Source organism: Mustela erminea, chromosome 3 (genome assembly GCF_009829155.1).
Source record: "Mustela erminea isolate mMusErm1 chromosome 3, mMusErm1.Pri, whole genome shotgun sequence".
NCBI classification, from domain to species: Eukaryota; Metazoa; Chordata; class Mammalia; order Carnivora; family Mustelidae; genus Mustela; species Mustela erminea.
In genome coordinates, this window is record NC_045616.1 from 101,141,263 (window position 1) to 101,213,351 (window position 72,089).

The window sequence follows — 72,089 nt, forward strand, 5'->3', positions numbered from 1 at the left end:
GGTGTTTGCTGTTCCTAGCACCAGGAATGTTGTTTCTTCTACTTTTCTGCTTGGCAAATCCATCTTTCCAGTTCCCGCTCAGATATCATCTACACTGTGAGGTCCTCCATCTCCCTAAGTCCTCCCCTCGACTTGTGGGATTTGTCTGCCAGTCTTTCCTCCTTCTTTACAGCTCTTCATATTTTAAGATTTCGAGATTATTGCTGGATATGGTAGCTGAGCCTGAGCCTCGTGTGGATTACATTTGGCCTGCACACTGATTTTTTTTAAAAAGTGGAATTATTTGGCAAGATGTCTGGATTAGGAAATTTCATACACAAAATTACATTGGGGTTGCTCTTTAGAAATCAGAAGATCCGGCATCGTGGGCTGCTTTGCTGTTTGGCAATAGGTATAAACAAGTTCCTTTTCTCCTCTCAGATGGGGAGCATGCATTCTGATTCACTGGTCATCCCAGTTTCATCCAGGCTCACTAACCTGTGCAGTTCCTCTGGGAGCTAGGTTAGCCACTCCCAAAACCTAATGACCTGTTCATGTGCTGTCTTCTCTTCCACCTGGTTGTTAACCCCTGCATGGTGGAGTTGTGTTTTATTCATGCCTGAACCCTTTTCGGTCTATTACAGTAAATTGCATTTAGTAGGTGTGCATGCATGTGCGTGTGGGCAGACACACACACACACACACACACACACACATCACAGACAAGGGTAATCACTGTCTTCCTAGAGTACATTCTCCAAAAGTGGGTCCTCCCCAGTCATTTTGATACGTCGATATAAATGTTAAATCTATGATGAGAGCCTATTACAGGGCCAGCAAAGTAAAAACCAAACCAGGAAATTTTGAGAGAGGACCCTCCAAGAGTGTTGCCATTTTGTGTGTTATTTATCTGGCAGCCAATGTTATAGACAGTGATACAGGTTCTGAGGTTCATCCTAATGTCATAATATGCCTCCATCTCTCTGTGTGTCTGTCTGTCTTTCTGTTTACCTCTCCTCCGCACATGGCTCCCTACCTACCTGTGCGCCTCCACGTGCGTACATACCCGACCCTCTTTCATCTCCCCAAATCAGCTTCTGCCTGACTTTGCGTGTTGTCTAAGGCTATTCGCACAGTGGAGAAGGAAGGTGAAAGACAGTCGACGAGCCAAGCCAGTTTTTAATCTTTCTGGCACAAAAAAAAAAAAAAAGAAAAAAAAAAAAGAAAGAAAGAAGAGAGAAGGAACTAAAAACAACCTTCACACACCTAAACACAGAGTCTAGACTATGTGAGGAAGTCATTTGGGATATTAGGCACTTGGGTGACAGAATCCAACACGTCAACTTGTGTGCCATGCTATTAATGTTGGTCCTTCTTGGTTGTTATTCAAGTTCACTTTAAATAACACCAGACTTTTTTTTTTTTTTTTAATTACTCACTTTGGCCCGTCTGGATTTGAAGCCACGGAGAAAACTGAGACAGCAGGAGTTGGTTATTTCTTTCTTTCTTTTTTTTTTTTTTTTAAACATCTCAGAATGTATTTTTATCTTTCTCCTGGAGCCATTTCCTCTCGGGTGTTGTGTGAAGTGTTACATAATGAAACAATCATTCCATGGCATTTTTCCCTCCTCAGGCTTCAGGCTATACAAGTCTTTGCGAACAAGACAGATTCGATGTAACCTTTATTTGCCAAAATGGTCGGCGAAATCAACTAAGGCTCTCAAAAGAGAACAGATAGTAAAGGCTTGCAGATTTCAAGCATCTTACCACAATTTTTATTATTGTGGTAAGATACACATGACATAAAGTTTACCATCTTAGCCATTTTCAGGTGTCCAGTTCGTGGGTATAAATTCTATTCACGTTGTTGTGCAACCGTCCCTGCCATTTGTCTCCAGAACTCTCTATCTTCCCAGAGGGAAACTCTGTTCCCAGTTAGACCATCCCCCGCCACCGCCCAGTCCCTGATAACTTCCTTTCTCCTTTCTGTCCCTGTGTTTCTGACTGCTCAAGGAACCTCCAAGAAGTGGAATTAGACGGCATTGGTCTTTTTGTAACCGGCTTATTTCGCTGAGCATCCTGTCCTCCAGGTTTATCCATGTTGTAGCAGGGATCAGAATGCCCTTCCTTTTTAAGGCTGAACAACATTCATAGATATTCAGTACGTATGTGCCATATTTTGCTTATCAGTTCATACGTCCGTAGACGCTTGGGTTACTTCCATTTTTTAGCTATTGCGAACAATGCTGTCGACTATAGATGTGCGGCTCTCTCTTGACTGCCTGCGTACAATTCTTTTGAGTACACCCCCAGAAGTGGACTTGCTGGATCACGTAATAATTCTATTTTCACTTCTTCGTGCAACTGCAATAAAGTTCGACAGCAGCTGCACCAGTTTACTTACCCACCAGCCATGGACAGGGTTCCAGTTGTTCCACATCTTCGCCAACATGCATTATTTTCTGTTTTTTCCTATTTGATAATAGTCCCCGGATTGTGAGTGAGGTGGTATCTCCTTGATTTGCATTTCCTTAATGATTAGCGATTAGTGATATTGAACACCTTTTCTTGTGCTTATTGGCCCTTTGTATATCCTCTTTGGAGATGGTCTATTCAAGTCTTTGGTCCAAGGCTCCTTTTGTGATGTTGTCCCTACTCTGGGGTAGGAGGGTCACAGGAGAAGGGCACTCAGGTGCATTGGGCACTCATCATGGCCCAGGTCCTGCGCCAGGCTTCAGAGTTCCATGATAAGCTCATCAGCAGTGAGAGAGTCAGGGGGACTCGAGAAAGGGAGCATCATCAAGGGTGGTGGCAGAGAACACTTCAGAGGGGATCATAGTGACAGACACATGAGAATCTCTGAGGGCAGGGTGCCTGGCAAAACAAAGCGAGGTGGGCTGGAGGTCTGGAGTTCAGGGGAGAGGTAAACCCCTTGTGCGGTGAAGTTCAGGAAGTAATTCCTGCAGTGGGTAAGGGCAAAGACTTTCAAGCCCTGTGCTGGAGCCTGCAGCACAGCTTACTAGCTCCGTGACCTTGAGCAACCCACGTCACCTTTGGAAGCCTCCCTAGTTGTCTGTAGAATAGCAATAATAATGCCCACCGCACAGAGAACTAAATGAGAGCATGTCAATAATCAACTTTGCAAATGTCAAGCTAATAGCTGATGCCCAGGGAAAGGTAGTTTTCTTAGTGTTATTTCCAGAACTCTGAGCTTCTAAAAACTGCAGGTTCAGGTTGGTGAGACTCCATATTCTTTGTTACGTCCACCATACCCTGCCAAAATCTGTACTACCCGTGGAAGGCAGTGCATGCAGCTCTTTAGAACAAGTTCAAGGTTTCTCACGTCAGTACAGCCGCCCTACATTTTGCTGTTATCCCAGTGCAGCCTGAAGAATTCCGAACCGAGGTGTATTGGCCACAAGGACAACATTGGGATCAATGGTTTCAATGAAAACTGAGGCAAGGGAGAAACATAACTTTTCTGGAGTGGCTGCTATGTCCCAGGCACTGTACCAGGGCCCTGTGCACGTGATCGCATCATGACTCCCAACCTATGATAAGGTAAAGCTTTCTACTTCCATTTTACACGTAAGAAAACTGAGACTCAGAGAGGGAGCCCTTGTAAAAGGTCAATGGAATGGAGATAGAGATGACAGGATTTGACCTTGGGTCTGCCTTGATTCTAGAACCACTGACCGGGCTGCCTGGGTGACTCAGTCCGTTAAGCATCTCTTGATTTCAGCTCAGGTCATGATCTCGGAGTCATAAGATACACGGAGTCGGCTTGAGATTCTTTCTCCCTCTCCCTCTGCCCCTCCTCACTCTCTCTCTCTAAAATAAATAAATAAATCTCTAAAAACATAAAACCACTATTCTTCCCACTAGTCTATTTTATATAGTAGATAAATCGTGTTTTAGGTTTTATATTAGACATGTTTACAGATACTGGTCTGTTTTGATGTCATGATTACACTCTAGAGCTAAGCCACATTCATTTTTTTTCTTCTACTTTCCTCTTACCTTTCTCTCTTTTTTTCCCCAAAGATTTTATTTATTTATTTGACAGACAGAGAGAGGTCACAAGTAGACAGAGAGGCAGGCAGAGAGAGAGGGGGAAGCAGGCTCCCCACTGAGCAGAGAGCCTGATGTGGGGCTCAATCCCAGGACCCTGAGATCATGACCTGAGCAGAAAGCAGAGGCTTAACCCACTGAGCCACCCAGGCACCACTTACCTTTCTCTTTTAATATCCCTTTCTAATTTAAGATGCTTCCTCTCTTATGAGTCTATTTTCCCAGGATCTCCCCCTTCAGCTGGAGGGAGCAGCCCAGAGGGATTTGCCATTTTACATTTGCATACATGGTCCCTGAGGGTAGCTCACTCCTCTGCGGGTGAGCCTGCTACTTACACTGGGTAGGAGATGACTTTTCCTGTTCCGAGGGTCAGGAGCAGCCTGAAGCAGCCCCAGGAGAGAAATGGCTGGGGGCGTTCCGATTCTTGTGGGAGCTGCTGAGGACACAAGGGGTGAGAAGAGTGGAAAGGGGGCATGTGAGGGGAGCGCATGGCAAGAACATAGGGACATGGCATCCCTCAGCCATGCCCTAGTCTCTGATTGGGCTCCCTTTTCCTAGAGCTGCCAAACATCTACCATGCTTGTTAACCACCATGGATCACAAACTCAGTTGTCTACAGTCTAGGCAAGTCCCCCAAATGAGTGGTGGGGATCAAATGTATCAATTTATTTTCACGGCATTATTGCATCTTTCACTTCCTCCAAAGCAAATCTGGCAGCTGTTTTACTCCCTTTTCAGTTCATTAAACTTTTTATCACGCATCTTTTCTGTGTACTAGATAGAGTAATTTAATTTTTAATTAATTTAAAATTAATTAAATCAATTTAAAATTAATTAATTAATTAAAAATTGATTTTAATTTAATTTTTTTGGTGGTATCTTCAGTTGTATTCTTTCCATAGAGGCTCACTTTATTTGCATATGAAACTCATAAGAATATTTTTAACTTCCACCAAAAAATATTCTCCAGTTTTTCTCGAAACACATGTCTCTTTTTTTTTCCCCTCTCAACGGTTTGTCTCTTCTGGTAGAGGTGTGGGAACAGAATAGTCCTCTTCCAAAGGCAGAGCATCAGTGCAAATGATAAATTGTGGCTGTGACATCAGCTCTGGGTCTGGGAGACAGTAAGGAGTGGCAGGGTCTGTGGACATAGGCCCTTGCCTGAGGGGGCATCTGCTACCAGCTCCAACTAAAGCCTGGCAGCAGCATGGCCAGATCTTTGGATTTTTCAAGAGAAACCAGGAATTACAGAGTTTTAGGCAAAAATCTCATTAGTAAATACTGGCTACTTAGCAAAAACAAACAAACAAACAAACAAAAAACACAGCACTAGGTGGGTCCAACCAAACACTTCTGCGGGTCCCATCCACCTTCCCAGATGGTTGTTTGCTGGCTTGTGTAGTCTTCACCCCAAGATCACCTCTACCCTTACTACGATGCAGCAATTTCTCCCACAGATCCAGGAACGTTTCGTGGCATTTCACACTATTTACTGTTCTTTCCTTCTAGAAAGTCTCTTGTCCTTCTTTCTGCTCCATTGCCTCCAAGTTGACAAGAGATCATTCAGACTTGCCACAGACCAGTGCTTCCAAGCTTGGTCCTTTAAAACCTGTGATTTTTCTTTCATGTGTATGCTGTTTACTTAGCATCATTCTCTAAATATACTCATTTCCTTATTTAAATAAACTTATATTTAAGGAAACCCAGGCCCTTATGGAAACTGGAAAGCCAGTGTTACTTGTCCTGTTTTTCTGCATCTCACCCTGATACTAGCTGTGGGGACAGACAATCCCCAGACCTCAGGGGCTATGCACAAAAGAAGTTTATTTGTACTTAATGTTTAAAAACACTTGTTCATGTGAAGTCCAAAGCAGATGTTTCTGATTAGGCATTTCCCCACCTTCTGTGAAACCACCTTCTCAACCTCTTGGAATCCAGCACCACCATGGAAGGGAAGGAGAGTTCATGGTGAAAGCAGAGTAGCCATGGGGCCACCTTGACCACAACGTGACATACTTCACTTCTGCATATATTTCACTCTGGTCAGAACATTGCATGGTCCTTCCCAGATCTGAGGCGACCGGAACTGTAGGCACTGCGTGGACAGCCACTTTCCAGCAACAACTCTGTACCATCGGGGAGAGGCACAAATCTAAGCCATTTCTGCCTCACCGGCTATCCAAGGCAACTGGAAAAGAAAATGCAATGAAGAATCTTGGCTCCAGATTCCCTATCCCCATCTTTGACATCTGTCTTCATACTGTTGAATCAGAGAGATGTTAAAAAAAGCCTTCCCTTTGTCTCTGCTTCCCTTTCCCTAAGTCTTCGAGGTTTCTACCCTGGGTGGAGGTAGAGACTGCATCTGAAATGAGACTTGGGGTCATGATGTAAACCTAGTCGGGCTGCATGGACCGCCCCCGCTCCCAGCCCTCTGGAATCAGCTCACCACCACCAGGGGAAACATTCCCAGAAGCTGAGGAACCTCAACATTTGGTCATCAGCTAAACTCCCTGGGAAACATTCCCAGAAGCTGAGGAACCTCAAGATTTGGTCATCAGCTCAACTCAGTCAGTGATGCCGTGATGTCCCCCTTCCACCCTATACCAATTCTCTTCCCCCAAAGAGACCCAAGGTGGGCGGGGGGGCATTGTACCCCATGAGCCCCCTCTCCTAGAAGTTCTTGTTCCTCTTGAATTCCTTGACATTCACTCTTCTGGTTTTCCTTTTCTTTTCTTCTTCTTCTTCTTCTTTTTTTTTTTTAAGATTTTATTTATCTGTTTGACAGACAGAGATCACAAGTAAGCAGAGAGGTAGCAGAGAGAGAGGAGGAAGCAGGTTGCCCGCCGAGCAGAGAGGCCGACATGGAGCTCGATCCCAGGACCCTGGGATCATGACCTGAGCCTAAGGCAGAGGCTTTAACCCACTGAGCCACCCAGGCGCCCCTGGTTTTCCTTTTCTATCAGTGACCACATTCTCTTTTTCTTACAAAAGGGGTGTGTACTAAAAAGTTGGAAGTCAAAGATCTCATGCACTTCCTTCTGTAAGCGAAGAAACTGAGGACACTGAGAAGAATAGGGGTGTGGTCTCCTTACCTGTTAAGGACTGAACTGGGTCCCCACCTTCCCCAAATGTATATGTTGAAGCCGTAATGCCCCAAATGACTGTATTTGGAGATGGGACCTTTAAAGAGATTGTTAAAGTCTAATGAAATCATAAGGGTAGGGCCCTAATCCCACATGACTGGTATCCTTCTAGACAGAGGAAGAGACACTGGGAACAGGCACACATGGAGGAAAGACTATGCCAGGATACAGGGACAAGGCAGCACCTGTAAACCAAGGAGAAAGGCCTGAGAACTAAGCAACCCTAGTGATACCTTCTAGAAACATCCTGTTATGTATGGAAGATCTGGACTCCCTGCCCCAGTGTGGTCCCATCTAGGCCTCAGAACAGCCTGCCACTCATTGGTCCTTTTGCCTGGAATATTCTTCTGAAGCACTCTGTTCACAGCAGGCAACTTTCACCTTCCTAGGGCTTTAACTTAAATGTTACCTGCAGGCCCTGGCCTGGACCCCATCCCAGGTAGCCAGCCTGCCCATGCCCTGTGAGGGACGTGTGCTCTCTATCAAAGTTTTCTGACTTCTTAAAATTCATAATGTTTACCAGAATCTGAGATCACTGTGTCTGTAGTTATTTTTGTTTATTTTCGTCTCCCTATTTCGAATCAGCACACCAGATTCTCCTGCCTCTAGAACAGTGCCTATAACAGAGAAGGTGCTAGGAGAATGATCCCTGAGCAGGTGCGGGAGTGAATGAGTGCACAGGTGAATGAGGAGCTCCCGTCTGAGGATCCCTCGAGGGCAGCATTCGCAGGAGTCAGGAGAGGTGATGGGGACGCTGTGAGATGAAATGCTTTTCTCATCTCCTTTAGCTAAAGGGTCAGGCGCTGGCTTCCTTCATCCCTAGTAGACTCCTAGCAAGTGCAGATATGTTATCAATGACATGAAAAGAGCACAAAATGGAAATTTAGAAGCAGCTTTTCATCAGATTTCAAGGAAATAAGGATTTTATTCAGGGATGAGTGAAATAACGAAGGTAGATTGGAAAAAAGACAAACAAACCAAAAGAAAAGTAAACTAGATAGATAGATAGATGATAGATTGATAAATAGATAATAGATAGATGGATATAAAGGGAGTGGACCAGGTAGCGAAGTCCTGTGATATGCATATCTAGGTTGTCCTTTTCTGAGAAGTCTACCAGGTATCTAGTCCCAGAGGTCCTATCCAAGATCACTGTGGTAGACTGGCCTTGATTCCTCACACTCTCTGTGCCCACGCCCTCTGCCATGGGACTGTCAAGTCTCCCACACAAGGGAAAGGTCCTTCTTTACCCCTGTGACATTGGGCTTGGCCATGTCATACTTACTCTGATCTTGGTTGGTTGGTTAGTAGAAGTGACACAATTGGTTGGTAAGTAGAAGTGACACAATTGGGATTTTGAAGTATATTTGGATCTTGGGATATGTTCTCATACCTCTGCTGCTGCCCTGAGAAGAACGGGTCTGTTGGTCCCCAGAAGATGAAAGTCAGTTGGAGCAGAGTCACCACAGCCAAGCCTAGCCTAAATAAGCTGATCTCCAGCTCACCCACAGGCACGGGTAACAAAATAAGTCTTCACTGTAAGCCACTGAGTTTGGGAATGGGCTTTTCACACAGTAGTAGTTGGTTGATATAGCTGTTTGGTCAAGATGCCCCTGGAAGATAGGCCTCTGGTGCCCACAACCTATGGCATCCATTTTGAATTTCTGACCTAGTCCAGTTCACTCTGTGCTTTATGATGTCTGCTCAACCTTCCTGACTCTGACCTGGTGGTGGCTGCCCACTGGTGGTGATCTCCCTGCTTGTATCTTTTGCTTGTTTCCACACCCCTGGGTCCACCCTCCTGAACCACAATGCTGGTTTCTCCTTGGCTCTCTGTATTTGCTTACTGTGGGGAAACACCCTCCCAGTCCAGCCAGGGCCCTGGTTTGGAGCTCTGTGGCGGCAGAACTGCCAGCCCTTCCTCACCAATGCAAGACACAAACAGAAGTCAGCCATAGAACCTACCATGCATCTGGGCTCTCCCATGGGGGTCTGACTCCTGACATGGCACTAACGTAGCCAGTCCAGTAATAGTGCCCACTAAAACCTCTTTCTGGGACTGGATCAACCTAACACAGATAAGAACCTCAATTTTCATAGGAAAATTCATGAAGGGGACTGGACCCAAAGACCAGAATTTTATTTTTTCCTTACCTCAGAGGACTTTAGCACATACAATAAAAATTCTTGTTAGAAATTTAATTTCTATGTGTTTATCTTACTTCTCTTCCCTTCTTGCGGCTTCAGAGGATTTCAGGCTCCCTCTTTGAAGTTCTCCATCAAAGCTGCATGCGGGAATAGAAATTGCATTGTTCGAGATAAGAGCATCAGCAGCCTGCACCACGCCCAGCTTGGCATTCACTTAAATCTTTGCTAAATGGCTCTGGCCCTCACTTTCAGTCCTGACAAGGTGTTTTCAACCCTGATCCCCACCTACTGTTGATTCCCAGGCCCTTCTTCCTTGCTTTGAATCCAAATACTCCAGCCAATCTGCTGATGAGACAGTTAGCTGCTCTTTTATTTAAGGTTCCACACACACTATTTGTCCAGGTCTGTTCTTCTTAGAAAGCTTCCTGGTCTTTCCATTGCCATCAGACTGAAGTGCAAAGTCGTAGCAAGACATCCAAGGTCCTCATGACCCGCCATCTTTGATCTCCGCCTCTGAGGCACGCAACATTCTCTTTTTCCCAACTCCACAGTGTTTCTTGGCTTCTGGACCACACCATGACAGTGTCTGGGGAGCTTGTTTGATGCATTTGCATGTATCCTAGTGCATCCAGCCCAGGTCACTATCTGAAGAAAAGCAACTTCACAGACTGACCAAGATCACAGTCTTTGCAGACCCAGATTCAAAGCCAGCCTGTGCTTCCCTCTGCATGTATGGTTTTGGACAATGATTGAGAGTCTCTTCATGTGCAAGGTCACTTCCCAGGATTAAAAGAGACAATGACTGACACAGAGTAAATGTGGAATAATGCTAATAAAATTAACATTGTCAAAGGGCTCATTCTATGTCAGGCATTATGCTAAATAATTTAAACTTGTTAACTCTTTTAGTCTTCCTGATGACCTCATAAAGCAGGTGCTACTGTCATCCCCATTTGACAGATGAGGAAACAGAGGCCCTGAATGTTTAAGTAGTGTGCCCGAAGTCACAACCAAACTTTGAAACCAAATAATGTGACCCTGGGGGTCCACAGTGGTACTCTGCCTCTTAATGTTTGCTGCCGGTGTGGCTAATGACATTGTCCCCATGCCTTGAGAAGAGGTCTTTCTTTGCAGTTGCCCATAATCCTTAGCATAGGGCCTTGCATATAGTGAAAGAATGGAAGAAGTCCCATATTTTGAGCTCTTACTATGTGTCAGGCACCTTTCAGGTATTATCAAATCCAGCTAGGCTGGAGTTATCTTCATTTTTGGATAAAGAAAATGAGGCTTAGAGAGGGGAAGTGACTGATTCAAGGTCACAGAGCTTATAATTTTCAGAGCCAGGCTTTGATTCAAAACCACCCCTATATGACTCCAAAGACCAAGCTGTTGGCAGCACTCTCAATAGGAAAATAAATGTGGATTGGCTGTTTTGGCATACCAGGGTGAGAATGGATCATTTACTTCTACTCTGAGGAGATTCCCAGTGGGCTTAGAATAAAGGGAAGTGGGTTAGAAATATTGGGATCTTGATTCTATTCCTGCTCTCTATGGGTAATAGTTGTGTGGCCTTACTCAAGTCTCTTCCCCTCTCTGAGCCTTTCATCCTCGTCTATAAGGTGAGAGGATTATAATTTATTCCTGAGAGAGTTTGTTTAAACTTCCTCTTGCCTTTTCCAGGTGCTTCTAAAGAACAAGTGTGTTTCAGCATCATGAAGTCAGAGTTGCCCTTTCTCAAGAAAGAGGCTCAGAACTGCATACTCACTGGAGAAGTATGCTTTTCTCATGTGAAAGTAGACTGTGTTTTGTCCTGAAGACAGCTGTCAGGTGTATTCCCCTTGGGACATTCAGGGACAACCCAATAGTAGTCATGGAAGATATAGAAACTGGACTGTAGTGGTCTCTCTATTCTCACACTCAAAGCCTGGATGGGACAAGCCCTCCACTAACACCCAGATGAAGCCAGGCATAGCAAATGGGCTTGAGTCTGGAAGACAATGAGGGTCTGGATTCTCCCATTATACGGAGTTTCCCTAGGAAAAAGGGTGGAAATGTTGGACAAGAGGCAGTGTATTTGTGAGGATCAGTTATGTTATGATGCAGTAACAAATCAAATGCAAAATCTCAAGAGTTTGATATAAAATAAAAATAAAAAATATCTATCTATCTATATACTAATAAAAATATATATTAAGAAAAATTCAAGGTAAGCCATTCTCTTCCAGGTTGGGACATAGTCTATGCCCATCTTGTGTCTCTGCCATCCTGTGGCCCCAAGGCTTCCCCAACATTATCCAGCCAGCAGATGGGGTTAGGAAGATAGAGTTTAAGGAAGAAGAAGGCATATGTGAGAGGCACCTACATACAGCTGGCCTGCACCTACTTTGGGTGTAACAAGAGGACAGGTCAGTTGCAGTCCTCTTTCCATGCACAGGGATTGGAGCTGATGTAAACTTGCCATAGAAGAATTTATTAAAACCTCAAAAAATCATTTAACTCACTTTAAAGTCATATTTTACAAAGCTTCCTTTCCCTTAGTCTCGGATGAGTCTGCCACTTTGCCATATCTTGCTGTGTGCCTCAGAGTAGGTCCCTCACCTGTCTCAACCTCTGTTTCCCTATGTGTAATATGACCACCACAGTCTCAATTCCAAGCTGGATTTTTGAGAGGCTGATAGAAAATAATGAATGTGGAAATGTTCAGGAAGTTGCCAAGCAGGCTGAGTACCTGAAGCGCTATTAACACACCTAGAACACATTCTCCTGGTTCAGCATTGGCTCCCATTCCATTATCTCAGCAGCAAGCCTTTGTCAGATTAAAAACCCTATGTGACTTCCCTTTGCTCATTCCAACACATTTTCTTTAAAATCTTTTTTCCTTTTCAGGAGATAGAGGCAGGTGGCACGCTGTGTAAACCGTGAAAAAAAATGTTGAAAATATCTGCAAGTCTTGTGCAGTCTCCAAATATTTCAACATAAATATTTGCTGGAGGTTGGTCCAACTTCCCAGTCCAAGAGGAGGACAGAAGGTGAGTTTTGAGCTATGTGGGAGCAAATCTCCTGGAAGTCTGTTTCTTGGTGGGAGACTCAGTAAATGTTGGACAACCTGAAAGGTCACAATTTAAAGCCTGATCCTCCCTCTGTGCAGAAAAGTTTGCCATGACTGAATGAGGTGTCTTTTCCCAGCTAGTCATTATATGTCGTGCCATGTCTCCACACTTGCATACACTCTAGTTCCTGCTAGGATGGCCCTTTCCCACCCTGTGCACTTGGATCCCTTATTCATCCTCTGAGAAAGATGAGACTAAAAGGATTTTTTCGGAATGCTTTCTTAACTGCCCTATCCCCAGAATTTCTACTGATCCCCCTCTATTCTCATCATCACCACCACCATCATCATTACACTGTCATCTTCACCACCACCACCACTACATCACCATCATCACCACCACTATCACTGTCATCACCATCATCACCACAACCACCACCATCATCACTAACACCATTATCACCGTCACCACCACCATCACTATCACCATCACCACCATCATCACCATCACCACCATCATCACCACCACCACCATCACCACCCATCAACAGCATAACCACCACCATCATTGCCATCACCAACATTATTAAAAACTTAATATTGCTCAGACATTGCTTAAAGACCTACCTTCAGTGCTCACAACAATCCCATGAGGAAACCATGTGATGAGGTGATAGCCCAGAGCACATGGGTATGTGTAGAGAGGTGGCCAAGCAAGTACAGGACCACATCTCTGAGGAGTATGCTCTTGGCCATCACCCAATAGCTCCCTTCTTATCCTCAGCTGCTCCCCAAGAGCTGGGGTGGTACCTCATTCACGTCCAGCCTCTACCATAGACCTACCACAAAGTAGACATGTAGTGAGTTTATCTGAACGAACAAGTGAATGAATAAATGAATGAATGTGAGTCCCCCTAATGCATCTCTGAATAAAAGGCTCAGCGTATAGAAATGGTTCCCTGAGTATTAAAAGAATAAGTAACAATATAAATTAACTAGGATCCCTAAATATGGGTTCCTAGTGCTTATTCCCCACTGCACATGCGGTCCCCTACTGCAGGCCCACACCTATGTCAGCATCTTTCCAGGCCATCCCACCCCAACACTATCTGCCAGACTCCAGAGAAGGGACCAGTCCGGGGATCAGATGAACCTCTTGGGCATCCAAGTTGTCTCCTTCCCTCCTGGCTAAGGTGTTACTGAAGAGTCTGGGACCTAGTGCATTGGAAGTGATGCCAGGAAACTTCCATCCCTCCCACGGACTTGGCTCCGGTTACCACCACCAGCTCCTCCTGAGTGTCAGTCTACCGCCTGATATATGTCACTGCTAATGACTGACAGCCATCTAAGTGTCATACTATGTGCACTTTCCATGCTTTCTATGTATTGTCTCTGGTCATTCTTACACCCTCTGCAGCCAGGATGCTTCTCCCCATTTTAGTGTTGGGAAAAACAAGGCTCAGAGAAACACTATGACTCGCCTAACCTCACACATTTGGTAAGATGAAGAATCAGGCCTCCGATATCGGCCTTTCCCAAACTCAAGATTTTTCTGATATCTTGGAGTCCCTCCTTCCTCACCCCAGGCTCTTGTCTGAGGTTTTGGTAACCAGCTAGCTCTGGCCCGTCTCCTGGGGTTACCCATACCCCAGGACGACTAGCCCCTGGCCAGACTCCCATTATGTGTAGACACATCTCCAGGTAGTGCCCCTCTCATCTGGTCAACCCCAAAGACGGCTCATAGTCAATGCTGACTGGGTCATTACTACTACATAGTAAGATGAATGGGCACTGGGTCCTGCCTTTCAGCTCCTGTGTGCTGTGCTCTGGATCCTAGGCTCTCCCCCACCCATGCCTGCTGTCTCCAGAACTAGACCCAGCAGCTGCCCCAGATCCTATCTTATGCCATGCCAGGCCAGCCCAAACAGTGCCAAACTGTGCAGTAAAGGTAAGGCCCTTTGGGTCTTGCCCTCTGACTCTCACAGCGGCAGCCAGAGGAATTCCTGGCCAGGAACATGTCTCTCCCAGCAATTTGCAAGAAGGTCTTTTGCAATTTATATCTCCAGTTCTGCTGAAGAAAATGGGAATGGATGGGCTCACTGAGCAGAAAATGCCAGAAGGCATTCCAGAGCCCAGAATCCCAAACGCAGGCCTTCTGCGAAGGGACTGAACAGACAGGCAATGCTGGGAGGAAATTCTGGCCCCATGTCAAGCTACACAGGCTTCAAGGGTTGTTTATAAATGCTAGAGTATGTATTTTCAAGGCAGCTATTGAGTGGGAATCAGAATAGAGCCATGGGAGAAGTCATGCAGACATCCTAACCATCTTAATCCCAGCATGGACACCTTCTGGCTCTGTGACCTTCGCTCAGCATGCAGCAACTGTTTTTCTGCACCTACTGTGTGCTGGGCACAATGTGAGGCACCTGGGGTACAATGGGGAATGACACTGAAAGAGAAGTCCTCTATCGTGGTAGGGGAAGTGGATATGAACTAAGTGGATATGAACACGCAAACGCACAATTACAGGTTGTAATGATGCAAGAGGCCAGCCCAGAAAAAAGTGAGGGTCTGAGATAAACCAATAGGAGAAGGCCCATCCTTGGGGAGGGTGGTCAGGAAATGCTTCCCTGAAGAAGCTGGAAGGAAGGCCTGAAGGGCAGGGAGGCAGCCGGGAGGAGCAGGGAGGAGCCTCCCACGCAGAGGGCACAGCACAGACAAATTCCTGGAGGTAGGAGAGAGCTCAGCATGACCCAGAAGTGAAAGGTGGTGGTTGAAGCAGCTGTTAGGGATGGGGCGAAGGTGGGGGTGGGTGGAGAAGGCATCTGGTAGGAGATGAAGGTGGTAACACAGGCAGAATCAGGACACGAGGGCCAGCCAGGCCATGAAAGACTCTAGGTTTTTGTCTTAAGAACAAATTCAGGAGTCTTTAGGCAATGGAATGACATGCTGCATTTTCTATGTTTTTTAAGAGATCACAGTGGCTGCTGGTACACTGGAGGAAGAGGAGAGTGAAAGCTGGCGGGCCACTTGGTAAGTGGAGTAGTAGAGGTGACTGTGGTCACCTGGGGAAGAAGGTATGGCAACTGGGACATGTGAGGTGGCAGGAAAGTTGGAGAGATGTGAGTAGATTCAGGAGAAATTTAGATTCAGGAAAAAAAAAACTGGTCATAGTGATGAATGAGTTCTCAGAAGATTCTAAAATGATGAACAGCTGAGTGAATTTGATGCTATTTTCCAAGAGTGATAAGATCCAAGGAAAAAGCAATTGGAGAGAAAGGTGTTGGTGGGGAGGGGCTCTGGGGTTGGGTTTTGGACATAGTGATTGGGGGAGACATCCTGCTAGAGATGGTGGGTGAACAGTAGGCAAGATGAGTCTATACTCAGGGGAGAGGTTGGGATTGAAGGTGTAACTGGGAGTTGTCATCGCAACATGTTATTTCAATCCTTAGAACTAGTGAGAAAAGAACTTAGGGCCAATTTCCAAGGAGGCCCACCATTTAGAGATGAGGTCTTTTGCTTCTCTTCTCTGAACCTCATAGTTCCCATCTGTAAAATGGGATGATAATCATGTCTACTTTACACAAGGATTGCAGGAATGCTGGTTCCTTTTTCCTTCCCTGAGTCGTGGGGGTTAAGACCTTGAGTTTGAAGATTTGGCCCCACCTGTCACTCTCGTGTGATGTGAGGCTATGATATTTGTGGGTTCCTTTTCCATATTGCATGGTCCACATTGCCAGATCTGTTTTCTCTTCTCATCTTCTGAACACTCCCCAAGCACACATTTCATGAATACCTTACTCTCCTGCTGTCCACCTCCCTCCCTGGCTGTTCCTTACATGTCCCTTGGCTGGCTCATCCTCTCCTTTCCAGGCCTCCCAAGTTTATTTGGAATGCCACAGAGCTCTGTTCTGGACCCAGTGGCTGGCACTGGGTATACGTTTTGTCTAGATCACCTCACCCATCTCTCTACTTCTGGTCCGTCGGCATAATTTTCCCAAACTGTTATCTATGACAGGGTCACAGATTTTCTCTCTATAGGGCAGAGGGTGCATGTTTTCAGCTCTGTGGGCCATATGGTCTCTGTTGGGGTTACTCGACTTTCCTATTGTATGATAAATACAGCCACAGAACACACACAAATGATTCTGGCTGTGTACTAATAAAACTTTATTTACAAAAATAGGTAGCAGTCTGGATTTGGCTTTTGGTTTTGGGTTGGATTGGCTGACCCCTGGTCTATGATAGAAATGAAACCCCAGTCATTGAGCTTTTAGGCTTTGAAAGCTTTAAAGATAAGTTCTTGTAACTCAAAAAAAAAAAAAAAAAAATCAAATGCGTGCCTTTTTGTTCTCCTGTGCTAAGCTGTAATGGTGCTTTCTTTTAGCAGGGAGCACAAAAACCCCAGTGCAGAAGGGCTGCTGCTCTAGGAGGCATTTGGACACACAGGGAGAGAGAACTTTAGAGGTCATTACAACAAACGGGGGGAAGGACATTGTTAGCTTTTAGCGACCAGAAGCCAAGGGAACTGAATGTCTTGCAATGTGTAAGACGGTCCGGTCCCTCGCAACAAAAACTTGTTCCTCTCCAAATGTCAGTGGGGCCCCAGTGAGAAACACATCCTAGCTGCTGTCTGCATGGCAGAAAGGTTAGAGATAGAAGGAAGCACTCTGGTCACACAGCCAAGTGCAAGTCAGCAGCAGAAGAAACAGTGGGCGGCTGATCTGTGCCCTCCCCCAGCGAGGTCCTGGGGCGGGTCTGCAGTGACCTGCTGATCTGTCTCCTCTTGTCTCCAGCAGCTGCCTGGCCCTGGGTCACCCAGGAGTGCTCAGAGTCCCCAGGGCTTCCAAAGCATTTTCTCAGGATGGCGGAGATTGCCCCCGTGACCTTCCCCCCCACTCTGCCGAGCTCAGTCTGCCTGTCCTTTGCTCTGTGCCGCCTCTTTCACCCCTCTCAGCTGGTGGCACTTTTCCCCATGATGTGCAGGAAGTGTATGTCAAAGTCCATTAGCTGTGAAAGCCGCAGTCAGAAAACTAATCTCCTCTTAATGTTTGCTGGGGATTCACTCTGACCGTAACATGGTTTCTTAATAAAATTTTGTTTTGCCTCCGTCCAAGTAATGTTATCTGATGTCTCTTGCAAGCAAGAGGCAGAACGAAACCCAGAGAGCTCACCAGACCCACACCCCTACATTTGGGGGCAGGGTCATGTGCTAAGACAGAGCTCATGCACTCACCTTTGTCACACACAGGTGTCTACGTGGCCTGAGACTTTCTTGTGTTTGACCATACTGCAGGTAAGGACTTCCCCAAGATTCTCTCTGGTTCAAGGTCTGTGCCAGGCCCCAGGGCCTCATGGGCCATCGTGGTCAGCGCCCTTGTCCTGAATTGCTCCTTGGTTGATGCGGGAGGCCGACAGATAAACAGGCACTTCCAGAGTGACAAATGGAGACAAAATATTCTGCGAAGGGCCAGAAGCAAGAGAATTTGCCCAGCTGGAGGAGAGCCTACAAACCTTATTAAAGAACAATTTTTTGTTGCTTTTGTTCTAATCAGACAAGTATTTGCTCAGGGTTAGAAAATCAAGCAGTGCAAAAGGATTTATAATAAAAAGCAGCCACCAAAAGGAAGTCATTCTTGAGATGAATTTTGAACATTAAGGAAAAGTTAGCTGGGAGAATGTAGTGGAGCAAGGACAGGGTATTTCAAGAAGAGAGAACAGTGTGGACAAAGGCATGGAGGCAAGAACGTTTAGAGAATGAGGTTTGTGGGTTGTTGCTGGGCTGCGCGATGTGAAGACGGGAGTGAAAGCCAGTGAGGCTGTAGGGGCAAGAGGCTGATCTTCTAAGCCATGTTAGGGTGGTGACAATGTCCTGAGGACAATGGGGGCCCATGGAAGGTTTTAGGGCAGTGGTTCTCAACTAGGGATGATTTTCCGTTGGGGAGCATTGTACAATGTCTGGAGACATTTTTGGCTGTCACACAGAGAGGGGGATGGGGGGCAGAGGAGGAGAAGGAGGGGGGACAGGGAGAAAGGGCTCGGTGTTGCAAACATCTAATGGGTAGACGTCAGGAATGCAAAACTTCCTACAACGTCAAGGACAGCTCCCCCAATAGTGAAGAAATTTCCTTTCCAAAATGTCAATAGTGGCAAGGTTGAGAAACCGGATTCGGGCCGTGAGTCACCCAGTCAGATCTCTTGTCCACAGAGATCCCTCCATATCCCACCAGAAGCATGTCAGCTCACATGGAGAGCTGTCTTACTGACCTGCTTGTTAGAAGGGGAATTTGTCTCCATCTCTCATTGCCTAGCCTGCAGAACAGTGCGAAGAGCGGGACGTCTCATAGACCTGGGTTTAATGCTTACCTTTGTTTGGCCACCACGGTCACCTAGCACAGGATACTTGCCACCTCCCAGGGGGACAGAACCTGATGTTGAGGTGGGGACAGGAAACTCCATCCCACAGAGAGCTCTTGGACAGCATTGCTCCAAAGACAGGAACACGTGGTCTCTTCATTTCCCTTCTTGCTTTAAAAACCGAGAACCTCAATATCCAGTTGAGAATTTAGTAACTGAAAGAGCCCGTGACTTGAACATCTGTGTAGTCCTTTTTCTCCTTACCCTTGAACTCTTGGTCGGGCTCAGAATGTGGTCTGCATAACTTCGATCTTCCCTGTAGATGATTTTTAAGAAACTTAACTTTCCTAAGATAGGGTTTACAAAAAATAAAATGCACCCCATTTTAAGGGTATGACTGTTGACAAGTTTATATACTGCGTCTTCATCACCATCATCAAGATCTGGAGCATTTCCATCTCCCTGGAAAGTTCCTTTGTGCCCTTTGTGGTCAGTCTTCTCCCCTCTCAGCTCCAGGCAGCCCTGATCTGTTCTGTGTCACTAGAGATGGTTTTGCTATATTCAGTCGGCCAGGCTCTGCCCTTTTTGTCCGGCTTCTTTCAACAAACCTTCCTGAGACCCATCCATGTGGTTGTATGTATCAACACTTCATTCATTTTTCTTACTGGGTGGTATTTCTCTGCCCAGATGCACCACAGTCCATTTATCCAATCACCTGTTGATGGATGTTTGGCTTGTTCGCATCTTTTCTGTTGTACCTCAAGATGCTATGCACAGCATATATTGTTTAAATTTTTGAATAGTATTCTATTTCACTTAGAATCAAATTTCAGTTTTCTTCTATGTCTTCCAGAGTCCCCTCTGTGATCTGGATTCTGCCTACCTGTCTGACCTCATTGACCCTGCCCTTCCTCCTCACTGGCTCCTTTCAGTTCCTCAAAGAAGTCAGAATTGCCAAAGAGACAGCCTTGTCCTCACCATAATCCTGCTGGCTCCAGCTGAGCACAACTGGCTGCCTGCCTGGGATGTGCATTAACCTTCTGGAATCATTAAATCAAACTGATACTTGAATCCTAATCTCTAGTGAAGCATTTTATTTATTTTAATCCCCTAAGCACTTCAGCTCGACTCTCCTCTGGGCCTGCCATTCTGGGCGAGCTCAGAGAGCCCACCTGATCCTTTCTGATTGAAATCCCCCACAGGCCAAGGGCTGGGGATGTTTCTAATGATTTGCTTAACCATGTGACAAGTCAATTTTTTAACCCCATAGTGATTGCTTCTAGTATTAACAGTGGGCAGGGATTAAATTCTCAGGCTCTCCTTAGGTTACAGATTTCATAAATTTTTACTGAGTAGCTATGGTACCTCAGTTAGCAATTTCACATGCTCTGTCATCAAATCTCATCCTCAAAAGAACCCCGTGAAATATGGATGTCTTCTTTTCCAGAAGGGAGATGGAATGTCTGCAAGATGTGCTTATCCTGGCCCAGAAATTTCTATATGACAGTCTGCTTTTATTTTTCATTTTGAAATGTTTATCTTAGTAAATCTGGGATGTGCAGATTTCTGGTTTCCAATAGTGGCAAATGGATCAATCCTCTGATTGAAAAACAATTTAGAAAATACTGCGTGATGTCTGAAGTACACATCACTTTTGAAACATCAGGGTTGGGTGGGCACTTAAGAGGCAACAAGGTGGTCTTCCTTGTAGGCTAACTACAGTGAAAGAAGTAGGAGGATTTAAAAGCACCAGTCAATTATCCCTGAGAACATTCATCATTCCCCTAGACTTGGAATCCCATAAAGCAGCTGGGAAGGGCAAGGGGTTTAGACCCATGGACCGAAGTGTGAATAGAGAGGACATCTTCCCCACATTGAAATAAGTCCCCCAAACATTCTACTGTCAGATAAGGGAAGCCAGATCTAAACTCACACTGCCCCACCAAGGTAAAATTCAGAGACTTTCCTCCACTGAACAAAGCAGGAGGAAAGGGAATGAAAAGGGGGAAGTATTCCAGAAATCGTGTTTGAAGACCACTCTATTATGGGTTTGCATCCTTCCCTGGGTGGGCCTGGTAACTTTAATTTGCGAACTTGGCATGAGTTGGTTCCAACTAATAGTGTCCCTGGCACCTGGAATAAGCAAGGCAAGTCTCCTAGATCACTGGGAACACCCCACAAATAACTGTTCATGGACAATGAGCAAATAGCAATAGGAGATAACAAGGCATACAAGAAAACACGATTTATGAATGAGAACCAAGAGACAGTAAAAAGACCCGCACAGATTTGAGATTTTAAAACATTTGATACATTTACCAAATTTCAAGAAACCAATAATAAACTTAAAAATAAGTTCAGGGGCCAGAACACAATAAGAAATGATGCAGCAAATATGAAAATAAAAACATATACAACTTCTACAAGTTGAAAAAATATAGTAACTAGAAACAAATACGGAGCACAATGTCAACAGATTGGGCACAGCAGAAGAGAGGATTAGAGAATCAGTTACCTGGAATATAGCATGGAAATGGGGGGAAAAAAAAGGAAAAGGAAAATAAAGAAGAGAGGGTAATAAATAAAGGGGGTGCATTGAGAGATTCATGTGTTTGTTCAGAGGTTCAGAAGAGGTGAGAGACAGACAGAAGGGCAGTGAGAACACATGAAAAGATAGTGGGTAAGAATTTTCCAGAACTGATAAAAAATCACCTATGCACAGATTTAAGATGTCTAGAAAATCCCAAGTGAACTATATTAAAAGAAATCTGCATCGGACATTGTAGTGAACCTTCTCAAGCAGAGTCAAAGGGAAAAGTCTGGAAGACAGACAGACAAAAAGACAAATGATTTTTAAGGAATAATGGATGCCTCTAATAGCATCCCAATGCCTCTCAATAGCAAATGTTCATCTCCAAACCCGTATTTTCTTCGTAAAAAAAAAATTGCCTGTCTAGAATTCTAAGCTTAGCAAAAATAAAAAGATTTTTAAAAAATGAAAAAGAAAAAGGAAGAGAAAATTGGTCATGAGCAGAACCTCATTGAAGGAAATACTAAAGAATGCATTGCTTCAGGCCCATAGTCACCCTTGATGGAAGGTCTGGGATATAAGAAGGAACTAATGAACAAGGAGAATGTTCTATGTACTGGCAAAAGGAAATTAACAAGTTATATGAAATAATTGTAATAATGTCTAGAGGTGTTAACATTGAAAATTTCAAATTAAAAACATCAAATTACAATAACATTTAGATGGATAAATGCAGTTAACAATAAGGTTTTCATATTTTCTGGGAGAAAAGTAGTGGTTTGGTCTACTTTGATGAGTTAATTATAGATGACATAATTTTTCAGGTAAACACTAAAGATTAAAAGCAGAGTGTATTCATATGTGGAATTTAGAAAACAAATGAAGAAACAAACAAACAAAAAACAGAATCAGACCTATAAATACAGAGAGCAAACTGGTGATGGCCAGGGGGAGGGGGCTGGGAGACTGGGCAAAATGGATGAAGGGAAGGGAGAGATACAGGCTTCTAGTTACTGAAAGAAGTCACAGGGATGAGAGGCACAGTATAGGGAACAGAGTCAACGGTATTGTAATAGCGCTGTGTGGTGGCAGGGGGCAGCTCCACTGTGGTGAGCACACTGTAGTTCTCAGAAATGCTGAATCACTGAAAGGAATGTAACACTGTGGGTCAACTGGGGCCGGGGGTGGGGGGGAAGCCCAGCATGTTACTCCCAGACTTGTAGAGTAATCCAAACATAAAGGCAAAAAGGAAGATTAAAAAAGAAGAGGAGAAAAGTACAAATTCTAATGTAAGATGGTGTAAGATATCCAAGGAGCTGTATTTTATAGACTCTAAGAGGCATTAATTGTAAGAAGCGTCATTATTTTACGTACCTTTAATAAAGAAAAAGTATTGACCATTAGAACCGTTACAATGTTTCTTAACATTTAAGAATTTTTATTTTTTACTATTGAAAGCTTTTGCAGATTTGTTTTTCTCATTATCACTTGCATATATAGGAGAAGGGCATTGTGATTTTACTCCAACTTGTAGATGTCTGTATATTCCCACACATCCAGCTCTGTGCTGTTGAGTGCTGGGGTGATATAGCATTTCATAAATGAGGACTCCACTGTTGCCACAGAGATTTCTGTAGTGCTGCAGTCACTCTAAGAGATGTGAGTGTGAGGGGTGCCTGGGTGGTTCAGTGGGTTAAAGCCTCTGCCTTCAGCTTGGGTCATGATCCCAGGGTCCTGGGATCCAGCCCCGCATCGGGCTCTCTGCTCAGTGGGAGCCTACTTTCCCCCCGACCCCTGCCTGCCTTTCTGCCTACTTGTGATCTCTCTCTCTCTTTGTCAAATAAATAAATAAAATCTTAAAAAAAAAGATTTTATTTATTTATTTGACAGACAGAGATCACAAGTAGGCAGAGAGGCAGGCAGAGAGAGAGAGAGAGAGGGAAGCAGGCTCTCTACTGAGCAGAGAGCCCGATGCAGGACTCGATCCCAGGACCCTGAGATCATGACCTGAGCTGAAGGCAGCGACTTAACCCACTGAGCCACCCAGGCGCCCCAAATAAAATCTTTAAAAAAAAAAAAAAAGATGTGAGTGTATATGCGGAGGACAATGACATCACAGCTGCTACCTGGCCCACAGTGAGTGCAGAGCAAGTTCAGAGAAGCCAAGGTGTGGATACACATTCATTTAAACCAATGAAATACATATCATGAATTATATTAAATATAAATGAACTACATATTTCAGTCAAAAAACAAAGGTTTAAAAGCCCACGAAATCTATCTCTATACTATTTTACTACTTATAAGAGATGCATAGAGTCCATCCTCCTGATTCACGGGAGTTATGTTCTATGATGTCACTGTAAACAATTAGCGAATGCTGAACTGTCGCTCCTATGGGAAACACAGTCTCACATAGGTTATAGTCTGAAATTCTAAAAACTCATCCTGGTCTCTCTCTCTCAATCTATTTTTTTTTTTTTTTTTTTTTTTTTTTACAAAACAGAAAATGAGGTTTGAAAGTATAAAATGACTTGCTTGTAGTGCTCCTCCCCGCAACTAACAGATGTCAGAGTTGAGATACAAACCCAGTCCAAAGGACCCCAAAGCCAGAGCTTCTTGAACTCCACTGCCCAGTCCTCTACCAGCTCCATCCTCGGCTCATCTCCATGTGAAGCTGAGTCAAGGAGGCAGAGAGCATTGCCTTGTTCAACCTCCTTTGGAAACGTGCACATCAAGGGATTAAAAATGTTAGCTGGACTGTACTCGTCTATAAAGGACCATGAAAGCACCATGAATAGTGTTAACTGTCAGAACTGTATTCCCCAGAGCTGTTTCTGCAAGTGCTGCAGTGTGACAGTTAGTAAAAAAATAAATTAAAAAAATAATAATAATAAAAAGAAGAAGAAAGGAAGGAAGGGAGGGAGGATGGGAGAAAAAAGGGAAAAGCCTTTTATAGACCATCCATCCATCCACCCATCCATCCACCCATCCAAAAATGTTCACTGAGGACCTACTATCTCCTGGGAACTCTACCAGACTCAAGTAGTACAGGGATTAGCACTATGAACACATGCCCTGCCCTTTGGTACAGTCGACACAAAAAAGAAGGGAGTGCAGTCTCCCCGGAGATGTCCGGCGGGGGGGGCATTTTAGAACTTCTATTGGTAATTCATTTCTATTGCATACTTTTTCATTTGTGTTTGTGTTTTAAAATAAAAAATGTGTTAGTACAATGATGTAAGAATACAGTGTGTGGTATAGTAAGCATACAATAAAGGAAGTCCTCATTTTTTGTTTTTGTTTTTGCTTTTTGACCAGTTGTGCTGCATGATCAAAAGTCTTCAGACAGTGAAGGGAGAATTACAGGCTACCTTTCCCAGAGGCTCACAGGCCTGTGTACATTTCTCTATCAAAACATGTATCATGGGGCACCTGGGTGGCTCAGTGGGTTAGGCCTCTGCCTTGGGCTCAGGTCATGATCTCAGGGTCTTGGGATCAAGCCCCGCATTGGGCTCTCTGCTCCACAGGAAGCCTGCTCCCTCCTCTTTCTCTCTCTCCCTGACTCTCTGACTACTTGTGATCTCTGTCAAATAAATGAATAAAAAATCTTAAAAATAACAACAACAACAATAACAAACCATCTATCATGTCTTATGATGACCTGTACGTTATCATAATGAAGAAACCAGGCTTTGGAGCCAGACAAATTGGGCTTGTACTCCAGCTTTGCTACTTACTCGGGTGTGACCAAGTTGTCTCTCCTCTTGGGGTCTAGATGTGGAAATTCCTTGAAGAGTGTATGTAGGATTCCATACCACACATTGTCCCCATCAGCCCTACTGGAAGGAGACAGTTGTCTCCCAGCTCTGTACCTCATAGATATGCACAGAAAAGGGTGCTGATGAAATCTCCTAGCTGGAGGTAGATTAAGAGATCTTCCATCCTGCCCCCCCCCCAAAATACCAAAAGCCTCATCAGCAAATGGGAGCAAGCCACATTCAGGAGCATTCCCCCCATGGAAGCCCAGAGACACATATGAGGCAGGAAAGCCATTTCATCCCCGGTGTTAATTTCAAACTTCTAGCAGCCAAAAGCTCTGAAAAAACACAGAGGAAAAGAACTTACACTATTTTTAGCAATATTTTGACAGCTGTATTAATAGACAACAATTGTCTAACCAAGCACCAGCTGATCTCCATGGGCCACCAAACAGATTGGCCTTCTGTTCCGCAAGGATAGGAGAGCAGAGATGGGAAATTGTCCCTTTTTTGTGAGAATCTCTAAGAACAGATTTGCTGACATTGTGATGGTCTCAGCCATGCCTTTTGGTTATTGCTCTATGGAAGCTGGACCCCCTTTTCCATTTAACCTGCAAAATCAGTTGAGGGGCACAAAAATGGCAAGATAGCCTAAGACCCAGCTAGACCCCCACGGACCTTTCGGCTCTCACCATCAAGCAAAATAACTGGACTGGAGACACAACCCTTGGAGACATGAGGACCAGGTGGAACACGAGTAACTTGGCCAGTTGTTCTCTCTTTAATTATTAAGTGGGGGGCCTGTGCTGTATAATGTGGTGCTGCTAATCACAGCCTTCCAGATGAACACAAGGGGCCTTAGCACATGAAGACACTCACAATTTAATCACCAGTGCCTAGTTTCAGGAAGCCTAACCTGCCAGTGCTCATTGGACATGGTAAACATGGCACCTTGACCTTGGGGCATTGGTGGGGAACAAACCAGGCCTGGACCTGCCATCCTTCCTGAGCGATATCCACCAGTCTCCGCTCAATGGAACCAACAGTGACTCTCCAATGTTTCAATACTGTCCTTTCATTGTTGAGAATGGGAAGGGGAGCAGAGGGCAGAAAGAAAAGGAGAAAGGGAGGGAGAGGGAGGGAGGCAAGGTAGAAATAGTTTATCAAGATAAAAATTCCAAATAACAGCAGTGCCCATGATCATTTTAGAACCAATAATAAATTTTAATATTTGTCAGTGGCACTCCAGCAGCAAGTTCATTTTTCTGACCTCTACAAATAAAATATATTTTCAGAGGAGCACAGGATGGCAGTCCAGAGTTCTGGAGAGGCAACTGGCGTTGGAATCTTGTCCTCATGACCGAAAGAAGTAAAGTCACTTCTCTGTCCCCTGAGACTATAGTTCATTCAAGGTATTGGAGGAGTAAATAACATCAGTGTCCTTCCTGGATTGGTGCATCCATACCTTGTGCCGTGCTTCATAAACACATGAAAAACAGTTGCTTTGAACAAAGAGTATCCTTCAAGGACACCCATTACCAACGAACTAGGTCTTTGTGGATTGCAGAACTCTGTAGGTTTTCAAGGGCAGGAGACCTTGGGGGGGGGTGGTGTCCCTGGATGTTGGAGCCTCCTGAAAGTGCACAGCTGGCAGGGGGGGCTTCAGGGGACAGGGCTCATTCTCAGAGGCTCCAGGTGATAAAAACACCCAGCAGATTGCCACATCGGCTCTTGGGGTGTGTGTGAATGAAAGCTCCAGAGAAAAGAACCGCTTGGAGTCTTGAGAATGGCTAACAACTTCATTTTATGCTCCTGTCTCTGCGGCAGAATTCACCTGGCAAGTGACTGTTGTGGCTGGAAGAAATCCATTTGCCCGAAAGTCAAGGTCAGCAGAAAGCCTTTTCCCGAGGAGACTGAAACTGAAGCCCTCTGCCACAAGTCCTCCCTCCTTGACGGGCTTCAACGCTGACTCCTTGCGTCCATGGGAGAGATGATTAGCGGTGCTCTGATGTTCTAAAGAATTTGAATTGAGACCTAAAGGTCTCAATTCAGACAGCCCAGAGCATCTCCTTTCCCCATCAGGCCTATTACACAAACTGTAGATTTGGAGCTGCTACCGTGATCTCCTTCGAAGGTTTTCTCCTAGGGGTAGGAAAGTCTTGAAATGCTTTTGGTTTTAACCTTGATGCAATCCACAGTGTTGTCCTATGAATGGAGGATCCCCATGTCCCCCTGCTCTGGCTGTCCTGGCTGCCAGCGGACTGGATGTATGGCTCCAGCCCAGGCTCTGGCCAAATGAGCGGGGACGGTGGGCATAGGAGAGAGAAACTGGGCAACTTTTTTCCTGGGCTTTCCAGGATACCATGAATCTTGCTTCCCTCTGGTCTATAGGCCAGATGTGCTCCCTGAACTCTAAGCAGCTTGCTCAGTGCGAGAACCAACTATGAGTGAGTTCAATTTTTTTGCTCTCTTTCTCTCTCCCTGAAAACACACACAGACACAAAGATATAGATACACACACACACACACACACACACAGAGTACCTGCAAAAGCCCCTCTTTCCCTTGGATCAAAGTACAGCTGCTTTGAATCCCAGCCTGATCCCCATTCGACACTCGGGGAAGCCCAGGGTCTCTGGAATTTCTGGGTCTTCTGTTCTGGCTGCCTCCCCTCCACGTGGGCTTCCACACCTTCCCATGTAGAGGCTGTACCCAGACTGTACACCCCAGACACAAAACTCATTGCCTTCCTTGAAATATCCCCCAAAAGCTGTCCTGGCATTCTGCAGCACTGTTAACTTCAAATCCCGGGAGGGAGAGAGAGTCTAAGACACCTGCTCAAACAGAGTCCCAGCATCACTCTTCCCAAAAATGCCCTCCAGCGACCCCTGCCCTCTCCCCTTTTGCTGTTTCCTCCTCTCTCCAGTTACATTTTTCCCATACAAGCTCTTTCTCTGCAAAACATAAGCAAAATCACCTCTTCTCCTCAACTCCCAGTAGCAGCTGCCCCCCGGGACCTCCTGTCCGAGCCTTGGCATTTTCCTAACGGCCAACCTTTCCCTAACAAGATCACTGGTGCCAGCCGATGAGATTTTACACAGGTGTCTTGGCTTTCCCTCATCGTTATTTTGTTACATCCTCACCACCACCGCAGTGGTGACCATCGTGTGACACCTGATGCGGAAAGCAACATTCCACGACGGATGGCACGTGGGCCGGGAACCCCACAGGAGGGCACTGGGATCCCATCTCCATCCCGGACCAGCCGTGTAACCTGGGTCAAGACTCTTAATCCCTCCAAGCGTCAGAGCCATCAAATGGTGGCAAGGACAGTTGCCATCACATAGAATTGATGTCAAAATTAAACCACACCTGTGAGCCCTCAGCACCGCTCCTGGTAGAGCCCAGCGGCGGATAAACAGAACGGTGGCTGGCATTACTGTACCCTGTCCAGCTGTACGCCCTGGCCTGAGCCCCGTGAGTCACACCCGTGTGTGTGCACACGCAACCACTTACACCAGGCAGCACCTGCCTTGCGTTTCCACTGCACTTTTTAGCATAAGCTTCCTCAACAGTGAAATTAGGCCTTTGTTTCTCTTGTTCTGTCCAGGATTTTCAAACCTCTCTAAGGGCTGGGGCTCATCTTAGCCGTCTCAGCTTAGGCCCCGACATCCTGAAGACTCTCAGCAGATACTGAACAAATGAAATTGCTTGTGCTGAAAGCGGGGTACTGTGACCCCATCAGATCTCCGGGGAGCTAGTTCTCTCTGCAGCGCAGGGAGGGTGGGGGTGGAGAAGGAGGATGGGGTGCTCTGATGTGGTGGCCATCACCCCGAGGTATAGCTTCTATGGAAAAGTGGTAAACAGCAATTATCTGAAGACCTCACCAAACTTTTCTGGAAAAACTGTCATGGCTAGACAGAACTCTGTAGAAAGTTGCATAATAAATAGTATTTGAGTGAATGAATGAACGGATTATCCATTTTGTCACTTGGTAGTTCTTATATAAAGGCTCTTCTGAAAAATTCTTCCTGGAGTTCAGGACCAGAAAAAGCTTATTTCTCTACTGTACTAGAAGTCTCCTTTTTATTGACATCCTGCCTCTTTAAGAACTAACCTATCACCACCAGCAGGGCCCTAGAGGACAACCATGCAGGAAAGGGCATTCACTAGACCAGCCCCTCACGCTTACCCTCACTCCCCTCCTGATGGTGTATGGACCACATAGCTGTGCATTAACCAGGGGTCTGGTGGGGTCTGGTCCCACAGTGGAGCAGCCCACATGGCCTTTCAGCTCTCTACCCTTTGCTTGGTTTGCTGGCTGGTTTACCATTCACTTTGCCTCCCTGGAGCATAGGTCCTTAGCCTGACCTCTCTCTTTTTATGACCTTACACATTTCTTAGTTCATAATGCCCAAGATCTTCTCCCATATAAACCCCATAAACTTATAGGCCAGTGTCTTGTTCTCTGTCTCATCCTCCTCCTCATTACCTCCAAGTGTGCAGCTAGCCCCTTCCTGCTGCTAGATAACAAGAACTTTGTAACCCACTGGATTTCCCTCTTCTCCTTGGCTGCCAGGGAACTCAGAGCTCTGCTTTATCCTCGATATAAAAGTTGGGTTTTTAGATGCAATCCTTTTATTCTCCTTGTTTCCTTGGCTCCTTTAGTTTTTAACTTAGAACTTTTGTTTTTGTATATCTGCTTCATTTGTTTTAAGATGGCAGATTAAAAAAAAAAAGGTAAAAAAAAAAATCCAGTTTCACTGAACTGCTTGAAATTCTACTCTTAACCTATATAGCTTCTCCAGGAAAAAGGGAAAAGGAAATCCCAGTCCAGGTGTACTATCTACAGATGCTGTCCCCAAACTGCCTCACTGTTCCTGTCCCACTGGAAGAATCATTTACCAACCCCTTTGTAGCCTGGTGGGCCATTTCCAGCCCTTTCAGCCTCTCCAAAATCCAAGCACGCCGTGACCATCAGACCTGGCTCCTAGACCTTGGTCATCAATCTCTTGCCCCTCAGCTCACTGCTTCCTGCTGACCTCCTGCCTCGGAGACTCCCACCTGAACATTACCCTTGAGAGCAGCCCCCGTCTGGGTATGATGTGATCTCATGCATGAGGCCTTCACAGATAGAAGGACAGGAGCCCTCGTCCTCTGTGGCTGGGTGGCAATACCTATGGTTCCCAATTTGGGTTAGCTATATTTTCAGCTGAGTAATGATAAGGAGCACTAATATTTGTTGTACCCCTTGTATTTGTTATGTCATTATGCCTCGTACTTCATATGCATTCTCTCTTTTAATTCCTCAGTGAGGGAAAAGACATCTTATCCTCCACTTTAAAGATGACAGAACTAAGGTGCATGTATTTTTTTTTATTTGCATCAAGGACATAAGCTCCAAGGAAGGAGAACACTGGCTGTCTGGTGTGCCCTTCTTAGCATCTCTCACGTCCTGGCCCAGAAGTTCAATGTGTAATTTCTGATTTATCAATTTATTGATCAACAGAGTGAAGCACACATTCCTCAAAGCAATCATAATGCCTCCCCAGAGAACTGAAGTAGGTCATGGAGCTCTGAAACGCAGCTGAATTGGATTCTGCCTAGGGCTACTCCAGCTGGCAGGATTGAAGCTCTTATGCGAGCCATCAGAGGAGAGGTCAGCTGGGGTTCAGCCCTGTCCCTGAGCCGGGCTGCACAGCACTGTGGGTTCTGGGGGCAGAGTCTTCCTGGGGCCTAGCCTCCCTCTAGCTTTCGTCTCAGCCCATTCTGCTGTAGCTTTTTCTCTCTCCCCATGAGTGTCTTAGTGGACTGGCATAGAGTCGATGTCAGTGAAAAGGCGGAGGGAGGGAGGGAAGGAGAGAAGGAAAGAAAGGGAAGGTAGGTAGTCTCATGAGTTACGAGGTAGCTCCAACACTTTGATTTTAAAGAACACAATCAGGGGCACCTGGGTGGCTCAGTGGGTTAAGCCTCTGCCTTCGGCTCGAGTCAGGGTCCTGAGGTCCTGGGATCGAGCCCCGTATCGGCTCTCTGCTCAGCAGGGAGCCTGCTTTCCCCCTCTCTTTGCCTGCCTCTCTGTCTACTTGTGATCTCTCTCTCTCTCTGTCAAATAAAAAAATAAAATATAAAGAACACAATGATCTCTGGGTGGGAACGAGGACTCTTGTTCATCCTGGGGTAGATGAGCATAAGGAACCTGTCAGGAAAGGAGACTTTAGAGAGCTAATGACAAGGTGGGCGAAGGCAAGCCTGCAAAGACCAGCCCTTTGGGGGGATCCTACCATTTCTCCAAGGGGCTCTAACTCTCAAAGCCACAAACAGTCCTCAGCTCTGGAATCCACTCTTTGCTGGGAGAGATGCTCGTTTCTCATACAACTGCTCCACACTCTCCCTACACTGGAGGCCGATTAGCTGTAGAAGAAAGCAGTGCCAACAGCTGAAAACTTAAAACAAAGGGTCTGTACAAAAGAATCTTGTTCCTCCTCCTTTTCATTTATTTAAAACAATTTTACCCTCCGTAGTCCCGTATGGCTCCTGCATAAATTACTCTGCAAGACTGGCCTGCCGTTAGCACGCTTGCCTCACTGCCTCTGCTCCCACTTCAGATCTGCCAGTTAAGCTCTAAGCATCTTGAAAACGTATTGTCTGGAACGAAACAACCAATTATGCTTTCAGGTTTTGTGGCATAATATCGCCGAAACCAGCAATTACAGAATCAGAATGGCATCAGATGGGGGTAGAAGGGAGTTAGCACGGATTATTCTTTAAATAGCAGTTACATGAACTCATAATAAATAGGTATTAAGCGTTAAATGTATGATAAGTAATTCTTGACAATGCAATTATCCAAACAGAAGAGGGAAAAGTGGCAATATGGCATTGTCAAACGCTTTTGTGCCTAGCGCGCTCAGTTAGACTGAGAGGTGGAGGGAATTTGTCTTTGTTCCCGCCAGTAGTGGAGACAAGAGTACAGATGTGGGTACTGAAGGGAATTTGGTGGGTTCCTGAGGGATGGCGAGGTTTCAAGAAAGCAAAGTCTTTTCCACTGGGGCAGAATGTGGCTGACCAGGAAACTCCATGACAGGAAGCTCAGTGTAATGCATAGTCAGTTAATAAAACACATATTGAGGAGGTCCCTACAAGCGAACACCTTGCATATTCGTGGAGAGCCTGGTGCTGAGCAAAAAGCAGACATCCAGGAAGTGTTTGTTGAGCTTATTGGGCACTTAGAGGCAGGGCTGCTGTGGAAGGCCAACTGGGTTGTGCACTGCACAATTTGAGATGCAAATAGCTTTTCTGGATACTGGGAGATGTTGTGGTCTTGCTTAGAAAGTGCCGCGGAATTTGAATCTGTGAGTTTGGCACTGAAGCCTGATTCTCAAAGAAAGGAAAATCACATTTCAAGTTAGTCAGCGTTTTTCAACAATGTAATTTAACGACTGAAATGAAGTACCCTATGGCCAGACTACTTGAAATCAAATCCAAGCTTCCTTTTCAAGCTGTGTGTCTTTGGGAAAATTACTTAAACTCTCCGATCCTATTTTCCTAGTTAAAAAATTTGGATAAATAATAGTACTTACCTCCTGGGGTAGTTATTTAAGATTAAATGATGTAAAGGATTAATGAGCTTGTGAATAACTGTTCATAAAACTTCTTCCCTTTTCCTCATAGGCACTCACTAGACTACACTTCTTAGCCCCCTGGCAGTTAGGGGAGACCACGTAACTGAGTTTGGGCTAATACAGTGTGAGTTAAGGTGAAGCATGTTACTTTCAAGCCTGGCCCAGAAAAGTTAGTTGAGAATTCCAAAATCCTGGGACATGGCCAAGCCATAGGATGGAAGAAGCCTGGATCCCTAAAACATCATGTGGTGGAGAAGTCCCTGCCAATCTGGTACACTGGGCAAGAAATAAACTACTCTTGTATCAAGACAAAGAGATTAGGTGTTCATGGGTAATAACAGCCACCATTACTGTAACTAACACATCATTTAGAGGACAGCGTGTGTGTTATAACCATATTACCTTGAGTGAGATATAGTAAGGCCAGACGCAAATGGAGACAGAGAAACTGGGCTTTCATACACAGCTCTGTGAAGAAAACACAGTGCCACTCCAAAACCAGTTCAGACCGGTGAATGGTGCCTGGAGCTACCTAGAGGCAAGCTCTGCAGAGGAAATTTGCTAGAAATTTCTGGGCGATCTGTAGCCCTGTGGTACCATGAAGCTATGCTGCAGGAGACAGGCCCAGCTAAGCCCAGACTTTTAGTCATTCCTGTCTAGGTGCCCTGGGAAAGCACTTCAGTCGCCCTGGGAAAGCAAGTCACCATGTTGGGGGTGGCCCACGTGGTGAGGAAGTGAATCCTCCAGCCACCTGCCTTGTGACGGGGAAATCCTCTGGTCCCAGTCAAGTCTTTGGAAGACTACAGCTCCCACCAGCAGCTTCACTGCAATCTCCTGCACCAGAGCCACCCAGCTAAGCTACTCAGATTCTCAACCATCAAGGTCTGTTGTTTAAAAAATAGCATTGCCCTGCCTTTGGGCCCTGGGTCTCACATAATCACAAAACTATAAAGCTCATCTAGGTCAACTCTTTCCTGTTTCCCCATTATACAGATAGGAAAACTGAGGCTCAAAGAAGGGAAGTGATTTGTCCAAGGTTTTGTTTCATGATGCTCACATCCCCAGAAATAATCCTTACTCCACAAAACCCTCAGCCTCTTCCATGAATTTCTGGTTCTTCTTCTCTGGGGGAGTCTAGGCTCTCTCCTAAAGCCATTGCTTTCCCAGGGCTGAGCATTTCCTCCCCTCACCCCACTTCTAGATTACCACTCTTCACCCACATGAAGCTCTTGTTCCTCTGACCTCACACAGCTGTGCTTTGTGCTCCTTTACCCTTCCGCACTGCCGGTCCTCTATCTACTAGACATCATTTTCATCCCTCGCTAAAGACTCAGGCTCCTGGTTCCATTCTTCCTCTCCCCTGATCCCCAAGACCTGCTGGTATCAATGTGATTCCAGCATCCTCATGGGCACAATCAATCCAACACCCTAGTTTTCCCTTCGACATCCCTTTTGGTCATAATGTTTGCCTTTTCTCCCCTCCAACTACCCACTCCCATGGACAAGATGCTTACCCTTGTACCCTTATTCCCTTGCCTTTCTCTCCTTCTTGAGTCTACAGCAGCCCTGCCTCTGTACCCACCACCCTGCACAGGATGGCTTCATCACGGGATCAATAATTTCCTTTGTAACAGTTAAAGCCCATGGGTGTTCCTCTGCTCTCCTGTACTTGACTTTTCGCCATTGGCAGTAATGACTTTGGGTTCTCCCACTGACCAGCACCCGTGGCAGTACACACTCCAAGTACCCTTCCAATGTCTCTGGCCACTCCATCCCATTCTTCTTCATGAGGGCTCATTCCATCGCTCCCTTGAGGTCCCCAGGATCATTCTAGTTACTCTTCAGTGTGGACTCAGTGTTTCTTTCTGCTTCGTGTTGTGCATTCCTCCAGCTTCAATAATCCTCAATGCCAATGCTTCCACGGGTGACATCACCAGGCTAGCTCTCTTCTGAGTCTCTGACAACCTATCTGGATGTCAACAGGTGCATCAACTTACCCTAAACCTGCCATTCTCCAAGTATTCCTATGTCACCTGCCACTAGGTGCTCAAACAGCTCCCCCCATATTTCCCTGAGTTAGCCCTTCTCCTTCTCCCTTTCATCCTCCTCTCTTCCATCTTCTCTTAGTCTAGTCTATCCACTACATATTTTGTAAATTCATCTATTTCTCTCCAACCTCACTGCTCTGTTTCATTAACATCCCTCTCAGATTCCTGCTCCCACTCCAACACTTGCTATGGCCTGAGGGATTTTCTAAAGTATAAATCTGGCCGTATTCATCCTTAATTTAGTTCGTCCCTTCCATGGTTCCTTGTTGTTCTTAGAAGAAAGCCCAAATCCTGTGATGGCTCCTGATGCCTGCATTGTCTGGTCCCAGGATACTTGCTCTAGCCTGGCTCATGTCACACAAGTTCAAGTTCTAAGTTCTGACCATACAGCACTACTTTTAGACCTTGAACAAGGCTAGATTATCTTGCCTCTGGGGATGTCCCCTATGTTTTTCTTCTACTTAGACACTTCTTCAGTATCATCTATCTCCACTCATTCCTATTTGTCTTTCTGACCCTAGACCATAGGCCCTCTTCTCCAGGAAACCCTCCCTCTTCTCCCAGACTAAATTAAGGCCCCTTTTCTGTGTCCTCACAGCTGTCTCTACTCACCCTACCCTGGCAATTGGCACAGGGCATCGTAACAGACTCTTTATGGGTCGGAATCTTGCAAAGGCCATCAGCTTCAGGAGGTGTGCACTCTGACTTTCCACTCCAGCATCACTGGTACCCAACAAAGACCCTGGAACAGATGGGACCGGGAAAGCATTTAGCATATACATTAAGTTGTAAGGGATCCATGGTGATGGAGAGATTGGACATCATCAGTTTTCTGCCAGCTCTGCTCACCGTCATCAAGAGGGGCTGTAAACGAATTCCCCAAACAATCTTCTGGTTTTCACATCACCAAAAGTCTAGGGCAGTTTGACTAACTGTTTCACCAAGTGAACGGAACCTTGGAGTCATTTTAGATACTCCAAATATTTTGTAACATTTAGTGTCATTTTTTTTCTTAATTTCGAATACACACATAAAGTAAAAATTTGCCAAATGCAGGGAAATAATAGCAGAAGGAAATCAGACATAGGCCACCACAAATGGAGCATGTTGTTAAATTTTTAACGTATATTCTTCCAGCACGTTTTCTATTCAAGTCTATTAACCTTTTTGCTTTTCCAAGAAGTTAGTATCTATGGTTCATGCTCTAGCTTGCTTTTTAAAAATTAGCACAGTTAAAATGAACATTTTCAATGTTAGTACATATACTTCTCTTGCTCTATGGCCTTAGTGAGTGTTCTCCATTTTATTACAGAGATGTACCACTGTTCACATCACTAAACCCTGAACTGAGGAAGGCTGGACCTTTGGGCTATTTCCATTTTCTGCTGGAGAAATCTGATAACTTTATCTTTATACACATTCATTTTGACTTCCTGAGTGTAAAGGGTGGACATCATTAAGACTTCCACCACCAAAACACATAATCAGAAATTCTAAATCAATTCACTCTCACTAGAAGGTAGGAGGGTTTTGTATCATTAAAAATATGTACATATATAATTGTATATATAATATGTACATATGTAATTTATTAAAAAACTAGAAGGGCTTTGTATCATTAAAAATATGTACATATATAATTGCCTACCTAACAGGCCCCCTATTATCATGAAAATTTGTGTCTGTTGTTACTAGAGATTGAACTTAATATATTAATACATTTGGGGAGCACACAATCATTCTGTACTTTTGACTGTTACCATCATTTCAGCTTGGTTTGCACACTTAGAGAAAGCTCAGTCACCACCACCCGACCTAACCTCCATGCAAGTCTGACTGAGCTGTGCGGATTTTATATGCATCTCTTCATACACTATGGAAGTATTGATACGCTGGCCCATTGCCTCTTGGGGAAAAGATCCATTCAGCACACATTCGTTGAGATCTACCATGTTCCAGGCCCCACTTGAGGCACCAGGAACCCAGCAGTGAATAAACAACCAAGACCTTTTTTTACTGGATACTTACACTCCATCGGGGCAGGCAGACAATAAAAAGTCAGCCAATGAACAATGTACGATGATTCCAGCAGTGATAAATGGAGTGAAGAAAAAAGGGTTGTAACTGAAGAGAGAGATAAGAGAGTCTTAATAGAGAACAGCTGCAGGTGGATGTTGGGACACTTCTGTGGACACTGGAGCTTCAGCGAGGTGTCCGATAGGGGTGGCAGTATCTGATGTGTCTGATAGGGATGTGGGTCCCAGACAGACAAAACGGAAATTGCAAGAAGTTGGCATATTTGAGCATCAGAAAGGAGGTCAGGGTGTCTTTAGAAAGTGTAGAGGGGAGAAAATGCTAGAAAATACATCTGAGAGGTAACAAGGGGCTGGAAAATGTAGGCTTTGGGGCCACATAAAGGAATTTTGAATACCTAATAAATAATCAGGAACTTTCAAGTTTCTAATGTCATGTTTTTATCGCAAAATCCTGATTATTTAGTATGGATAGTCTCACTTTATGCAGTTTCTGGCTCAGATGAGGCACGTGGCCTTATTTGTTAGAAAAGAATGAAGGAAGAAATGGATGGAAGAGGGAAGATAGTGAAGCACAAGCACAGAGTGCCCCCTCTGAGACCCCACTCTTGGCACCAAGGAAGCTGATAGACATAATCACCCAACTACTGGAGCCTTCTTCAGGTTCACTGAAATCACAAAAGTTTCTCAACTCAAAATGATACCCTGACAGCAATAATTCTGAGAGAAAGAGAAGTCATCGGAAAACATGGGATTTGAAAGACTTTGAGTTAAATACAGCACGGTACGCAGAGCACTCATTTGGTTAATTGTGGGTGGAATTATTTGAGCAAAACATTTTGTGCCTATGAGCAACCACAGGTGCAGGCAGAGAGGCTTGTGAGAATCTTTAGCCAAGTTCACTCCTTAAAGTTCCCCCAGAAGTTGGCACCGGTTCCCTTTTCTCGTGGTTCCTTCGGTCCCTGCTTTGATGGCAGAAACATGTGACAGCTGTGAAGTTTTTTTGGCAAGTGTATCCACTCAGGCGGATTTCCTGTCTCCTTTCCTCCTCAGCAGATGCCAGAAAACAACTGAATGTGTTTCTGAGTTTATTATTTTAGGGACTTCACAGATAGACTCTCTAGTTCATAGACAGAGCCCAGAACTTTATCCACTATACCATTTATTCATTCATTCATACCCTTCTCCTTCTTTTATTAAGCTCCCAGCACTTGTTAGACAGCAAACGTGAGCATAACTCTCACCCTCCCAGAGTTCTCCATGGGTTACACAGGTAATCATTAAGTTATGATTGGGATAAAGGTGTGAATAGAAAGTCCTGAGTGCTGAGAATGGGAAAAGCTAACTTCTGCATGAGGATCAGGGATGTCTTTCCCCGGGAAAAAAATTTTGAACTGAATTTAGAACAATGAAAAGAAATTAACTGTATGTACCAGCTTAGGAGGGCAGGGGATAGAGAGCATTTCAAACAAAGGGACACACAAAATCCTGGAGCGTAGAGAGGGTGGCATGTTAGAGAATTGCAAGAGCAGTGTGGCTGGAGTTTAGGAAACTAAGGAGAAGAGGTAAGAGGTAAGGGTCAAGAGGAGGCATCCATTGGAGTATTGTAGGTCATGTTGAGCAGTTAGAAGTTTATCTGAGGAGCAATGGAGTATGCGTTAGCCATGGCTGCCGAACAAATTGCCCCATATCTCAGTGGCTTAAAACAATTATTAGTCACATGATGATGAGACAGCTGGGAGTGACTGATCTAAGTTGCATTCAGGTGTTCATGGTTGTGCTCATTAATTTTACCTGTGTTTGGTTGATCTTGGCTGTGCTTGGTTAATCTTGGTTGTGCTTGGTTGATCTTGGTTGTGCTTGGTTGATCTTGGCTGTGCCCTCTCAGGTACCCACAGGTGAGTGGTGTGGGGGGTATGGAGGGGTGCTCTGCTCTAGGACGAACTTGGCTGGAGCATCTTGATGGGGGAAGCTCTGATCTACAAGTCTCATCACCCTAGGACCAGTACGCTAGTCCAGGCAGGTCTACTTGAGGAGGAAGGCACAGCATGAGGAGGCAGACAATGTTTCCCAGGCTGAACTGTCAATTCCATCTTACTTCATTGACCAAGTCATGTGGTCAAACTCAGGTCAAGGGTAAGAAAACAGCCTGCCTCCTTACTAGGAAGAACTGAGCAGTCACTGGTTAAAGGGTGCGAATAGAGACAGAGATGAAGAATTGGAATCATCAGTGTAATGTGCTATCAGTGGGAAGCTAATGACAACTTTAAAGCAGGTGGTTAACAATGCTATCTGAAAGAGTTCTCCACAGCACCCAAACCTACTCCTAAGAGGGCCTGAAAATGACTGTAAGATATCCAGATACTTAATCTATTGTCTTAAGCTCCCTCTATACCCCAAACTCATAGAATCTTAACTATTCCATTTCAAGCTTTCAAAACCAGTCCTTCTCCTTCGTCACCACTACCACTCTCCTGAGTTTCTGTGCCTATTATCTCCTCCTGAACCATCATAAGTGTCCTTCCCACCTTCCACATTGTCTTCAGAGAAGCCTTTAATCTTCTCTTTTCCACAATATAAGGTTTTCCTTCCTTGGCTTGGCATTCAAGCTCATTCTTAAGATGGTGCCATATTTCTTTTCCAGGCCCCTGTTCCATGCTTTTTGCCCCAGAAGCACTGTGATCCAAATATAACTGACCTACTATCTTCTTCTCCTAGCTGCCTTTACTCTGGCGTACTTCTGAGACCCTGCACACTTTTATTTGCTCTGCTTTTCTGCCTGAATTTCCCTTCCCCTTATTATTCATCTGAAAACCTGTTCATCTTTCAAGTTCCAACTCAGTGGTCGCCACCTGTCTGTTATTTCCGCCTGTCTTCCTGGGAAGAGCTGTTGGACTCTCTTCTCTGCTTCTCTATATCGTACCTATCCTAGTGTATGCTGTTATTTGCTTCCAGTCCTTTCTCCTTTTACAGCATTGGGGGTACATATCTCTCTTGGCCATGTGTGAAATGAATTGATTATAAGAAAACAATATTAAAATTTTGCTTCTACTTATTTTGACTAGTAAGCTTTAAAATTTTATATTTCTTATATACATTTTATAATATGTTAGTATAGAAGTACAGGAATATCATTTATAAATAATTATTAGAAATAATTGTTAAAGATTTGTGCTTAAAATGTTTTTATAGATTGGTATGCTCAGGGGAAAACAAACAAACAAACAAACTGGAGACCATTCTTCTAGACATTACAATCTCTAATAGATGAGACCACGATATCAAAACCAGACTTGAACTTACTTAGTTTTAAGTGACAGTCCAAAGTACTAACTCACCCAGAATATTTTCATTGCAATGTTGAGCAAAGCTGTCAGGTAAAAAGTAGAAGGCTTTCTACCTCCCCTCACCCCTGCAACCCACACACAAATAGCTATTGAGAAAGATTTTATAGACTATGTTTTAAATTTAATTTTGTTAGCATACAGGGAAATGTTGCTTTCAGGCACAGAATTCAGTGATTTCTCACTTACATACAACACCCAGGGCTCCTCACAATTGGCCTCTTTAATATCCATCACCCATCTAGCCCGTCCCCCACCCACCTTCCTCCATCAACCTTCCGATTGTTCTCAGTTGTTAAGAGTCACTTAGATGGAATATTGTAGTTTTCCTGGACTCCTAGAAATAAATCAAAAATTGGTTCTGGGTACTTAGGAAACATATCTCTGCTCACTGTTGTGGATGGATCAAAAGTGTGTATTGCTTAGAATCAATCCTAGGGAAAGACTGAAGCAGATTTTCCTTAGGATTTATTCTGGAACGTTTGTTTATATAGAGAACACGCTTGGTCTCTATCTTTTTTTTTTTTTTTTTTTGAAGACTTCTGTAAGGACCTATTTTATATTTTTATATTTTAGCCAGAGGCTTCCATTGAGGTTAAACAATAACCTTGTTGTTTAACCCCCTTTAACTGTCCCTGCTCCCCTTCCCCCAGGGGACTTACTTAAAAACAACTCCCGGAAACCAGTCTCAGGTAACAAAGCACAGATACAAAGATGGATCAGGCCAGGTGGAGACATCCGATCAGTGAGGGGTTGCATACTGTCTCCCTAGCTACCAAGGAGTAAGGGCCCCACCCTTTGGGAGCCTTTTGGGCTCCAATCTTAACCAAGGTGATAGGCTGGGTCAAATATCTACTATAGGGTAAACTGTAATTCAATTGGTCACCTAGCATCACTGTGCAGCTTTCTCTGTGTGTTACAATTTCATTGGCCACCTGTGCGTGGCCAAGCCCAACCGCATGGCCTTTGCCCTTAAAAGCTAGTTCTGTAAAGGAGAGCAGAGTCACCCTCTCTGTAAGAGGCGCAGCCCTGGCTGGTCAGTTTGATTCTTGATGCTTGGCACAAAACCTTCGCTTTGTATCAGTCTCACTCCTTTAATCACGGACCCATTATTGGGGCATAGCAATTTCATTCATTTATTTGACAGAGAGAGACACAGCAAGAGCAGGAACACAAGCAGAGGGAGTGTGAGAGGGAGAAGCAGACTCCCCGCCAAGCAGGGAGCTCAATACAGGGCTTGATCCCAAAACCCTGGGATCATGACTTGAGCTGAAGGCAGACACTTAACGACTGAGCCATCCAGGAACCTGCCCCCAGTCTCCATCTTTCTAATATAAACCCAGCATGGGTAAGGATTGGATTTAGGCTGTTGGCCTTGCAAATAATCTTCATTCAAAAGACTCTCTTCACTTCTGGGCCAGTAGATTGACCCTTCCGTGGTTGTCAGCAGTGTCACTTAAATGTCCTTGTCACTAGAACAAGATGCCTGTTACTACATTTAATAGCAAGAGCCAAGTCCCCCAGAAATATTATTTGTTCTAACAGTAACAATAATGGCTAGCTTTTCCAAAAACACAGTGTCCTGGATACTCTGTTTCACTCTTAATCCTCATACTATCCTTGACATAAGTCTTTTCAGTATCCCTGTTTTATAAATCAGAAAACTCAGGGCTTCAGTGGTTTATTCAAGGCCACACAATTAATAAGTGGTGGAGTTAGGTTTAGAGCCCAGGTCTGTCTTAATCAACAGAGATTGCTTTTCACTCTTAAACTAGCCTAGGTCTAAAAATAAATCAATTAATCCAAATGAAGAGGCTGGAGAACATTAAGAATTAACATTAAGAATTTTTCCCAGGTTTAAAATTCTAAAATTACCTGAAAAAAAAAATTCTGAAATATTATGTAATGTACTCTGAAGTCAAAGAACAATGTCTTTGTTTAGCAGCTCCTGTTCTGGAAGCTCCATGCCTCAGTACCCTACCTAGTCAGCCAAGGACCTGAAGTCATCCACACAGATCACCTGCCATTAAGACAAAAACAAAACTCCTGAATCTGCTTACAACAAAAGACTGCAGTGTCCCCAACATCAAGGCACGTGTGATTTCCTGCTGTTTTCTCCTTGCCAGATGTGGAAACGAATGTCTTAATCTGGGGAAGATTTTATAATTGCTAAAGATGACTATTATACTTTTTTTTTTTTTCTGAAACACGGATTCATTTTTAGAAAAGAAAAAATAAAAAAAGATTGCATAATGGTGAAGTGGAAATTCACAAGCGAGCAGGCGGCACACATGTCGGCTGCTCGTTCCTGCTGTAGAGAAGAGGGATGAATTCCAGCTCAAATATTAGTCTGATGAGGTTCCCAGGTGGAAGACCATTTTTATAGAGCTTAATCTAATTTTTAAAACAAAATGCATATCGAATAAATACTTCCAGAGGTGTTGTCCTGAGAAGGAACACAGCTAAAAAGCTGAACCAAAGCTAAACAAGATTGACACAGTGCCTGATTTAAAAGGGATAATGTGAGCCACGGTTATTCAGTTGCAAGAGGGAAATGGAAAAACTAAGAACTGAGGAAGATCTTGAGCACCTGGATATTTCTCCTTAATTTGCAGCTTCTGCACCCAATCTGCCATCCTTTCCTCTCTGAGCACTGGATTCCTGGCTGGCTCCGCCCCCTGATTCTCTTCCCTCCCCCACAGGCCCACCCTGTGGACTTCCTGACGTCCCCTCTTAACAAGGCTCTTTCTCCTCCCCGCCCTCTCCTTTGCAGGGGCCATGATCACTGTCCTTGGTCCAGTTTTCATTCCCACACGCATGAATTATGATGAGGATCTGAGGGAGCAAAATTAAGAACTCGGGTTTGAGATCCTGGCAGGAAATGCAGGCGGGAGAGAGACTTCCCCTGGAAGAGCAAGCCCCTCAAGGGCAAGGAGAGGCTCTTGGTTTGGATCCCTCCCACCCCTCCACATACCCCCAGTGCAGGCCCCAGGGTAAGGATGTGAGTGCAAGTTGTTAATCTGGGAGGTGAAGTACAAGCGAGAATAAGCCAAGAGCCAGTTCAGGAGTGCCTTGCTGAGCCCCCTGATACTGCAGGTTAGGGGTGCTCTAGGGAGCCAGACTCCAGGAGGCCAGACAGACCCAACTCAGAGTCATCTGGCCCCAGGCTGGGCCAGCCGAGGCACTGCACACCTCCGATCAGGGTTGGGCAGAGGGCTAATGCTAGAAGCCTTGGTTTGCTGGGCTGTGGCAGCGAGAGCAAACCCTCCAGCGGGTGGAAGGCACGCATTGAAAGGATAAGGGGGCACGGGGGCAGCAGTTACAGTGGAATAAGTGTGACACTGAAGGTGACCACGACAAACAAAGGCTGATCTAATGTCCTGTGTAAGTCGGTAACAGAGCTCAGTTCCTGTGGACTATATTGAGATCACCGCCTTAGCCTCGGTGCCCACGGCATGACGTGGTTCCTCGAATACAGAAATGAACTCTTGTGGGATAAATGTACCAAGTGCTATGGAAAATACAGAGGAGAGGGCCACTCTTTCCCACAACACGTTCGCCTCAGAAACTGGCTCAGGTGTTGCCTTTTTCTTTCCTTCCCAAGCAGATTGCCTTTCTAGCCTCCTCTGCAGGTAGGCAAGGCCATGGGACTGGGTTCTGGCCAGTGGGGTGCTCAGAGGGAGGTCACCACTGCCAGGCCTGAACCACTCCATCCCCCAAGCACGGTCCTCCAGGCCTTCTTACCTGCGCCTGGACTGAGAGAGCCCCGAGGGCCTAGAGGGAGGCTCAGCCAAAAGATGGGCAAATCCTGGGTAGCTGAGTTTCCTCCTTGGAGGAAAACTGCCTTGGAGAACAACTGGGAACACCCAGGTTGGACATTTGTTGATAAAGAAATAGACTTTCATTGGGAGAGACTGCTGAGCTCTTGGGAACCCATTCATTACAGTAGCTAGCCCACTCTAATACGGGGTGGGGGGCTCAGTAAATATTTGTGAGCAAAGGGCTGAGTGGTTGTTAATTGGAAGAGATGGTCTTTTTCATTCTGCTTGAAGTTGGCAATGCGAGTGGGGAAGCCTGAGAACGGTGGGTCCCTGGTGACAGCGGACAGGAGAGGCAAGATGACAGACTAGCCAAGGTCATGCCATTCCCTGGGGCGCTGGAGGCCAGCCTGCTATCAGCTCTGTGAGCAGGACCCGTGTTATTTAAACTTCTCTTGCAAAAGTATGAGAGCCCATTTCTCTTTATCATATTCCCAGAAAAATGGAAAAGGTTTGGCCTCCTGTCTGCATGAGATCACCTCTGAACACGTGATGGTTATTATTAAGTCGCCTCCTTCACCTCTCCTAAGGTCTCGACTCATTTCACAAACCAATATGGAAACTGGCTTTGTAGTTTCAGCCCTTTGGAAATTGAAGAAGCCTTGCAAGAGGTTCAGCATCGCTGGGGAGCCAGTGGCGGGAGCCCCATCTGTGCGTACGAAGTGAGCGGTTTCTCCCAGAGCTAGCCAGCTGAGCTTTCTCCTCTTCCTTCCCTCCTCCTTGAAGAAGGGAGGTGGAGGCAGCGACAGCCCAGAGACTTCCAAGAGGAAGAATACGGAAGAAAATATTAGACACTGCCTCTGTGCCAGGCTCCATATGTCCGCGTTGTACTTGAGCCTGGCAACAGTCCTACAAATAGGTGTCATTATTTCTGCTGAACAGATGGAGAAACTGAGGCAGAAATAGATTAGATAAGGTCATATGTAAGAGATCAAACAGGTAATAGGCTATGGCAGCCACAGTTCAAAGCCAGCGCTGTTCTTTTCTACTGTGACCTATCATTCCGGTGCCTGGCGCTGGTTACTTACTCTCACGGGGTGAACCGTGCCCTGGAGGAGAGTGCTGGAGTCGTAACCTCCGGGATCTCCAAATGAAACTTATTTGAAAATCAGGTCCTTGCAGATGGTCAAGTTCAGATCAAGTTAAGGTTTTAGAACGGGCCCTGATTCAATATGACTGGCATTAAAAAGGGGGCACTGGGACTTAGACATGCAGAGAGGGAGGATCCCATGAAGACAGGGTGAACGCGGTCTGGGCTACCAGAGCCTGGGAGGGAGGAACGCACCAGATTCCCTCTCAAACCCTCCGAAGGAAGCAGCCTTGTTAACACCTCTGGTTCAGACTTCCAGACTCCTGAACCACAGGACAATACATCTCTGTTCTTCAATTCACTGAACCTCTGAATCTTTGTCACCGCAGCCTCAGGAACCCAGTGCACTTGCCACTTTGAAGTCTCAGACTTCTCAGCTGTCAGGAGGGCAGGATCTCCCTGGGAAAGAAAGTTGCAGTGTTGGTGTAACAAGCTTATGCATGGACCACACCAAGCAGGGTCCAGTCAATAGCCCAGTTATTCCTAACATTATTCTGCAGGAAAAACTCCCCCAGGACTCTGCAGACAAGCTACCAGTGGTTTTATCCTGCTTGGCCCCTCCCTCAGGGAGAACACTTTCTTACTCTCGGGCGCTGCCTCCTTTTTTAGGGGGTCTCTTTAATAAGGCAGTGTTAATTAACCAACAAAATGAGTAGACGGTAATTTCTCTCCCAGGGTTGCGTGAGGCATAAGGGAAAGCTCTTAGTCAGGTGTCACGTTCTGTTCGTCTGGGAGGGGAGGTGATCACTAGGGTCACATGAGCCTACTTCTTGCTAAGGGAATGTTAGTAAAGCTGTGACACAAGATTCCTGTCTTGCAGCGGGCTCTCAGTCCAACCGGCATCATCTAGCAACAGAAATGATTGTCAGTATAACCCAAGTCCTTCCTTGCGTTTGTCCAGTGTACTGTTACCCCCCAAAGTCTCTGTCCCTTGTTCCTTAGCCCACTCTCCTGCGTCCAGCTCCCAGCATCTCCAAAAAGCACCTCCTTCTGACCCTTTTCGTTCTGTGTTTTTTCTTTCTTGTCCCCTCTTCTCCACATCTGTGTTCTGATTTCTTGACTGCGTAGGATAGAAGTGAAACCACAAGGCAAAGCCACGGCGCTCTTTAGTGGCAAGGGCCGATGAAACCCGAGAGTACGCGGGTGTTAATCCTTTTTGTCCCACTCCGGCGTGGCAGGGCTGATTCGATAAAAGGACAATGGCAAAAGCACTGTCAATATGATCTAAATTTAAATCCCCAATCTGGCAAACGCTAGCTGGGCAGGGTACTTAGCTTCTCTGAACCCCTGAACGCTTATCTGCACAAGGGGGATCCAAATGCACATTTCACAGGGACACCGAGGATTAAATGAGATCACGAACGCAAATCCCTCGGCGGTGTCCCATCCTAGTGGACACATGGTCACTATCACTAATCGCCACCAATTTGTTAAACAGGCTTGAGTTGGAGGATACCGGCAGAACGCCTCGTGAGTTTTTCTGGTGGTGTCCCTCTACGTTTATCCTTTAGGGCAAGTTCTTTCCCTGTCCCTGGAGGAAATTTGGGACAGACTCCAAGACTCAATCTGGTCATTCTTAGATCACAAAATTCCTTAAATCCGTCTGCTTGCCCAAACAACCTTGTTACAGTAATTCAAATGCCTGGTCTGGTGTGGAGATGGAAACTTCTCCCTCTGCTCCGACATCCTAGGCCCCTGCGGTGGGAATCAAAGGACAGGTTTCTTTCATCTTGCCTGCTATATGCTTCTGTGCCTTTCCGGTCTGGCCAAACTAGGCTTCTAGGACGGGACCTAGTAGAGGAGGAAAGAGCAAGAAAGGTATTATTTGACGAGAAAAGTCATGTATCCGCTGCTGTTTCCAACTGACACTGGTTCCCATGATAATTCTTCAGCTCTTCCCCGACCCTGGATGCTGGGAGTCAGTCTTTCCCCAGGATCCAAAGACCTTCTAGGACCTTCCTAAGGGGTAAAGCCTGGAAGCCACAGCCTCGCCTTCATGAATCTAGCAGGTGGCCGCACATGCCCCCCCCGGGCTTCACTCTGGCCTGGTCCCCATTCCTGTCCCCTGGTCCCTCCACTGCCGCCTCACAGAAGTTCCTGATCTTCCCAGAACAGGAGGGGCTCTTTTTCACACTGGAGGCTGTACACTTGCAGGTGCAGACCCCTCCACCTAGGACCCACTTTTCTCTTTTCTGTACCTGGGAAGGGGCTGCCTTTCCGTGAAAAAAAGTAAAATTACACACCGTGTTGACAAAGGGGCCATTTCACCAGGGTGGGATTCTTCAATAAATAGTGATAGGGCAGCTGACTAGCCATTTGAGGGGAAAAAAAAAAAAAAATATATATATATATATATATATATATATATATATATATATATTTCTACCTCACACCTCAATGGGTATGAAAATAGTATGTAATGGTGGACTGTTTTGTTTTTCTCTAAGATGTCTTTGCTACTGTGAATAATGCCGCAAGGAATGCTGAGTCATGCAAATATCTCTTTGAGACCCTGATTTCATTTCCTCTGGATATATATATACCCAAAGTGGATTTGCTGGATCATAGGGTCGTTCTATTTTTAATTTTTGAGGACCCTCCATACTGTTTTCTGCAGTGGCAGCCCTGTAATTACTTGCTTGTGATTCTTTAATTCATCAGAGCTGGAGGCTGTCGTAACAGAAAACCCTGCCAAGAAAATAATACTCACCATACGCACAGAGCTCAGCACATTAACAGAAGACCCCAGGACCAGACCCAGAGAAACAGATCAATTAACAGGATCGGGGTGACCCTTAATCCTGGTCATGTGGGAAGTTGTGGAATATGAATTTACCTTTCCTCTTCTACCATCCCTGTCCCCATCCCAGTCCCAGAAATGTTAGAAGAACAAGGTGTCCTAGACGCCGACCACCTACCCATTCCTTGGCCCTGCGCCGAGAGGGGGGACAAGTCGAAGAACAGACTCTGTGCCCATTTTCACCTGAAGCGTCTTACGTCACAGATCTGGCATGAGTGGGGGTGGGAGGCAATTTTGAACCAGCCATTATATTGGAGTTTTAAAATGGACTGGACTGCGTTTTAATAAAGGTAGGTTACAGAGCAATGATGTCATCTGCCCAAATCCTCTTGCAAACATAACCAGCAGGAAGGGAGACTTAGAGGCTCTCTGAAAAATGACAGCATTTTATTTGCATCCTTCCATTAATTAATATTCTTTTTTTAAAAAGAGAGAGAGAGAGAATACAGTGCAAAATGACTAGTTTTCCAGATTTCACAGGCACACCCCAAACTGTGCACAAAAGAAGAAGAGGGACTTTTTTTCCTCCTCAGTTATTAAACAGAAATACTAGGCTTCACTCTGATTGGATCAACTCAGATCACTCGCCCAGCCCAGCCTGAAACACCCACTGTTGCAGGGGTGCAGGGAGTGGGGAAGCTTTGCCCTGATTGACTTGAGCTGGTTCTTAATGTCTCTGAGCCAATCACTGTGATGAGGAAGATTGCCTCAGTCCAAAAAAAAAAACAAAAACCAAAACCAAAACCAAACCAAACAAAAAAATGGTCTTGGCCTGCAAAAGGGGTCGGCTAATGGGGAAAGGAAAGAGGGTCAATAAATAGAATTATCCGCTAACCTTCCTTCTGGTCAATAAGGTGTCCTGCCTTTTCATTTGCATTCAGCGTGAGGCTTGGAGCACATTGTAATTCTCATTGAAATGCTATTTAGAAAGTTGTTTATTTAATCAGTGGGGAAGTCAGCTATTTAGGAGCTAACAACCCAGAAAAACAGCTTCTTTCCCATTCAGATCCAATAAGCCTGCCAAGGGACGCTTCTCTGGGTCCTTAGGTCTTTCTTCCCAGCCCTACCCTGCCCTGCTCTCCGCAGGCAGTGGAGTCTCCGTCTAAGCGATAATAGTAGCAACTCACATCTCTAACCTGCTTTGCAGTTTCCAAAGTGCTTTCCCATCCATGAAGCCATTTAATCCACAAGGGGTGCTGGGGTGGGTGCTGGTTTCCATGCCACTCTGTGCCTTTCATAAGCACGTTGTACGAAGGATGGAGAGAAAGGATTATGAGCCAGAGGCTCTGTGAGGCCAGGGCAGTTTTTGTAAAGAAAACCAAACCAAACCAAAAAACCACCAAAGGGAACAGAAAAAAAAAAAAAAAAAAATGGCCCCATATCCCATCCCATCTGTCCCCAGAGAGATGTCAGCAGCCCCAGTTCCAAGAGGCAACACCAACATCGGGGACCCTGACCAGGGCGGGGTCCGGGGAGAGAAAACGGAATCAGCGTTTCTAACCTCCCGGGGGCCCGGTTCCCACCACCAGCCAAGGGTAGCCCTCGGAGAGGTCTTGGTGTCTGGTCTTGGTCTCTGGTATAAGAAGAGAAAGGTAGGGAGTGAAATACAGGATTTGTGAACATTCGCCCTGGGCCACTTCACTTTTAAGAAAGAACTACATTTTAAAAAAGAAAGAAAGAAAGAAAGACCTACATTAGTATAGGTTTTTACCAGGAAAGAAATCCAAAGAGGATTTTGCTTTGTTCAGAAAAGGGGCGAAGCACAGTGTTCTAGGGTTCAGTGTGAGTTTTCCATTGAGCTTTTTATTTTTATTTTAAGATTGTATTTGTTTATTTATTTGACAGAGATCACAAGTAGGCAGAGAGAGAGACGGGGAAGCAGTCTCCCTGCTGATCAGAGAGCCCGATGTAGGGCTCGATGCCAGCACCCTGAGATCATGACCTGAGCCGAAGGCAGAGGCTCAACCCACTGAACCACCCAGGTGCCCCTACAATGAGCCTCTACAAGGGCAGTGAGAGCAGCCCCGCAGGGCTCTTCCCGGGAGCCACACCCCCATCTCAGCACCAGGCCACCATGGTTCTGAGCTGTGTCTGTACACATCTGTGCTTTATCTCGATTTACTTTGTGCATCTATTAGCAAGATGTGGCCTAAGGTACCAGAAAAACCTACAAGAGGCTTTTTGGGGGTCAGTCTGGGAATGTTCACATTTTTTCCTTATAGATTAATGGTAATTGTTTCTCCATTTTATGCCAACCTGTCTTATTAAAGGTTTCCTAGGAACCCTCTACTTTCAGAGAGCAGAGGACAGTCGCATATAGAGAAGTAGAATTTCTGTCCCCCCAACTTGCACTTCTTGTCTGATAACGAAACTAATCTCTTCCAAGAGCGCCATTCTTTACAGTTTACAAAACGCTTTCCCTTTAACCTGCAAGTTGTCTATTGATTTCTGCCTAAAAGAAGTCCAAAATGCTGGACTTACGGAATTCGCACCCTATTAACCTGACATCTCTCTAAATGTTTTTCTTCTTCAAAAATGATAATTGCATATCATTGCCAGCCAGAATTATTTGGACAGCAATTTGCACATTAATATCTACTCAATTATCATTTCCTGTGGCTATAATCCTAACCCAAAACAAAGCTCAGAAAGATGTATTTTTCTCTCTTCTTAAAATTGGTTCTTTTTGTTGTTGTTTCCTTATTTTTCACCTATTTTTACTCCACGTGGATCCATCAAGCTCCAAGAGAGGAGAGTAAGCAAGATCTGGACTAGTTTGCCTAGAACAGAGGTTCATTGCTTTACTTCCGAGCAAAGTGAAGGTCACTACATATGCTAAAGTCACATGCGCAAGAGAGGCTGGGTGAGAATTCATGAAAGGAAGGATAAGAGCTCAGCTTCCACTGGAACCCAAACTTTCCTTCTGATCTTCCTCTTCAGGGTGTCAGGGTTGATGTCAATCAACCATGGAGGCTGGGGAATTTCCAAAGCACAGAAGGTACCAAGGAACTAGACTTCTTATCATTAGGAAGGAGAGGCTTGGCTGGGAGATGCTGTTGGGGCAAAGTGAGGGAGGAGACATAGCCCACATGGCCAGTTCCCTCCTCCCACCCCCGCCCAGAACTCACTAACTGATGCACTTCTCCAACTCTTTCAGCGAAGTGCTACTTATAATTTCATTGCCTTTAGGATGTATTTGGTTTGGGGGAGATGAATGAGAAACGCTTGGAACCAATAGGAGACAACCTCTTTCTGTGTGCATGTCAGCAACATGCCCTTCAGCTAGGATGGTCGGGATCTCTCTTGGGACCTCATGCAAGCATTTCTCTAAGACGGTGATGTCCAGTGCAGTTCTCATTAGGCATAGGTGACTCATGCACTTGAAACGTGGCTGGTCCAAAACAGAGATGTGCTGGGAGCACATAAGATGCACTCCCCATCTTGAAGACTTGGTTCAAAGAAAAGAATGCAAAAAAATCTCATTAGTGATTCTTGTAGGCATTAGATGAGGAAATGACAATGTTTTTGGATCTACTTGATTCAATATTGTGAAAAACTCATTTCACCAGTTTCTCTTTACTTTTAAAGGTTGCTTCTGGAAAATACTCAATTACAAATATGGCTCACATGTGTGGCTTGCTTTAGATTTCTGTTGGACAGTGATACTCTGGAAGTAGAATTCTTAGATCAGATGCAATTTTAGTTAGGACTGTAATGGGAGGTAGATGACATATTTAAAGTGGGGGGGGGGGGGGTCATCGAGGAGGGTGAGGGAGGATATATTCACCAACATGGGGCAGAGGTGAGAGAACCGATCCGGGATGACGAAGAGAGCTGATTGTAACAGGAGTTGCCGGCACCCCCAGACCTGAAGGAAACAGGGAAGAAGCAGCTCCCCAGACCAGGAGTAAGAACTGCGGAAGAGTCCTTCTGGGCAGAAGTGTGGTCTTTAGTAAAAGAATGCAACCATTTCCAGACCTTGTCTAATACAGGGAAGATGGGGGAGGGGGAAATAAGTGTCCTTCCCTCATTCTCATCCCACCTTCAGATTGCTGCTGGAGTCTGTCGTTGCCCAAACTCAACTGGAGTCAAGCAGGCGGTCCCTGATGGCACTCCATGTGGGTCAGACCCAGAACAGTGCAGAGTAGAGCAGAGCGGTCTGGGAAAGCAGATGGAAAACATCCAGCATATAAGGATTGGGCCTTGTCAGCTTTACTCCTCAGGGTTAAAATGTTTTCCAAAGTGGTTGAGCCAGTTTTCCTCTTGTTAGCATTTGGAAAGGGGACCTGTACCTCCATACTGTTAGGAGCACTTGGTATTGTAGACTTAAACACTTTTTCAATCCAATATTGTGGAAATAGCATGTCATTGATATCTTAATTGGGATTTCTCTGAGTTAATGAACTTGAGTGCATTTTTACATGCCTCTTGGCCATTTGATCTTCCTTTTTGATGACATATCTGTTCACGTCTCTTGCTTATTTTCAACTGGATATTTTGTCCTTTCATTATTGATTTGTGAGCATTCTTTATATTTTCTAAATGTCAACCCTTCGTTATTTATATGTTTGTCTCTATTTGTGGCTTCCATTTTGAAACTTTTAAACAGAAGATGTCAGTTTTAATATTAAAGAGTTCATCAATCTTCTAGTGTGTTATTTAACAATGCTGTACCACTTCCAAGGTAAAAATGTGTGTGTGTGTGTGTGTTTATAACCAATATGTCTTACTGTAAAAAGTATGAAAACAGAGAGATAAAAAAAATATAAAAAGAAAAAAATTACCCAATTAACAGAAATCACCATTGGCATTTTTAAAAGAATTTAAATTCAAGTTAATTAACATATAGTGTAGTATGGGTTTCCGGACCACAGGTGTTAATTTTCAAGTCCCAGGCTCACAATAAAAAATTTAGGTGGTGCTCATATAATCCTCATTACAAACAAATAAACAAAAAAATCTGTGATCAGCATTACATTCTTTCTAATAATCTCCTGCCAAAACATCTAATCCTATAGCAGTAATATTCAATATTGACTAATTCTTATTTCTTTCCTTGAATTATTGGTTTTTGTTTTCCTCTAACCTAGCTTTGAATCGCAAGGACTCTCTTGCTTTAGGCAGGAAGAAGAAATGTTTGAGTCAAAGGTGAACCAAATGAAGAAAGTCAAATGTTGAGGTATGGCCTCAAGGCATCAGATCACAGTGAAGTCATCTGGAAGGTACCATATGGAAACATAGGCCAGGCCTTCTGCCCAACTCCTACACCATCCACCAAAACTAAACCCGACAGCATCTTGTTTACAGCAAGAGGGAATATTTCTCCCTGCTGTTGAATAAAATCTGTAACTCTTATGGCTACCCTGATTTGATTCTGTGAATGTCACTCTCTTAACTAGTGAAAAGTAATCTTCTAGGTGAAGACTTATCTCATAAAGCAGGTGTCCCACATATCTATTACTATGTAAAATATCAGCCCAGACTTTAGTGACTTGAATTAACAACCATTGTATTGTTTCTATGGGCCAAGAATTCAGTGAGGGCCTTGGACAAACAGTTCTGGCTCAGAATTGCCCATATGGTTGCAATTAGATCCATAGGCTAGGCATGCAGCTGAGACCTGACCATAGGTCTCTCTCTCTTTCTCTTCATGTATTCCCAGAGCCTTCTCCTGTGGTCCCTCTCTGTGGTGGTTTCTCTGTGTGGGCTAGTTGGTGCTTTCTACTAGCATGTTGGCTTCAGGGTAGTTGGACTGCTTTTCAAAGAGTGAGTGTCCCAGCACCTAAGGAACACCCAGGCTCAGAAGTCATTTATCAAGTGTTATTTCCACCATTAAATGGTTGCAGAGGCAACCCCCCTTCAATTTCAAGGAAAAAGGCCATAGACTTGACTTCACAAAGGGAAGAGTAAAAAAGAATTAAAGGATATGTTTTTAAGTCACCACAACCAGCCCTTTAGGCAAAAATTATTTGCATACCTCCTACATGTAAAATACATTCACCTCCTCCAAGGACCTCCACCCACAGAAGCTTGACCACATTTCAGCATCAGTCTCAGGCTCATGGTCTGGGATCTCGTCAACCCATATCAGGTCTGGGTGCAAGTAACATCATCATGCATGGTTCTTCTCAATCAAAAGATCATGATCTGCAGAGGCAAACTATCTGCCTCCCAGGTGGCCACACACCATGGTGGGACAGACATAAGATAAAGCTTGGTGCAATGCCTTGAGTGATGTTCTCCATGAGTCTTGACTTTGACTGCTGGGTTCTTGGTTCTGCTGACTTGCTTTCCTTCCCTTTCACAAGATAAGGCTCATGTTTGCAGACTGCTTCTTATTCTGAAAAGACTGGGGAACCAAAGATCTCTTTTTTCCTTAGGCATTCTCTCTCTGTTCCTTTCATTTTAAGATGATGCAATTCCTTTAAAAACTTGGTGGGTTTCCTGCATACCAACTTGCAATCCACTCTATTAAATAGAAGACACACCCACAAATGTCTTCTAGAAAAACCTTTTTCCTATATTGGGCTTTCTGTGAGGCAAAAACAATAATTCCCTTAAAATTCTTATAAATTCTATTGTTCTATGATTCAACAAAGAGGCCTTGCAAAGCCATATCCGTAAGATTCTTAGGAGCATATTTGTCTGTTCATAAAGGTCTGTAAAGTACCATCTCAGATCCTGGAGGGATCCTAACAAAGGCTTTTACACCATACCCTTATCTTCATCCTTACCTCAAGACCATATTTTCCTGAAGGTGCTCTGGATTTTATCTCTTTCCTGAAGTCTTTCGTTTCCTTAAGAGTCCTTTGCTGGCTGGAAAGACCGTCCTGATCCCTGTATACTCGTATGTATTCTCCAAAACTAAACTCAAAAATTGAGTATTCTGTTCCTTAATTCATCTCTCTCTTCTCACATTTCACTACAGGCCGCTAGAGGGAGTCAGGTGGCCCCTTTGACACTCTACCCAGGCGCTTCCCCGCTAGATCATCATCAAGTACATTAAGTATATTTTATGTCTTCCCCATTGTGGCAGGTAACAGGCAACAGTATTGCTAAACTTTCCATGTACAGATCAAAGTTCATGGGTGGAGACATGAAGCACCTTAGTGTGGACTTCTCACTCTGCTTGAATGATGGTGACATTCACTAAGACACACAAGAGAAATTAAGATGAGTTCAGTTCAAGAGGCATTGCCGTTTTCAGGTGCTACTAAGATATTTGGAGGTAAAGGACCAAGGGGAGCCCTAGGCCCCCTAAAATACAACCTGCTGATGGGCTCCTTCTTTCTCCTACTTCTTCTTTATTCTAGTCTTACATGCTCCTGCAGGAGACTCAGTAGCTCTCCTACCCTTGGTTGCTCTAGCAGGTACAGGCCAGGACATGAATGAATGCTCTAGAATATGATCTTAGCTGTGACTAACAAGCTCACCTGAGATAATGACCCAACCTGAGAAACGTAGATTCTACCCTGGAGTGGCTGTAAATATGTCTCCTGGGCAAACAATGATTCCAACCTATCTACTTGGACATCTCTTCACTGCCTTGGCCTCTGTGTGGTCAGAGGAGAAAGGTACCTTTAAGATCAGCTCCCCCAGGGCTTGCAAACTGGTGGCATGCAGGCTGAAACTGGCTGGCAGAGACTGTTTATTTAAAAATGGAATTAATTGACAACATTAACAAATTGAGAGATTTTACTTCAAGTGTTTGGATTTCAGCTTCTTTTAAAAAATCATAATTTTTTTTTTCTTTTTTTCTTTTCTTTTTTTTTTTTTTTTTTTTTTTTGCCACCAGGCATAACTTCCCACATGGCAACAGTCACTGGCGCCAAGCGGAGGCTGTGCCTCCAATGTGTCAAGGACTGAGAAGAATGTGGGGAAACCTTCTCATCACCCCCTGCTGAATTGGTACAGACAATTTGGAGGACAATTTGTAAGTTTCTATTCAAATTAAAAATTTACATTTTACAGAAATACTCAAATGTTGAGCACAGAGTTAGGGTGTACTGTAATAGTATTTGTAGTTAAAGAAATGAAAATAACCTTAATTTCTCTCTATAAGGAATTGGCTAAGTAGATGAAGATACATATATCAATTCAGTTGAATATTATGTAGCCATGGTGGGAAGGGACAGTGAGAAATGAAGTGGTTCTCTAACAAATTGACAGTGAAAGATACTGAAAATATGTTAGTTTTTTTTTTTTTTTAAGTCAATCACACGATCATATGGATAGTGTGATCTCATTTAGACTAAACTCAAAATTGTACTGGCAAACAGTGTAGCAAATGGCAAGGTGTAGGCCTTTGGGCTTAGACAACTTGGATGCTATTGAGCTCTCCAAAATATCACTGAACAACTTGTTAATAAGGCAAAGCTAAATATATGAGAATTAGTCTCATCCCAAAGGGAAATTGGTGGCATGATCTCTGTAGGACTCCAGAGTCTGGGCTAAAATGGTCTAAGGCATTTTTCAAAGACAGGGGCTGACTTGAATTGGAGAAAGTTGATGATACCATAGCTTAGTTTTGTGGACACAATAAGGGGAGAGCAATAATGTGAGGCTTGGTTGGTAGACTGTGGGCTGGTGAGCAGGGCAGTGCTGTCTTCCATAACTCGATTTGCGGAAACTTCCTGAAGCAAATAGTGAAGTTATTCACTAGTGTGCCCTTTCATCTTTCCCAAGCAAAAGTTCTGTTGAACGATCAGCCATCAGGCTGACACAGATGGCCCATATATCTTCCCTTTCCTACGACTAAGTGGGAACTACACAGATCATCTTGGATCTTCTGAGCAGACCTCAGCTCTACATTTTCTAGCTGGGGGAGTTAGGACAATTGATTTAAAGTTTCAGTTTCTTTATCTGTAAGTAAAGGTTGATGATGATAGCAACCCCATGGGGTTAAGGTAAGGACTAAATACTATTCTAATGCCTAGAATACAGAAAGCTCTCAGATGTCAGCAACTTAAATTACATCTGTATACAAAGGCATAGGGAAAGGGCTAGCATGAGATTTCCCCCCTTAGCACCTACTGATATTTTGGGCCAGATCATTCTTTGTTGTGGGGGTCCATCCTACACCTTCTAGGGTATGTAGCACCTTTACCCACCAGAAGCCAGAAGCACCAACTCCTCTTATTTGTGACAATCAAAAACATTCTCAGACATTGCAAAGCATCCTTGCTAAGAACCACTGACCTCGAGGCACCCACTGTGTGGGTCCCATAGGGGAGATCATGAGATTAATAACATGAGGGATTACAGCCCATATTGTAGCCTGCTTTCTATTCCTGGAGTGTTTATCCTGTCTGCTCAACTAAGTTGTAGGCTACCAGTTGGCAGACTCAGTTATACATCTCTGCAAACATTACTGATGTGCAGACAGTAAGAGCTAGAGAAATATTTGGTGGGATAGAATTTCGGTAGTTGCTTTCAGACTGGGTAAAAGGCTATGCCTACTGACCCATGTATGGGTCTTGGAAAAGAAAAAGGTCAAACCCATTCATTTTAGAGATGAGTTCAATCAAACATTCAAATCTGAAGACACTTCTTAGCCTGAAATGTTCTGCCTTTAGGCTTCAGATGTGTTCCAGAGAATTCAGAATGACTGCAAATGACCAGAGAGGACTTTGGGCCATGGGAAACTAAGTGGCAAACAGAAATCATTTAAAAGAGCCTCTGTGTGGCAGCTTTGGCCACCATTGTCCCCCACTCAGGGCTGTCAGTCTTTGCCCAGGTCTGGGAGAGATGATGAGAGGCACGTGTGTCCCAATGAACTGGCACCTGCTCTCAGGGCTTCTAGAAGAGTGAGCCACACTCAAGATCCCACTATTGGTTTTTGGTGGCCTTTAGGTAATTTGAGACTGCATGGTGTTTGCAGAACTGTGGACAGGAGGTGAGAAAGCTGGGTCAGCCCTCGCTCCTGAAAGTGGTGTGCAGCGGGAACAATGAGGCCAGATGCCTCTTCCCGAAGTACAGTCTGATTTAAGAAGTGGACCAACATAATTCCCTGTCCCCAAGGTAGACAATTCTGGGACTGCACATATTTTCTTGGTACCATGCCAAACAAGAAGACCGAGAACAAGAAAAACAAACAAACAGAAACAAAACAAAAGAGAAAAAAACAAATAACTTAGCTACCAGCTTCAAGAAGTCCCTGCTCCTAGACTTAGGTATTTGGACATGCATCTTCATGTTATTCCTAACAGCCAAGAGACACAAACAACTCGCGTGTTCATTGATGGATGAACAGATAAACGAAACTGTGGTATGTCCATACAATGGAATATTATTCACCCTGAAAGAGAAAGCGCATTCTGACACCTGCTACCACGTGGATGAACCTTGAGGACATGACGCCAGGTGAAATAAGCCAGTCACAAAAGGACAACTTTGTGTTAATTCAACTTCTAGAATTATCAAATTCAGAGACAGGAAGTGAAACACTGGTTACCAGGGGCCAGAGGAGGGAAGGAGTGGAGAATGGGGAACTGGAGTTTAATAGGGGCCGAGTTGCCATTTGGGGCAGATGAAGAAGTTCTGGGGATGGATGGTGGGATGGCCGCACAGCAGTGTGAGCACCCTTGAGGCGACTGGACTCTACACTTAATGACGGTCAAATTGTAAATGTTATGTTATACACATTGTATTACACACACAACACAAAGGAAGAAATATGTGCTTCTAGATGATAAGTCTAGGAACTAACTATAGGAGCTTACTTATAAGAACCAATTGTTTGGTCATCAAGGCTCCCTTCCTGGTCCCCACTGTGCACCTCAACTCAGTCCAAACCTGTTGGGTTGTAAACACTGCCCAGCCTCATCCACTTTCCTTCTTGGCAAGATCCATCTTAAAATCACCCAGCCTGGGCCCTAAAACTATAAACATCCCCACCTCTTCTCTATGTTTAAACACCACCAAGATTTTGTTACCCCACTCTTCCCTTTTAATACAGCAGGCTTAATAAACTCAGCTTTGCTTTGTCCACAAGTTTTTTTCTCATATTTTGTGGGAAGTTAACAGTAGATAGGGCATGGATTTCCCTGCTTGAAAATCTTCTGGGATTACTCATCACCAAAATCAGAATTTGCAAATGGGCATCTGGCATGGCCTCCAGATATGTTTTATTCTGCTTGCAATGGGGATCAAAAACAATTTGAATTTTCTGCCAAATGTTCAATAGTGGGAGTTTTCCCAAACAATATGACTTTGTTACTTCTCAGGAAAATTCAGAACAAAATCCACGTGCCATCCTTGTCTCAGACATTTGGGCTGATCCATATAAGAGTTCTCTAAGCAAAGATACAAGACTGGATGTGTCTTGACTCTTGGCATGCCCAGCACAGTGTCAGGTACTGGGTATTTCTTAGTTGTAGGAAAACATCATGTCACTCAGAAGAACTTATTCCAATGAAATGACAAAGGTCTTACAAACCGTGATGTTGGAGAAGGGTGTTACCACTTTGGAGCAAGGTGGAGCCTGCACTCTACCACTTATTTCTAATATGAAATCACACTATCCCCTAGCCTCCACGAGCCTCGATTCCTCCCTTGTAATGTAGAAATAACACACAGTTGGAGAAGACGTACTGAGCTAGTAGATGTCCTGGGACACAGTGAACCCATGGTAGATAGAGGCTGCTGTGATATTATTTTAATGACATGCATGTAGCCTTTTATTTCTGTGAATTCTTTCTCATTTTCCATCCATTTTTGGCAGAAGACAGTTTCAGCCCCACATTCTAATCGCAAAGTGTGACTTGGAGCTTTGAAGACAATGACCGTTACCATGGAAGTGTTTCTAACAAAAGGAAAAAGGAGGGAGCAAATTTCAAAGCTTAGGAGAAACCTTTATCCCGAGTGAACTTCTAAGACCCATGCAATTAATTGTTCCAAGATTCTTTGTGGAGAACATTTTTGGCTCTGGGTCTCCATGAGACGCATACGACGCTGGAAAACATATGGACACGAGGGACTGCAAGCTCAGTGGGAGGTGGGGGTTTCAGAGGGCCCAAGAGTGAACTGCTGACTCTGTTTGCAAAATATTTCTACTCTGGCTATTTCTAACAGAGAGAAAGGGAAAATAACACAATGAGTGCCCTGGTTTTAGCCATATGGTTTTAACACATCTTAGCACTTTATCATTTACTCAGATCTTCTTACTGTTTAAGGAAGAACAGTTTACAGGGCATAATGGAAGCATCTTGTATATCTCTTGCTGATTTCAACTCTTCACTCCTTCCCCAGAGAGAACCACCATTCAGAAATTACTGGGTATCATTTCCAGGCACAATTCTGTACTTCAGCTATAGATAGCATGTAGCTATAAAGAACATACTGCATTGTGTGTGTGTGTGTTTAAACCTCAGATAAATGGCAGGGGACTATAGGTTTTCTCTTGCCATTTTCTTTATATCTTTTATGTAGCTCTGGTTATATCATTTTAAATGTTTTATAGTCATCCATCACTTTTGATGCTTCACTTACTTTTGATTCATGGCAGATTTGTATCAACCTCAGGAAAAATAGAATGATCACACATCTTGCCTTTCAGGGGCTCTTCACCCCCTATAGTATGAAGCCCAAATTAAGTCTGGCATTCTAGACTGAAAATCTTGTCTCCCCAGATTACTCCTATTTATCCCTCAAAACCCAGTTGAAGTACTGCTATCTCAGGGAACAATTCCCTTTAGAGTAAGTTAGGCAGCGTTTCCTTGGCTTCCCATAGCCATGATTATAATTCTCAACTCATACACTGTCACTTATCTACTCCCCTCATACATACCTCAGAGTTTCATAACTGATTTATTCAACTGTGTATCACTGACATCGAGCACAGCTCCGGAGGCATAATGGTAGGTGCTCAGAAATGATGGTGGCATTGCAGGAAATGGTGGTGCATGCCCTTTTTGGTGAGAGGGGTTCTGCCAGTGCTTGGGAGAAATAACGTTTTGACCTCCTCCTTAATAAGCTTGCTGTGAGCATCTCCTCACCTTCCCATTCCTTGATGGCATAAGTTAACCCTTGCCTCTGGGGCTTAACCCACCTTACTCCCCAACAACTCCAAGGAGTTCTTGCATTGTGAGCCAGATACTGAATGTGACGGGTGGCCAGAGCTCAGCTCACCACTTGTGACAGGTCGCACTCAACTTTGGGGGAGAACGGAGAATGTTTTTCAAATGATGAACTCCTTGGATCACAGGTTCTCCAGCTTGGTTCTGCACTGGGAGCCTGTGGGGAACTTTCAAAGGAAGAGATGAGGGTCTCACCCTGACCACCCCAGAGTCTGCTATAGCAGCTCTGGGCAGCTCAGGCCCCAGGGCCTGTTCAAAGCTCCCCTGGCAATTCTTGTCCACAGTGAGTTCGCAGAGCTTTCTAACCCATGTGCCACAATATTTACCCTCACCTCTGGTGCAGCTGGGAGAGGTTGGGGCAGCTGGGGCGCCCCCTTTCTTCACCTCCCCCAGTTACCCTTGGGAAGTCTGTTCTAATGCACTCACTGCTCTGAATTAACACACTTTGTTGCCTGTGCTGCATTTTGAAAGTCTGGGACACTCTGCTTCAGAGACAGGGACAAGCCTAAAACAGCCTTGACATTCTTCAAGAGCCCAGGGCTTGGTTCCAATGCAGCTTCTTCCCCGCCGTGCTCCTCTGGTCTGCGGAAAACCCACATTCCCCCGGAGACTGGACTCCAGGGGTTTTCTTCATCATCATCTTACCGAGTCAGCTTCCTAACAAGCCTGGGAGGTCAACTCAACAGCCCCCATCTGACAAGTCAGGACACGGGTTCTTATCCCAGCAAAGATGTGATATGTGGCAGGCACGGAGACCCTCGCTAAAGGTAGACTCTCCTGGAAGAAAGTGAAGGCGGAAAGGACGGGGGGCTTGAGGGTGTAGCATGTCAAGAGCGTGGCCTGGGGGATGCTCCCGACAGGAGACTTCAGAGTTGGGGATCCTTACAGACGCCAGAGTGCGGGTCACGAGTTCAAACAAGGCTTCAAATCCCTGCACTTCTTCTTACTGTTTTTGTAACTTGGGCCAGGGGTTTGCACCATTTTGTGCCTCCATCGCCTCACGCGGTAGGTGGGGAGAATCACGTGAGAGAGTAAATATCTAGAGCCTGGAGCGCAATGGCGGCCTCCAGCTTCGCCTCCAGACTTGTCACTTCCTGACTGTGTGATCTTCGGTGAGAAAGTGTCATCTCTCTGAACCTCAGCTCCCTCATTTGGAAAATGGGTATAGGAATATCCCCCTTGCGGGGCCGTAGGAAAACTGGAGAAGGTAGTTCCTGTAGAGTGTTTGGCGTCGTGCCCAGCAACCTGAGTGCTCAGTGGATGGTGGTCACTATTACGACCCGTGGAACCAGAGACAACACATCGGTTCTGCCCATTTACCCGTACGGTCTAGAATTGGTCTCACCTGAAGTCACTCTTCCAACCCTAAGCAAAAATCTGATGGGCCAAGGCAGGTCTCATGAGGTGTCACTGTGGGGGTAAATCCTGGGTCAAAGGAAGCTGATTACTTTGGGAAGGCGATCACTTAGGGCGAGTCCATAAAGAGCCTGGGTCTTCCCCTTGTGTAAAATGACCTGTTGGGCTCACGGGTTCAGGAATGTTCTGGCTGAACCTGTAATTCGTTAGACATAGGCACAGTCGTGGTCAGGACCGGACACTCTGGATGCCCAGACCCAGGGTGGGTTCTATGGTCATCATCATGATACCCGCGGTGTGGAACACTCCACATAAGTGATTTCATGCAGTTTTTGCATGACCCTGTGAGGTGGGTGTCGTTCCATGTGGAATTCCAAAGAGATGAAATTTTCTGGCTGAAGACCCCATGGCCAGGCAGCGACAGCTCTGGAAACTAAACGTGAGTCTGTCTGAGGGTAACCCCTGAGCTCACCGCTGTGCCCCGGCCCCGTTCAGGCTTGCCCCCCTTCTCTGATGACAGAGGAGCACCACAGAGCATCTTGGAGCATGGGGAGCACCATTGCGCTTCTCCTCCCCTTCTGAGTCTTCCTTTCTAAGCCTTCCTATCTAGCTGCCCAGAGCACGTTCTGGAAGAAGGCAGAGGATGAATACATCTATTCATCTTTCTTCCCAGCCCTCTGTCCCTCCCTTCCTCCCAGAAATGCCCACTTCATCTCCCCCTCCCCGATCTGTACATCTACGCGCCTACCTGTAGCCCTAGCCTGACTCCTCGCCTAAGTCCGAGCCCTCCAAGTTACTGCAGAATAAAGCAAAATGAAAGAAGGCAGAACAACCCGGCATTCTTTTGAAAGTGCACTTTTGATTTTTGAATTAGAAACAGGATCCTTATAACCTTCCCACATCCCCAAACCCGTTTCAGCCTCACGGCAGCCTCCACTGCAAGTTGTCAGGTAGCTCGTTATTATCCTCAGCTGACAAGAAGAGCAAAGCTGCAGAAATGGAGGGGCTGCCTGTTGTCACCCCCAGAAACCCACAGTCTGCTGCCTGCACAAAGGCTCATCTCAAAGAGACACCTACCCCTTGAAGTGATCAAGATAATAAGATTCCACATGTGAGGAGACTTATTTGATATGTTTTTAATTTCCTGTATTACATTCGTTCTAGTTTATTTTTCTTCCGTTTTTTCATCAGATGAGGAGCCCCCCCCATACCCTTCTCCTGGTGCTATGGAGAAAACCGCCAGAGTTGCTAGGGCCCATTCCAGACAGGTCCATCCGGACCCTACTTCCTCTGCCCGACTCAAAATTCACCCTTCATACCCAGATCTGCCCTCGCCTGTCCCACTTCCCTCCCAGTTTGCCACTGTCTCCAGTGAGGACGCCTTTCTTGAGTCCCTGTCCACGGCCAGTGTGGGGTTCTGTGAGCCTCGGCTCGCTCCCACCTCCAGGTGGAGGAGTGAGTCTGCCCAGAATCTGAGTGATGAGTTGAAAGGTAAGTTCACGTGCATGCTCCCAGGGACGAGAATTAAAGAGACCCAAGGAAGGAAAGCCTTGGAAGAAGACCCATGGCAACAGTGTTGAGATTCAAGCAGGAGGAGAGGCTGCGGGGCGGGCTCAGAGAATGGACACCATCCCAAGATCTCCCACGGCACCCAGAAGAAAACTCTGTCATAGTAACAGGCCTCTGCATGACCCGCCCCCTGCCTGGCTCTCTGTCCTCCTCTCCCACTTCTCTCCCCCAGCCGGGGTCCTGCTTTGAACTCACTATACTCCTCTCCTCTTCAGGACCTTTGTATATTGTCTCCTCTCTGCCTGGGAGTCCCCCATCCCCATCCCACTTCAGTTAGTGCATTCTTCAGAAGTCATGTCCCTGGGGGTAATGTGAGGCTTTCCCCACAACCATACCCCAGCTTGTGATTGTCTATTTATTTGTCTGATTGTTGGTTTAATGGCTCTCTTTCCCCATTAGGATGTAAGCACATTGGGAGTGAATTCTGGGTCTGTCTGTTCACAGCTTTATCCCCAGTGCTGAGCAGAGTCTGGTACACACCAGGAGCTCACATGTATTTAGTGGGTATATGGAAGGATAGATGGATGGATGGATGGGTGGATGGACAGGGGGTGGGGATAGATAGATCAGTGGATAGATGGATTGACCAAAAGACGTTATTCAGAGGAGGGAAATGCCAGATTTGTAATGAACAGTGAGCTCCTGGTTGCAAAAAAATTTATTTAGAAGGGAAAGAAGTTCTTTTGCCTCCAAACTTCAAAGCTGTCACAAAGCTGTCACAGCTGTGACAAAGCTGTCACAGAGAGGTCTGCTGTGACCTCAGAATGACTGGAGAGTCTGGCTCTGGAGTCCGTCTGCCCTGGGTCTTTGGCTTTCCAACTCTGCCACCTAGTGGCCAAGTTGTATTCTGCACAGGAAGGGATGTTAACCAGGAACTTGAGCCTGTCCTTAGAACAAAGGCACCTTGTTTTGCAAAAGTCCCTCTTGCCCCGTCATCTCCTGGGACTAGTTTGCACCTAGGGCTCTTAATTCCTACAGTTATCACATCTTCCTGGAAGGCACTTATGAAAATGGGAACGTGTTGCTTTAGAAAAATCGTGGAAATTTAGAAAATGATCATCTTCTAAGTGAGCAGTGATTAACATGGGACAGTCATTTGGGGGTCGACTTCCGAGTGGTAATTCTAAGCGGTAAATGCTAAGCATGTTAACTTAGAGCCAAAGTTGATTGCATGGAATTCAGCATTTAAAAAAATATCCATGAAAATGGGCTGACCCTAATTTCTTCACCAGGTTAGTGAGCTGCGGGGGCCCCCGTGGGAGCCACCTCCTTCCATCCCCACAACATTCCATAACATGTCCTCCGTGCCATCTTCGTGTTGGGTTATGAGAATGGAGAGGAGTAAGACAGGGACACAGGATAGAGGAGTCTGGAAACCGTATGGGACTGAGTGAGAGAGGCCAAGGTTTGGTTCCCAGCATCACTTCCTACCTCAATGACCTTGAGCAGGACCCTTAACTTCCCGGAGACTTGTTTTGCTCATCTATAAAATGAGGACAAACAACATCAGTTTTAATGGGACTCTAGATGCCCATTTTACAGCTGCAGTAAAGACCCAAGGAAGGGAAGCTACTGCTGTGTCTGGAGGTAGTCAGGTAGAAAGTGCCAGAGCCAGTAAGGGTGGCTCTCCTGGGTGGCTTCCCAACACCCAAGGGCAGAGCAGGTCCTTTGCACCCTACTCTGCATAATAGATGTGCACGTCGCAAGAACGCATGCCTCTTGCATCATTCTAGAAAGAGTGCGCCCCTTCTGGCCCGTCTGAATGTCAGCCTCAGCCCCTCCACGGATTCCCTGCAGCTCCTCAGGGCTGACCTGGAGCTCTTTCCTTTCTCTGCAAGAGGTAAAAGAGTTTGCTAAGTACTCTGAGATCTCCAGGTGAAAGAACCTCTTGAAATACCACTTATACTTCCTTCAGAATCCCGAATCCTTGTGTGGTTCTTTGCCTTTGTAATTCACTTGCCAAGCAATGCTACAGCAGGCAGCCCTGTTCTTTGATTTCTTGTTTGTAAGACCCAAATATTTCAGATCCTATTTGTCTTACCTCCGTATCTACATTTCATTTCCTGCTGTTTCTTGCACTGGCTCGTCTGCTTATTTGAAGTCATTCTTATTAGATGTTAAATAATTTAATCAGGAATGAAATGTGGAGGATGCCCTGTTTTCCAGCCCAGATGCCTCCCCCTTTTTTGTAAACCTATCAAAATGCAAAGTAAAGATAATCTGCAAATTAATATTCTCTGCTCTCTGCACATAAGTTATCATGTGCTCTTTCTAGGCTGCGATCTGGGTAAAATGCCTTCTGCCTCCAGTGCTTCCCAGGCTCGTTTTCTCACTCATGCGTTCACTTACTCTCTCATTCATTCATCAAGTATTTATGAGGGCCGACGATGCACTTGGCTGTGTCCCAGACTCTGAACACCCAGAGATGAAGAAGACCCAGAGGAAGCACCAAACAGTAGGAGTTTGCAATCAGACAAATATAGTTGTTTTTTTTTGTTTTTTAAATCTGGGCTTTACCATTTTCTGGCTATATGACCTTAGCAAGTTGCTGACACTGCTGGAGACTTGACACTCTCACTTAGAGAACAGAAGCTGTCGGCATGGTTACATAAGCTGTGCGGGGGCAGGGGGGTGTGTTGCTAAATGAACAGTGGGGATGATGCCTAACTTTGTGCAATTGCTCACGGTGTCTGCCTTCAAAGAGCGCAGGTCTAGTAGGGACCACAGATGCGAGCACTTATGGGGGGGCTTGGCCAAGTCTCGTGAGGATGTGGCATGAAGGCTAACTAAGTCCACTTAGGATTCAGAGAGGAGGATGCTTCATTGGTCAGACAAGCTCGCTGGGAAGGGAAGGGAAAATGGCATTGCAAGTAGACAGGACACGTGCAAAGGACCAGAGGCATGGCATGGTATGGTATTTCAGAAACAGGAAGACGCTGGTCATTGCTGCGGAGTATGCTGCACAGTAGGGAAGAGTGGCAGAGGAGACTGGGCAGATTAGAAACTGGGCAAAAGGGCCTCAGATGCCACACACAAAGGAGGCTCTCCTGTAGGCCCAGAGATGGGATGGGAAAGATGGAGCTCTCTCCTCTCCACACTTACCCCACCCCAAAACTCCAAACACAACTCTGAAGGGAATTATTTTCCCATCAAAGGAGAAAGCAAGTCTTGGCATAATTAAGCTACAAAGTCACTCTAGTTCAAATCAAGAAATATTAATCAAGCTTCCCATTTGTAACCCGAGTAGCCTTCCTCCTTGACATGGAAGTGCCTTTAACCCACAGACTTGTATCCTATGTTGTAATTATGTAGTATCTCATGTGTAGCGACGATAGACCATAATATGGGTTAGGGTTAGGGTAGTCTTTTTATCAGGTCTTATCAGATCATAACATTATGCCATACAAGCTGTAGTTTTTTTTTTTTTATTAAGACGTATGGTGTAGATTTGAATGTGACACCCCAGTGGACCCCAGCTTGACCCTGTGCTCTCCGTCCGTCTTCAGAGCCGGTCACTGGGGAGGGAATTTATACATTTACTAACTTATGCATAAATAAACAATACATAAGACTATTTTGCATATTTAAAACTATACAATCAAATAAATTCAAGAAGTGTGATTCTTGGGTTTTTTACCAACTTTTAAAAACATCAATATTTTTATGCCATCTGTTGTTTTAATAAAGTTTTCTGTATTTTTTTTCCCCTTCTGCTAATTGAGAGATTGTAAGTTCTATTGTTTTAGTGGTTACTCTTGCATTTTTCAATTATGCTATTAGCTTCTTTTTTTCTAAAAATGTCAACAGTTAATTCACATATCTATCTTCCTCCTGGCTGAGGCAAACCCTTGTGTGTTATTCAAGGTCCAGTCTGGATATGAGAAGCACACAGGCATTTGGAGGGGAGAGTTCATGATAAAGAGAAATTGACTCTAATGGGGAATGGCGTCACAAGAGACTGGCCAGCAGGAGGTAGAGAGAACCCTCTTGAATTCCAGATACAGAACATAGCAGCACGGCACACCTTGAAACTCCTCTTCAGAGGCACAGGATGCCTCCAGGCCTCCCGCTCCAAGCAAAGAGCCTGGCCTCGCACCTGCCTCGTGGGACAGCTTCAGTCCCTTCATCTCACAGAACTGGAACTCTCAGCCATTTCTTCTTCAGCACGGTCAATACCTCTTTCAGCATCACTCACCCTTTGGACTTTCTCTTCCGTTTCTGGTCCGGTGTTTTTTTTAGACGTTTCTTATATTTGAACCGGCTATGTTATTTTGTTTTATTTTAATCTTATCCACGACTGCCCTTTCCATAAGGCAGCCTCCTTTGTGTGAGGTCTGTGGACTTCCCGAAATGTACACAGAGACCTTGAAGAAGTTTGCATACACATAGCTCATCGGTGAGAACACAGGTGTTGCAGATGAACATATAATTGGGCACAATTTTTCTGGAGAACAGTACAGATCTAGAGCCTGAAGATGTTCTTGCCCTCTCAACATTATAGATTTCTACAAATATAGCCAAGGGGAAGATCTTGGTCTGTTTGTGTTGCTAGACCACATCAGCACAGATGGTGAACAGGGGCGGTGCTGGGGGCAGGGCAGGGGTGGGGGGAGGCTTACACAATAAACATTTACTTCCCACATTTCTGGAGGCTGGGAAGTCAAAGACCAAGGGGCCAGTAGGTGTGGAGATGGGTGAGGACCTTCTTAGTTTGCAGACAGCTGTCTTTTCATTGTGTCCTGACACAGCAGAGAGCAGAGAGGAGAACCAGGCTCTTTCCTGTCTTTCATAAGGGCACACATCGCGTTCCTGAGCACCCCACCCTCACAGCCTCATCTAATCGCAATTACCTCCCAAAGGCCCCCTCACGCTGGACTCCAACACGTAAATTTTGGGGAGACACAGACATTCAGCCCATTATAGAAATAATTCAGGAAGAGACAGCGTCTTGAACCCAATGATGCTCCCCAAAGCATCATTTTTTTTTAATTTTTTTTTTTTATTTATCAGAGAGAGAGAGGGAGAGAGAGCGAGCACAGGCAGACAGAATGGCAGGCAGAGGCAGAGGGAGAAGCAGGCTCCCTGCTGAGCAAGGAGCCCGATGTGGGACTCGATCCCAGGACGCTGGGATCATGACCTGAGCCGAAGGCAGCTGCTTAACCAACTGAGCCACCCAGGCGTCCCCCAAAGCATCATTTTTAAACGTGAGAAAATTTCAGGGAAACCCCCTGAAATTAAGTAAAACCATAAAGGGAGAGAATGAAATATTGTGCAATGACTAAAAACACTTCCTGAAACAACTTGGCAATGACGTGGGCAAATGTTCACTGATGTCACGTTAACTAAAAGTCAGAATTTACAGCTGTATGTGGGATACGTAGTCAAAGTTGTATTTTTAAAAATATATGAGCACGTTGAACACAAAATCTATGTCATGCTTTTCTCTTTGTTTTTGGGACTGAAGGAAATTTCTGTCTCCTTTGTTTTTTCCAGGATTTTGCATGATTTCTACACAAGAATGCACTTAAGTTTTTTAATTAAGAAAACAAAATCAAAACATCTGAAACATAGTTAACATTCACTATTCTGACCCCTTCTTCTGCGCCAGGGGCTGGAAGAGGAGGTGACCAGTCCTTGAAAAAATATTTTTGGTGGGAGAATTATTTACTCAGATTTTTTCTTTTTTGATGTTATATAGCTATATTTTCTTTTCTTTCTTTCTTTCTTTTTTTTTTTTAAGGAACCCCAAGAGAAGGAGATTATGGAAAATATAGAAATCTGAGGTAACTTGAGATTTTAAGAGTGAAGATAGTCATTCATTCAATACATTTGTGTTGTGGGCTGGCATAGATCAGAAGCAGTCCTGTGGGCCAAGGACAGAGGGAACCAGGACAGACAAACACTGTGTCTAAGGAACGGATACAGTTCTAAGGGGAGAGTGATAGAAACAAACACGTAGCTTCCGAAGAGAGCTAAAGGGGCAGCAGGGTTAGCTGTGACTGGATTCCCCCTGGGGAGGTGACAACTGGGCTAAGAGCCACAGGATGTGAAAGAAAAACCCAGGGCTGGGAATTCCAGGCAGAAGAGTGGCAAGAAGCCACTCTTGTTCCTGTGGTACAAGAAGCATGGGGTGATCAGACCGCTCCACAGCAAACTTGCATGGGGTAGCCCACTGCACCTCTCTGCCCTGCACCAGCTGGGCTGGCACTGGCTGCAGGGATGCCACGCAGGCTGCTTGTGCATTGCCAGTGCCCTTGACCTCTTCCACAGACCAGACGACAAGAGTGCCGGGAGACTGGTTCCCCTGCTGAGACCTCTCGGGGCTGGGACTTTGCAGAACACCTTGCCCAGAGCTGGTTTCCTGCCAGCTGGCTGAGGCTGACAGGAGCCTAAACCAGTATGGCCACCACCCCCGTCCCTAGTGGCCACACCGGACTGCTGGGCTCTGGGATGGTGAAGACGTTCTGGGCACGGAGTTGCCCTGTCCCTGCCCTGGATGCCCAGGGCTCAGCCTGGCTTTTCAGCCCCAGGCACCCGCCAACATGAAAGGTTCACACTGCACTGGTGGGTGTGTTTGCTGCCCATGTTGAGTGGGGGCTCCGGGGTGCACAGCCACAGTGTCGCCGGTGTCCTCTCCCCTGGAAGATGCCTGGCCCTTAGAGTTTGGTAAGCACCTCCATTGTCTGCCATGTTTCTTTGCATTTTTTGAAAGAAAAAACAACAAAAGAAACTTCCATCTGAAGTAAAAAAAAAAACAAAAAACAAAAAACAAGCTACATGTCAAAGGAGCTACTTTTAAGGAAGAGGGAATAGAGCGCCCATCCTGCACCCCCCCACTCTCCTTGCCAAGTCTCTCTGCCCCTCTTCGCAGGCCCCCCTTACCAGCCTCTGCGCCCAGAGATTCACACACCGGCTCCTGTGTTCTCCCTTCACTCATGCTCACCGGCTCTTGCCTGTGCCCCAAGGGCTCTGCTCCCCACTCAGCTCAGCTCCACAGGAGGCACCCGCAGCCTTGGGGTCAAGGCCTCGTTGTGGGATCAGAGACCCAGATCCTGCTGTTACGTCGTTTAAGTTCAAAACCCAGTGATAAGTACAGAGCAGAACAAGAGCGATGATGCATACTTGGAAATCCAACTTCCCAGCTCCCCACACTGCAGGAGACACTGCAGGGGCTGGAGGAAGGCAAGGGAGTGTGAGAATGGCAGCGAGAGGCCTGCAGGGACTGGGGCGCTCCCCCCCAACCAGGACAAGGTCAGGGGATCTCAGGCTCACAGGGGACAGCTGCTGTTTGAGGGGACACTGGCCATTCCCTTCACAGTGGTCACTAAGTCTTAGCCACACATGGGGAGGGCCATTAGCTGTCTCCCAGGACAAAGATGGGTCCTAAATGGTGAGAGTGGGAGGGGGGGACCAAAAACACAGGATTAAGGAGGGAGAGTACAGAACAAGTTCAAGATCTCCCAGGAGTAGAATGCTCCCCCTCCAATATGCCCACTTTGCAGATCAGAAAAAAAAGGATTCAGAAAATTTAAATTGTGTGTGCAAGGACAGACAGTGAAGCGAGAAGGTCTGAACCCAGGTCTTCTGGACTCCAGGATTCCTGAGCTTTCCACATCACCCAATTACCTGTATCAAGAGGCGGCACTGAGCAAAATCGATTTCCCACCAGTTGCAAATGGCCCTAGTGGTCACTGACGATTCTTCAACAGAACCAAGAATCTAGGGTGCCCAGAGGGATGTGCCTGTGGTTCCTGTGTGTGACCACAAGAGGGCACCAGCAGCCCACAGACCCACCCGGTCCCATCCCTAGGGGGGTGGGGCGTGTGTGGCAACGCAGGGCAGGCTTCACTGTAAGCTGAGAGCTTGCGTTTTGCCTCCCTTCATGTCTGCATTGCCACCTCTAGCCCACAGCCCACCACACAGTAGGTGTGAGTAAGAGTAAGACTTGCTGGGGAACAAAATCCTCACAATTGGTGGAAGTTTTGAGCTTCCATCGACTAGCCAGAAATTAAAATTGAATTGCTCCTAAGTTGGCCTGGGAACACCTTCCCCAGGAGCACCTATGGTGGCCTTTCAATGCAGATTCTCAGGCCCGGCTGGTCCGGGCAGCTGGTAGGACCAGCAGACGGCTGAGCTCTGGTCCCAGGGGCCAGGGGAATACCTAAGAAGCAACACCTCTTAAAAAATGAGGCCCTCTTATTCAGGTATTGCTTGCTTCACAGAGCATGACCACAGGACCCCAAGAATGAGGTCCTTTGTGAGGGGATTTTTCTTGACACTTTTCCCAGCCAGACT